At 52.2% G+C, this 71,421-nt stretch overlaps 1 protein-coding gene across 1 annotated transcript; it reads right to left on the bottom strand.

Annotated features, from left to right (window-relative positions):
• Positions 1 to 14,794: 14,794 nt before the first annotated feature.
• On the bottom strand, positions 14,795 to 52,361 carry B4GALT5 (beta-1,4-galactosyltransferase 5; the record flags this gene model as incomplete). Its single annotated transcript, XM_082007438.1, has 9 exons — positions 14,795 to 14,942; positions 17,416 to 17,517; positions 18,010 to 18,132; positions 18,362 to 18,549; positions 19,398 to 19,514; positions 20,214 to 20,338; positions 21,184 to 21,297; positions 25,633 to 25,767; positions 52,235 to 52,361. The coding sequence occupies 9 exons, from the start codon at positions 52,359 to 52,361 to the stop codon at positions 14,795 to 14,797; spliced, it is 1,179 nt and encodes a 392-aa protein (XP_081863564.1).
• Positions 52,362 to 71,421: the final 19,060 nt, after the last annotated feature.

The raw sequence follows: 71,421 nt of genomic DNA, 5'->3' as shown, positions 1-71,421 counted from the left end.
TAAACACCCGAGAGGAGACAGTTATTAAACCAGCGAGCAGATGAACTGGAACCAGCCGAACCCCCATAAAGTGCAAACGGCAAAACACAAATCAGCATCAGCACCATCGCGGTGACAGATGCCACTGTGGTGACAAACGCCACCGTCCCGGTCCACGCCCGGCACCCAGTGCTACAGCGGGCTGTGAAACAGCCTCTTTACAGCAAAAACACGATTATCGCGACATAAGACCGGGAGGAAACGCAGCCCGTCAGCAGCGCAGGGAAGTATCATATCAGCCAGTGTCGGGTATTTTTGTTCTTTGTTAATAAATAAATAAAATTGTGATGATTAAGTGGAAGCAAAGTAGCATTGTTATCAATACAGAGTGCCTGCGCAGTACATTAAACCCAGTAATTTAAAGAGCATATCAAATAAATAATTCATTCTCTTTTGGTAAGCACAATGCCACTTCAGCTGCCTACATTTTCAAGGAGGGGGTTGCTTTTTAATTAAAATGTAGGCATTTACAAATGCACGTGGGCCTTTAATCATTCATGTTTGAAGCAAGCTGACCCGGTCATGCATTGGAGAGAATAAAGCAGCTTTCATCTTTCCGTAGGTTACACCCAGCAAACTGCCGGGGCTGTGAACGAGCCGAGCAAGCCCGCCTCGTGATGAGCGCGCGTTTCGGTCCCCGTGCAGCACGGAGTCATCTGGGAAGATGCGTTTGCTGAGGTCAAACCGAAAAAAGAGCAAAGTGCTGGCGAGCCAACGCAACGCAGAATCAATCTGCCCCAGTGCCCGTCTTAAAGCAGGTTCTCCCCAGCAACTGGGGATATTATGAAGGCGGATAACCAGAGCGCAGATGATTTCAAAGGGTTTAATTGCTTTCTTCCGAATGACACTGCAGGCAGCTGCCCTCTCCCTCCTTCCCGGGATCTCTGGCTCGATGGGAGCTTCTCAGCTGGTTTGTGGGGTCCAGATCCGGCCCGGGCGAGGGCAGCGCGGTGGGAATCTCAGCGCTGGTGCGAGCAGTAACCTCCACAAAAGAGATTCCAGCCCAGAATAAAGCTCTACCGCTTGCCACGCCAAGAAGTAAACCAAAAGCACCCAACGCTCATTATCTTGAGATCCCTAGATTTTTACCTCGAGCTGCTGGGTCTCAAGAGCCCGACCGAACATCGCGAAACCAGCATTTCCCCGCGCCGTCGGGGCACAGGTCTGCGCAGGGACGTCGGGCTGCTCTGCCCCAACCTGCTTCAACAGCTGGCAGCAGCCGAGGATCTCTTCCGTGGGCTCTCTGTGCCTCCAAGCACATAAATTACAGTATCTCAATGAAAATCAGAGGAATGTTTGGGTTAAAACAGCCTGGAGACCATAACCCAGTGAGGTGAAAGCAAAGGAGGGGTTTGCAGCCAAGATGCTGCGCGGACCACCAGCGGCGGCTCGCGGAGAGAGCGCGGCTGAACCTGGTGGCACCGAGCATCAAGAGAGGACTCATGTTGACCTCTAGCTGGCCGAGGAGATCTACCTGCATGGACCAGAGTTGTGGCATCACCGCTCTGCCCCACAGCTCCCCTCCTGCTCCCAGCTCCTCCAGGCAGCTCCCAGCTGCTTTGCTGCTCTGGCTTTTCACAGACAGAAGTTTCCAGAGATGCTGTTTCATGCTGGCAGCCTCCTTCTCCACCGCATGGAAACAGAAGCAGAAATTTAGGTGCTGACGTAAAGCCTTGCTGCAGCAGAAATTCAGCTAGGAATGCAGTCTTGCTGCAGCCACTTTGCACCAGGTTTGCCCAATTTATGTATATGCGGCTCGGACACCAAACCTGCAGTGATGTGGCCATGCACGCCAGCCCCGGCCCTGCTCAGCCCCCGACAGAGCGGTGGGTGCCCTTCGGGCCACGGCGCGGAGGACAGAGCCCAGCCCACCCCAGCAGTGCCACACTTGGCTCCTTCGCAGAGAGCCAGCTCCGGGCAGGGAGGGAGAAGCGAGAAAAGGCAAATTCCCAGCAGCTGGAATAAGAGAGCCTTCCCGGTTCACGGCACGCTGCTCTGCCTTAGAAAAGCTGCTAACATTTAAAATGTCTGCATGTGTTAGCCACACTAATCCCAGAGACAGACATATCTGAGATCCACGTTCCCCATCAGAGCCGGGGGGCAGAGGTTTCCTCATCCTCCCTGGGCCACAGCTCCGCTCTGACCTCCCTGGTGCTCGTCTCCCATCTGGGAAGGGGCAAAGCCGTTTGGGGGTTGTGACCTCCAGCATCCCGCTGGACCACCAGCCTGCAGCCCCAGCCCAAGGGGGAGAGCAGCCGCACAGTCCCCCCGGCCCGGCACTGACCCGTGGTCAGCAGGGACTGGGCTGGCATCAAACCCGCTCCGCTTTCCTGACCTCCTCGTAGGTGTGTCTGGTCTTCAGCTGGAGAAGGTGGACCACTGCAGTTTTCTCCATCATTGCCAGGCAGCGTCAGCTACCCAGCTCTACTGGAGCTGAGGAGCGACAACATATCGATGCTCGTCTTGTTTTAAATGCAGGGTGTGAAGAAGCCTTGGCTCTATGGACATCCTCATCTGATACGCCAGCGTGTATCCGATACGTGCTCTGTGCCCGCGCCCCGCAGCGTTCTGTGGCGAAGGGACCTGGCTCCGTGCCCCATGCAAAGCCACCACCCTGTGACGGCTCAGCCCCCGGTAAGACACCTCCATGACTGAGGAGGATGGGGAAAAAAAATTACAAGAAAATCAAGGCTCTAACTCGGGCCTTTCAGGTTTGTAACTCGCTTTTAGCGGGGTTATGCCTGTTACAGCCTTGAGGACAATCTCTCCCTGTCAGAGATGGTCCTGCCAGCTCCATACCAGCTTTCTCCCCTTCTCCAGCATCCTGCAGTTTAACTGCACGGCTGAGACAGCGACGCGCCCAGATCTACACAGCAACTACCGCTTCAGTGCTTTGGCAGCTCAGCCCCAGCCTTTGCTCCAGACCTCCCTCCCTCCTCGGGATGGTCCAAGGGTATCGCAGCGCATCACACCAGCCTCGGGGAGAGCTGGCTCAGGACCTCGCGCGGAGGCTTGGACGGAAACCGGGGTCACGGTGCCAGAGACAGCGCCCGACTCACCCCACCGCCTCCCTGCCTCACCCGATTCGGTTTTGCTCTGGTACAGAGATTCAGCACGCAAATACCCAAACTGTAACAGAAGCAATTCGATCCCAGTCATCTTCCAATACACGGCAGAAACCCCTCAAAAGTGGCAGAGGCAGCAAGGATGAACAGGGACATGCACAGAGGCTGGACCTCAGCCTAAAGTTACTGCCCCGAATAAGGGTCTGAGGGCGAGCACACCTTCCCCTTATGAAAATAAAATAATAGAAAAGTCCAGCATCACCATCACTCTCCTGGATACGTGTCTGGTTATGAAACAGGTCAGATTATTCCAAGTGGAAAACCTGACATTGGAAACTCTGAGCTGCTGCTTGGAGCGTGTACAGCCTCCTGCAAACACTCACGGGCATTTCTGAGGAGCTCTGCTCTGTGCCCACAGCAGTGCCGTTGCAAAGAAGGGAAAGTTACTGCCTCCGTTACTTATTAATGTCTTTATTTTATAAGTGCATGCCATACAGACAATAATCACAAGATTTGATAGCTGGCAAGCAAGGAAGAAAACTTGCACTGGAGGGAAAGGGATTTAACTGTTTAAATTCAAGCCACTGGAAATATGAATCTGCTCTTGAGCATTATTGATTCTCTCAGAGCAGCACTTACTTAGATTGTGAACTCTCATTTGGCTCTGATGTGCAACCATAGTGCAAGCATTGAGCATTTTGAAAAAGCATTCTGATGCACTTCTATAACTTTTATCCCAAGAAAAACATGGCTTTGCACATTTTGCACTCAAGATATCTTAAAGAAAAAAAACCCAACCGAGCAAACAAAAAGCCACCATCAAAGCAGACCAGCTGAGTTTCAGAAGGGCCCTACCTACCACTCATTGCCAAAGGGTCTTTGAAAACATCAGTCTCTATCCTCCCTCTGAAATACAACCAGGAGCTGGCAAAGGTGGCTGGAGCCGGGCTTTGGGAATCCACCAAACAAAGAACAACATTCCAGTTTTTAACTTGACTTCAGTCAAGCATTTCAGCAGATGGTCTTTTCCCTGACACATCCAGCAATATTTTGTCATCATAAATTGACTCTGGTTTATAGTAACGAAAACCCTCTCTCATTCAATATCTAGTTTGAAAAATGTTGGCAATGAGCATCAATTCAAAGTAGATTTATACCCAAAGACCGTGCTAGAGCACCGGGGTGAGTTTCCCAAAACATGAACCTAAGTCTACCAAATAAGAACATGAAAAACCCAAAGAACTGATTCCCATCATCTAACTTACACAAGATAGCGACTTGAAGGCAGCGGGAATCCGCCAACATAAACCGCTGTCAGACTTTGTGATATTCATGTACACTTAAGAAAAACATGAACTGCAGCGTCTCAAGAGGAGACAGCACTTGAAAGGAATCCAGCATCAAGTTTAAATATTCACCATGTCCTAAACTGCACCTGGTGGGACCCAGTGCTCCTGAACCTGAGGCAGGAGACGCTTCCAGCGGAGCGGCCGCTGCCAGCAGCTTGCACAGGGCTTGGGAGCAGGGATGCACGAGTTAAGCCTTCAAGACACCTTGGATTTCCAAGAGACACTTTAGTCCCTGCGAACTTCCCACAGAAGAAAAAAACCTCTCAAGACAGACTCACGGGATGTGCAGAAGCACCTGCCTCCTTTTCCAAATGCCTTCCTAAATGGCCCCAGCTTACATCCCAACCTCCTCCTGTGCAGGCAGCCGGACCGTTTTGAACACGGCTCACACCCTCTGCAGAGCCCCTGCGGCCGTGGAGGACCCAGCTCCACACTCTCCCTCCAAGAGCCAAATGGTTTATCCAAACAAAACGTCAGAGCACGGAGAACTTTGGCTCCTCTCTAGGCTCGGCCAGATCACCGCTGGGGGCCGAGGGCCCCGAGTGCCACTGCGATTCCCGGGGGCACCCAGGAGGATGCCGCTCTCCCGCAAAAGTCCGGGGCAGGATCAGGCCCGTGCCAGCGGCAGAGGAAGGGGCACAAAGGCAGGCAGCTGCCTGGTGCGATGAGCAGGGCAGGGGATCCAGTCCCACTGAGCCCCAGCGGAGAGCAGGGATGCTGGGAGAGGTGCAAAAGCCCCGCAACAGCACTTGGGTTTCTAAGCCCATCCCTGTGAAGGGGAAGCAGCTTCACCTCCCTGTGTCCATCTCCTGGCTTGACAAAGACCTTGCAGCTCTCCATTTCAGGAGGCTGACAGCGTTAGAGCTAGGCACGTTTGTCTGACGTTTCTATAGAATTAAGTATTTTGTTAAAATCAGACTGCAGTTTGGGACAAAACAGGCAGGGAAGGAGGAAGGGGGGGAGCTTTAAAAGTCCAAGCTTTAAAAAAATGTTATTCTACTTTTTTTTTTTTCTTTAAAGCAAAGCTTTGACATTGTTTAAAAGAAGAAAAACGCTATGTGGATGAATATTAATAAAGAAAAGGGTTAAACAGAAGGGTAAAATAGCATGAACATGAAACATCATATCTGAGTTTGAGGACAAATGTTTCTCCTCAGCTCAGAACTTTCCCTGGTTTTGGTTATAGGACAAGAAAATCCACAGCAGGCCCAGTTCTGCTCAGTGGAGGGGCAATGGGAAAGGAGATTCTTACTGGACATTCCCATGGATAGGCACTGTGCATAAGCAAGCAATTAAGCAGCTGAAAACCAGTTACAATGATTTGTTCTTGGTAGTAAATGACAGCTTCAAGAGCAGGAATAGCTCACCCAGAGAAATCAGGAAAGTATCACAAGGATGTCCAGGAGCATCTTCAAGGCCAGACTTTATCTCACACCAAGGAAGCAAAAGCCAACAGCTGCTTACCCACCAGCAGCTCACCTTCCTCGGGCACTTTGAGACTTGCACTTGGCTTTCACACTGCATTTTTAAATATCCCTGAAAACCTGGGACTTCTTCCCTTCCTGCAGGAACCGGACCCAGCTTTTCCTCAAGCTATTTTGTATTTCATGCACCTCACATCATCACCCCGATCAGCAAATGTCAGAGATGCCGGGCTGAAAACTTTTGCTCCTGGGAGTGGAAAAACACCCCACGGCACCTTCCTTTCCCTTCATTTCCTCATCCCCAGGCTGCCCCCAGCCCCTCGCAGCCCCTGAAGGCCTTTCTCCACGGGCCCTCCCTGCTTTCCTCCTTTCCAGCTCGCTCTTTCCCACCACGCAGCTCCAGCCTGGTGCCACCGGGACTGGCAAAACCTCGCTGCGAGCCCGCCGTGGCACCCAGCCCCACGGGGACACACGGGACACGGCGTGGCACAGCTGCTGTGGAAAAAACAGGGTGGAAGCTGGAGTCAGCCTTGCTTCTGCGGTTTCAAGGAAAATGGACCTTGCGAGGACAGGCACAGGCTGTGCTGCCGGGCGGCTTTTCTCCCGTGTGTCGGTGGGGAAACACGCGTGGCTGTCCCCCGCAGCAGCCGCGCCTAAGGAGGAGAAGGGCGGACGCCGGTTGCGGGGGTCCCCAGCCGCGGGGCCGCCGCCGGCCGCCAGGTGGGGCTTTAGGACCGCGCAGACGCCGCGGGCACCGCCCCGCAGGAGCGCCCCGGTCCCCGGTCCGGCCCCCCCGGGCGCTCCCCCAGCCCCCCCGAGCTCTCCCCAGGCCCCCCGGGCGCTCCTCCAGCCCCCGATCCCCTCCCCGGCCCCCCCGAGCTCTCCCCAGGCGCCCCCGGGCGCTCCCCCAGCCCCCGATCCCCTCCCCGGCCCCCCCGAGCTCTCCCCAGGCCCCCCGGGCGCTCCTCCAGCCCCCGATCCCCTCCCCGGCCCCCCCGAGCTCTCCCCCAGCCCCCGATCCCCTCCCCGGCCCCCCCGAGCTCTCCCCAGGCCCCCCGGGCGCTCCTCCAGCCCCCGATCCCCTCCCCGGCCCCCCCGAGCTCTCCCCCAGCCCCCGATCCCCTCCCCGGCCCCGCCGAGCTCTCCCCAGGCCCCCCCGGGCGCTCCCCCGGCCCCCGCGTGCTCGCCGCCCTCCGGGCAGGTCCGCTGGGGGCTCCCGGCACCCCCGGGGCGGGCCGGGGGGCTCAGCCGTTCGCAGACCACCGCCGGCGCCCCGCTCTGAGCCTCCCTGGGGGCCCGCCCCGACGCCTTCAGCCCTTCAGCACCCTGCCCCAGAGCAGCCGGCCCGCGGCGAGGGGACAAGGTCGGGCTCCTGTGGGACTCCGCCCCATCGCCCATCTCCCCCCGGGCAGGATGGGACCTGTGGGGCACAGCTCTTCATCAAGGTGGAAGCGCTAATTGCTCTCCCCAGCTCCGCGGCTCAGCGCCTACTTTGTGTTGCACTGAAGCACCTGCCTTATTCGCAGCCTGTTGAAATCAGGGCTGCAGCTGGGCGAAGGGGCTTGGGGGCGGCTCTCCTCCTCCATCATCTCCTCCATCACCTCCCCCGCAGGCTGGTTTGGGGCTGAGCTGTGTCCCTGCAGCTTTTCCTTCCTACCTCCCGCCAGGGTTGGACGAACAGGGGCTTGGCCCGGAGATGGAGGACCCAGACACCCCGTGCCTGCTCCCTACCTGGGGGTGCAGCCCCTTCTGCACTGCCTGTGTTGGCTTTCGCTGGGATTAAATGCCTCTGGCAGTGAAGCAGAGAGCAGTTTGGCCAGGACTCAGGCGAAAAACCAACCTGTGTTCAAGTAACTCCCTCGCTCCCCCAAGGCAAAGAGCTCCGAGCTCCACCCGTTCCTACCGCCGGAGAGAATTGCTGGCCATCAAGCTGCTGTAAATGCCAGCCCTGGCTCATTTGACCCCCCTCTACATAGGCTCTACACCCCAACAGAAATAAGCTCTGTTAAAGACAGTGTATTCCGTCCCCCCTCTGCCCTGGGGCTGGCTGCCAGGGGCTGTGGCATCTCCAGGCGGTTCAGTCGCCTACAAAAAGTTTCCAGCTAGAGAAGCAGCTCTGAATTATGAATGAATTTGCTTTGTCAAATGAAGGTCTTGGCTCAGGCTCAGGGATTAGGTCTCAGCCATGAGCTGGAGACACTGTTATTGATAACAAAGCCCCCGGCACACACATACCCTGTGATGTATCCCAGGCCAATGCCCCAGGAACGCAATTAGCTGCTTTAATGCAATCGGGGGCGAGCAGTGCCGGAATGAGAGCGGGGAGGCAGGAGTGCCTGGGAGTGATTCCTGGGCAGCACAAGGATGGCAGCATCACTCCCCATCCCAGGTCCCCAGCCTGTCTTGTGGGAGAATGCAAACTGCAGCGGGGCCGAGATGTGGCCGCAGGGGCTGTGCTGAGGCCGTTCGTTTCACTCTGATGCTCCCGGGGAGGCACGGCCCTTTGCCAGCACCTCCCGGGGCAGAGCAGGGGAGGGAGGATCTGCCTGCTCCCGGCAGGTCGTGGGGCATCGCACTTGTTGCAAGATGACTCGCAGTTTCACGGCCGAGGAAGCATTCCTGTTTGCTGGGAACGCGCCACGCGGCTGAGCAGGCAGTCCCAGTGATGCGGGCGGGTTGTGCAAGAGAGTCCCGAACATGCCACCGCATTCATGGCCTTTGGAAACTGCCCTGATGCCTGCTGTCCCTGCGGCTCGAGACGGCGCTTAAGGAGCTGATTTCTCAACTGGATGTCCAGGCATCCCGTAGTTCTACCCAGCCGACCAGCTCTGCCTGTTTGGCCCAGCCACCACAGCCCAACCACCCACCCACTCGTCCTGCATCCCTGCCAGAGCCGGAGGGGGTGGCATCCACCATGTCAGTGGGGATAAAGGACCAGCCCATGTCCCTACTGCTCACAGTGGAGTGTTTGCTCTTCCTTCACCCAGGTGATACCAGCTGAGTTTTTCCCTTTTTTGCTGTTTTCTTATCCAAAAGCAATTTGGCAGGCATGCAGTGCCATCAGCGATGCTGGAGAGCCACGATGTGGACTGGTGCCCGTGACTGCTCATCCCTCCCCAGCGAGCGCAGCCTGCAAGCCCGGATGAATGTCGCGGAGCCCTGGCCTGACTCTCGCCGGCCACCAAGCTGCCGCGCACGAGGGCAGTGCCGGGGGGTCTCCTCTCTCCTGGGGGAGCTCAGGAGGGTGCTGGCACAGCCCAGGGGGTGCCCAAAATTCCTGGAGGGATGTCACTGAGGCTCCTTGCTCCGGCGGGCGCTGCTGGGGGCATGGCAGGGGTCTGGGTGGGCACAGGCAGGGTGGGGAAGGGGGCACGCAGGGGCGTGGGAGACGAGATGCTAAGGGCAGGCAGCAGCGCAGCAGACATGGCTGTGGGGCTGAGCTATAGGTACTGATCATGGGAGAGGAGTGGGGCTGCAGCAGCCCTTGGCGGCGTACCTGGGAGAGTCTTTCAGAGGAAAGGGTTTTTTTGGGAAGTCCCCCCAGCAGGATTTACTAAGGGCAGCTGCTTGAGAGCCGCAGTTAATCCTCCATGACCCCGCTGCTCCTGCTTGCTTCTCCCCTCGCCTCTTGATTACCAAAAGCCCTTCTTAAATAACAGTCAATATTGTCACACTGCTCGCCCAAGGGAAGAATAAATATCTGGGGACACCTTGCCCTTCCCATGGGGACCGTGCCTGGAGCAGCAAACCTGCGGGCTCGGGGGGCCAGCGGGACCCCTTGGCTGTGCCTGGCAGGGGGGCAGCACCTTTCCCTCTGTGGGGGGAGAGAGACCAACCCAAGAGCCGTGGCACATTGGCACGAAGCTCCGGCATGGCTGGTGACTCACGGCACTGTCTCCCAACCCACCTGCTCCCGGGAGGAAATTAGTAACCCTAAAGGGGAAGAAAAGTTATGCAACTAGAAATTTTTAACCTAAAACAGGCTACCTCATGCTGGAGGAGTCTCTGAAGCTGCACTGAGGTTTCACCAGGGGCATCACCTCATGCAGCAGCCCGGCTAACACCGGGTGACACGCTGATGCCACATGCCTGCAGCGGGGCTGTGCCACCGGCCGCTGGGCAGACAGCCCGGCCCTGTCCTGCCGGGGCGGACGCTGTCGGCACTCAGCAGCTCCGCTCACGTACAGCTGAAGTAACTCACCCCCATCTGCCTGACAGGGGGGGCCACATCGTTTTCATAGCTCTGTCTGTAGGTCCATGGGCGCAGCCACCCCTGGTCTGGTGCCTGTAAGAGCCATCACCAGGAAAAGGCTATGCTGCACGAATCCTTGGAGGAAAAAAGTCATTATGGTTTTTGTGGTATTTATCAGATGTTCAGAAAAAGCCTGATTTCTAGAGCAGGTGCTCCGGCGGGGAAAGAGTAGGTACAAAGCATCATCAACCTCACACTTCCACCTCGTGGTCATTGCAGCGCAGGGACCAGCACCCCTGCCTCTCCCCAGCCCATGTCGGTGCCCACGCTCACGCCTCCCACCCTGCTGGGGCTGAGGAGTGCTATAAAAATACACGTGAACAGGACAGCAACCCCTTCCTGCCAGCTCCCCAGGGGACGTCCCCCCGGGGCTGCTCTGGGTGGGCTGGGGTGCCCCGCAGCCGCAGGTGCCCGGGATGCGTGTGGCTCTCTCTGCAAGCCCAGGCCATGTCGGGCAGGTTTATTGTGCCACACGGAGCTGGCGGGGGGAGAAGTGGGAGAAAAAACCCTGCTTGGGTGGCTGGGTTTTTTAATACGCTGCAGCAAAGCGCGAGGATTTTGCAGCGCAGAGGGCTGGGCGGTTTAGCTGTTCCCCAGCCTGAGCAGGGAGCGCTCCCCCCCGCAGGCGTGGGCTGCTCTGGAGGAAAGCCTGGGCTCTGCGGCGGCTGGCTTGCAGCAGCGGCCGCGCTGGCGCTCACTGCCACGCCGGTCCCTCGCAGGGCTCCTCTCCTTGGCAGCTTCCTGGCACAGCCCACGCAAAAGGGGGCTTGCTCCCACCTCTTTTTTTTTTTTTTTGCAGCTGGCCCCAGTGAGAGGGTCCCACGCATACACCCGGGACGTGGGCCGGAGGCTTCCCTACTCTTCTCGTTTTTCCTGTACAGGGGCGACCCCAAATTTCTACACGTGCATCCATCTCCTCCAGCCCCTGCCCAGCCCCGCCGCTGCAGGGGCGATGCAGGCAACAGGACCCCCACAGCCAGGGTACCCGTGGAGGAACACAGCCAGCGGGATCCCCCCAGACTGAGGCCAGGGACTCCCGCCCCAGCGCGGAGCGCGACGGGCTCCCACCCTCGCTCTGCAGGCGCAGGGGCTGGCGAGGCTCCCGTCCCGGGGGGGTGGCAGCGGCTGGAAGGAGCCTGCCACCCCGCAGGCTCCAGCCAAGCGCCGTGGGTGGGAGGAAGCTTCCCAGAAGACAGAGAGCTAAATAAAGGCAAGGCCTGGAACAACCCGGGGCTGCCAGCTATTTATTCTAGCATGCCTGTACGCTGCAGAGCAGGAGAAAGATATTTTCAAGCTGCTGCAAGGAAGCTCGTCTGTCTGCCTGGGTTTGTTGATCAAAAAAATCTAATTACCAACCCTCCCCACTGACACCTCCGAGCTCTGCACCAGCTTCAGCCAAGCATCTTCCTAAATGCACCTCTCCCAAAGCAGCCAGCCCCTCCACCAGTCCGACACTGAAGCAGACGCTTGGAAAAATGACTTTAGCTTACACCAAGCACTAAGTGCTTGGGGAGCATCCCCATCCTGCTCGCAGTCTACTTCTTCCTAACCAGCTTTTAGCATCCAGGGCTCACCCTTCTCCACTCAAACTCTTGTAAGCACTTACCCCTCGGGGCTTACAGATCTCACCTCCTACAAAAAAAGCACAACACCCTGACCTCCTGTAAAAAAAAGCAACCACTACAATCTTTGTTCTTGAGTATGTATTTTTTACTGAAAAAATCATTCATAAATTAACAAATACAAAAATGTACAAACACATGGGTAAATAAATGTAATGACACAAAGGATTGCTTTGCTGAGAAGTGTGTGTGTGTTTTAAAACACTAATCTTCAGTGCAAAAATGTCCCCCTGGCACCTCTTAAAAACATAACAGTAAGCTCAAAAGCCATGATGATGGAAAGCTACTTTAAAGTTTAAAGCCACTTCTGATGGTGAGCGACCCGAAGTGCGTGGCTGTTGCTCAGACAGTACCTCCCTTAGAGGAGCAGAGCTTTACGGATAATTAACTGTCAATAAATAGTTTTGCAAATAAAACCCACATGGCTCATTTAAAAAAAAAAAAAATCAGCATCGAACAGGACCTGCCCTCCACTGGGGCTGACCGATGGTGTTGACATGGAAGGGGCGAACGAGTGGCCTTGTTGAATTTCAGCTGCCAGAATATGTACAAGTGCTCCTTAATACCAGAATTTTTACACCATAACAGCACATGCGCTTGACAGTATGTTTTTAACAGTTACATTTACTATACAGTATTTGACATAGCTGATAAGATTAACAGTGCACATTTTCAGATATTCCACATTTTAAAAAGGGAAAAAAAATTTCAACGTGATTAGAAGAAAGTAACTATGAAGAAGGATGCTGCTGGGGAGCGGGATGGACCCTTTTGTGCCAACCGCAGAGTGCATTTCAGCAGAGGTAACGGCTTTTTGTTCAACACAAGGTGCGATGGGTGTCAGGTACACATCGAAGGCTGAGGTTCCTGACTAAGGTAGTTTAACACCTACTCACACACACATGCATGATTCCTGGGGTAGTGAACTTGACTAGTTGAAATACATTCCTTGTTTGAAGCACCATTTAACAAAGACAGATTTCTAGCAAGGTCTCCAGATGAAAGAAAAAGAGGGGCAGGGCAACATGGGTTCAGCATCTGAAAAGGGTCCACGTGAATTAGAGATCAAGATTCAAAAGCGAAAGTCTTTATTGCTATATGTGCCATAAAAAGCAAATCTTCACCTCTGCCTATAAATAACCAGGTTGAATCCCCTCAGGAAGCAAGTTTAAAGCACATGTAAGTTCAAAGACTTTAAACCTAAGTTACAAACTTATCAGCGCTTTTCAAGGGCAGGCTCGCTGTCCTCTCATACCAGCCGATTAAGATCTACATAAGAACTCTTGTTTTCTAAACTAACGTTTTCTGGATACAGGTTAGGAATGCCCTGGGCAGTCACACCCACAACAGATGCGTATGGGGATCATACGTCCACAGAACCAAGAAAACAATGTAAACCATGAGAAGTTAAGGAAACCGAAGGCAAACAACGCAGTAAAAAGAAAGTTAAAGTACTTCAGAGGTTAAGTACCCACCGTTGTTATGTATAAATACAAATTAAAAAGCAACCCCCAGCATATTTACTTTTAAGTCAGAGAGGTCCGGTAAAAGTGACTGTGTAGGTGCTGTGTAAGGACTGGACTGAGTGTCCGTGGGGAGGCGAGCCCAGAGCCCAGCCTGCCCACAGCGGCTGTGGGGAAGGAGGGGATGGCAGATGGGAGAAGGGGAGGAACACTCCCGTTTGGATGGGTGGATGGGGTGTCAGACCAAGCTCACTGGTTCCCGGTCCTCATGTTTTCATGAGCTTGATTCATGCGTCCTTCATTTCTCTCACTCTCACTGACCTGCGGCAGCCTGCCCCACCAGCTGCGCCTCTGCGAGCGCTGCCAGGTGCCAACGGCGAAAGCCAAGTGCGCTACCTGGCTCCGACAGCGCTTCAGCGTGCGGCGAGATTTACACCATAAATACAAACTAAAACCACCTCTCAAACCGTACCGTCATGTTACAGGAGTGACAGCAGGGCGCTGCTGGTCCGGGGCGGGCTCGGCGCGGTGCGGCCAGCTGCCCCATCCCGAGGGTGGCACATGGGCAGGAGCGGCCAGTCCAGGGGCTGCACGTCCCGCAGCTGCGCGGATGTGAGCTCCTGAGCAATCTGCCAAGCTCACGCTTGCCGTCAGTGGGATAGAGCGCAACAGGCAAGGGATTCTACTCCAAATGGCTTTTGGATTCATTTGCACATCATGTTGCAAAAGTGAGAGAAAGGGGAGTTTTTTCATAAATATTCCCGTTTCCTCACTCTCCCTGGAAAAAGCCATCCTTGTGGTTTCTGCAATGAGTGATGACACAGCTGTATTTCTCATCCACTATACTGGAAAGTTTAGGGCCCTGTCCCACAAACATTTCTGCATATGCACAGCTTAAATCATGCAAGCAGTCTCACTGGCTTAAAAGGGAACACCTTGCACAAGTACAGTGATGCACACACAAGTGTTTACAGAATTCAGGACTAAAATGAGTGACCATATGTAAACCTCTAGCTTGGATTTGAGCCACAGGAGAAAAATAAAAAGGGGCAATTTACACAGCATATTTACACTTACACTTCTTTAAGAAGCGATTCTGTTGTATATACTTCAAGGAGGTCATTTAAAAAAAACCACACAGACGTAGAAGAACGGTATCAGAAGTCGTTTGATCTCCCACCAGGGCAGTTGCCAACTGAATCGCTCCCGACCTTCGCTGTCAAGAAGCCAGAGTCCCTCAGCTGAGCCACTTCCCGGAGGAGAAAGCGCGTCCAAGGCGAGTCCCAGTGCCGGAGATTGCTGGAGAAGGAATGTGGAGACGAGAGCAGCAGGTCGAACCGTTGTCCTGAAACCCAGAAAGCAAGTGGCGGGAAAAAGAAAGAGACTGCTGAGCTCGCTGCACAAGTATCGGGCTGGATTGGTACAGCTAGGGCAATTTGTGCGTGCACTTTCAGCCTTATTCTCCAAAATACTGTGATCCTTCATTAGACAAAGTGTTGCTTGTCCTCGATAACCCTTGGAAAAGAAAGTCTAGTGTGGTGCTTTCTTGGTGAAGGGCAGACCAAAGTTATTTTCTCCTCTTAATATTCGGTCACCAGAGCCAGCTCCGGTGTCAGGTTAACAGTGATGTTCTTATACAAAGCGTCATATGTGACGTTTGGAAAGTAGTTCAAGTTATTGAGGCCGTCCAGGGCTTGCCTTTCTTTCGACTTCCTCAGCAAGGCATACCTGTGCAACAAGAACCAGAGGCCAGAGTCACTTCCACATATCCCATAGAGCCCTGCAAAGTCCTCCCAATGCCACTAAAACACCCTTAAAACAGCCAGTCCCTGCAGCAACTATAAAACAATGAATTCCTGAGCCCTTAATAAAGATAACAGTCACATTTTCTATATTCTGTATTGTTAAACATCCCAAACTTTAGAAAATTATAGTCCATCAGTTGACGAAGAGCAGAATGCTCTCTGTGCCACCAGCAAGCACTCAGCTGTCAAAATAACCTGTAACTCTTGCCCGAAGCCTGCGGGTCCCATTCCCAGGACGCAGCTGAGCTTGTGGGGTCCTGCCAAGCCCTCACCAGCTAAAACATCCTGGAGAAAAGCAGCCGATGGGTGATGTGGTCCCTTCCACTTTTAAGAAACTGGACCACAAACAAGAGCAGAACTAAATTGTTTTTGCCCAAGGGATGGGCATGAGGAAGTAAAACTAGAAGAATGACGGTTTGGGGAAGGAAACTGCAGCTGGTGCACAAAAACAGCCTCAGCCAAATTTAGGGGCAGCATGATGAGATACAAGGGCTAAGGGTGGGAGCAGAAAAATAAAATAAGAAGAAACATCTTAGCAGGACAGGACACTGACTTTCTGCACCGCAGTGCTGGGGCCCTGTCAGCACCAGGGCGAGTGGGAGCTGGGGCTGAGACCTGGGGACAGAAAAAGCACCAGGGAATGGATGTGCTGGGAGGAAGAGGAAGATGCTGGGCAAAAGCAAAGAAGGAAGTGCCAAAGTCAGTTTCAAAAAGGTCACAGCATCAGCACAGGGGCAGGACACTTAATATCTTGACGGACACTTTTCTTCTCCATGGTGAGAAGTGTTGGGTCGCCCTGCTCCCTGCTTGGGTGGGAGAAGCAGCAGAGCTTTCAGATGGCAGCAGTTAGTAGTTGCCAGTGGGTAAGTGCAAAGCAGAGGGAAGCAGAGATTTCACAGGCGGGACACTGAGGGTATCTATTGCTAAGCCTCGCCTAGGCTGGGTGTCGGGCTGCAGACGCAGCAGCGGAGGCAGGAGCGCTCAGCAGCATGAGTATCGGCCTCACCAGGGCAAACCGCTGCCTTGCCCATCTTCACCACAGATCCCCCTTCCCACAGCACTGACCCACAGCTCCTGCTGACACTGAACTAGGGCTCCTGGCTAGGGCCAGGAGGAGATCAGGTAAGCATTAGGAACAAGAGCTCAATCCCACTGCACTCCCACCTTTCCACACTTCAAGAGTTTGACTAAATATGGCTTTTGAAGCCAAAACAGACTTCTCTTTCTCAGGACTGAAACAAGACAAGCGTCTCTTACTGACTGCATTCTGTCTGACAGAAATGAAAACTAGGTCTAAAGATGACATAACGTCAAATGGAAACTCCCCCAAAAATGAGTGGTCTGTAAAAAGAGACCAACAGATAGCTCAAATGGTGTCTGCAACATAAACCCTCCTTGCTGCCCCTCCTGCCAGCAGCAGTTAGGAGCCCCTCTGCAGAGCAGAGCTTGCACTGTCCAGCAGCTCACCACCTACAAGTGTTAATTCCTGCAGCTGTTTGTAAAAAAGGTATTTCTCTAGTTTTCTGTTGCACAGTTTTCAGAAGACTCAAATTCCATCAAGGTCCCCTGGCAAAAGCAGCCATTTGACCAACCCTCGTACTCCCAGAAACGACCCTGGCTCCTGGACAAAGGGGTCAGAGTCCTCCTGGAAAACTCCAGGGAGAATTTAGGTCTTTGTGAAAAAGGACAAAGACTTCATGCAGTACTTGTGCTCCTTAGGTACAGGGGGCAGCTACTGCTCCTGATGCATGTCCAATCTCACAAGAGAGTAACCCCTGAATTCACAGGCTCTGTACACCCAGCCTGGTCTGGGGCCAGGAGGCAGCAACAGAAGAGTGGAGAGCGATGAGTTGCTCCATCTCAGTACTGTGGTGGAAGCGTGCCACAGCTGCTGCCATCTCCCCAGTTGCACACACCATCATGGGATGAAACCAGTGCGACTCCCACCCTCCGACTCAAAACCCTGAACACAGCCCCCTGCTCTCTGCCTTCTGCAGGCTGAGCAATGCCTCCTTCAACGCTCCAACACTTCAATCAGGCTATTCTAGAAACAGAAGCTTCTCTGATGTTTGGCATTAGAGACTCCTTTAGGAACATCCCCCTCAAGATACAGGGCACATCTTCAGCCTGCTGTGCTGACAACCCCTCTTTTGGATGGCATCCAAGCAGCTACAGCCAAAGCCAGGACCCCTTATCATAGGGATGTGGGGTATAAAACCTGCTGGAGGAATCCCAGCAGTGCTCTGCCTCCTTCATCTCCCACAGTTAGTTTCCTCCATGAGTTAAGGCTGTTACTGCCCTCAAACAGCTTCAGGGAGCCTTCCACACAGTACAGACACTTTGTGAAGGTCTTTGGGATCCTTAAAAAAAAAAGTTTTTGTTTTAAATTCACTTGCCTTCCTAGGAACTGCACTTCTCCCCGATGATGGTGGGGAATTGATTTGTATTTCCCTGTGTCTCCTTCTGGTCGAGTCACCGAGTAGCCTGCATACTGTACTCTGCATTAGAAAGGGAATAAAATACATTTAAAAAAATAAAAAACAACTGTTGCATTTGCTGTGCTGTCAGCACTTGCCAAGGCTGCACAGTTAGTGCGCTCAGGGCTCTTACAGCAGCTTTGCCGTTCCACCCAGCAGATAAGCTATGCAAACCTCCCCACTCCAGCCTGGGCTCTGGGTAAGTCACACGGCGCTCAGCACCTCAAGGCTTCAGCTCAGCCAAGATCAGTTTGACCTCAGAAGCGTGGGATATTGCACATAGAGCCAGTAATTTCCCAACCAGCACTTCTGTGTTTGCTTCCAATCTACTGCCTGCGCAGGCTGAAGTGGCCCCCATTCCCACCGAGCCACCGCAGAGGTGAAGCAGGAGCAGCGAGCCCAGCACCGGCCGCAGAGGTGACCATGCTTCCCCCCGCAGCACATGCAAAGCTCAGCTCGCAGAACCACCATCAGAAGCGGAGTTCAGGGACGCCAGCCGAGCCGAGCCCATACCTGTTCCAGAGGTCGTCGTCTTCGCCACCCCAGCCCCAGAAGGCGTTGGGGAAACCGTTGATCTTCTGAAACTGCTCGACAGTCAGGCCACTCACCCCACCAAAGAACTCATTGTAAGGGAGCCTAAGCAGGAGAGAAGGGGTTAGGGCAGAGCCTGCCAGTGCTGCAGCTCTCCCGCCTGCAATGGGGAAAGCCGGAGCCGTGCAGATGCTTTCTGCTATTCCCCTCTCATGTCCACTTTGCACAAAGCCTGAGAAGCAAACTGAGATTCATCTTCTGCCTTTTAAAAAAAATAAAATATAACACTGGCTCCTCAGCTATTATGGTAGTGGGGAGGAAGAATGGTGCTTACAGATACATGTACTTATCCAGCTTGGCTGCAAAGTGCCTCGGCATCTGTCCACACCCGTAATAGTTACGGTCATTTTCCGGTATGTGGTCCACATCATGAAAGATGAGACAGTCCCAGTCCAAGTCCTTCATTGCTTCCCGAAAGCCAACATTGAAGAGCATGGCACGGTTAAAGGGTTGGTTTCCAGCCTAGGAGAGAGAAAGTTCCCATGCAGTTTGTGCTCCACATGTGCATTCTCAGTCTTGTCTAGAAAACTGCAGAGGGCAACCAGCTCCCACATCGGTGCCGCATAAGGAAATGATGTATCAGAACAGACAGACTAGTGAGACCAACCAAGCCTTAAATATTTAATCTACTGTGCAGGAGCAAAAATAAAGATGATAAAGTCTTATTACTCAGACACTTGGAAAAAAACCAACAATTTTGATCAACCTTTTTAACATAGAGCTAAACATGGAGGTACATTTACTGGGTGGATGAAGCCAGATAGGTTAAGTCACAGGTTCACGTACACATCAAATGACCGTCTTATGTTTTACATGCATGAAAGCCTTCTAGATACTGCCCCGATAAGAAATGCGTAACTCTGTTCAGGCCATTCCTGTCCCTAGGGGATGCTCCCTGGGAAACTACTACAGAGATATAAAAAAATAACGCAGCATTATTTAAACTGCAAATACATGATTCAAAGTTGTCTTTTTAAAAAATATCTCCTCCAATACAGGATGTAAAAAAAAAAAAATTCAAAAAAACCAAACAAACCACTAAACCCTAACTCTCTACTTCATTTTTTAGATAAAACCAGTCATTTTGGGGCACGTCTCTTAGCTGTGCCACTTTTAGGCCGAGTGGGACAACTTAAACATTACAACATGAACCGGAAACATTTAAATGATGTGATCTGGCAGGTAAATGCCTCTGGACACAGCACAGAGCTACGCTTGCAGCTTTGGCTGAAGCTCCAGCAGACACGTTTCTAGCACAGCACGTCCGTGCCCCAGCGGCTGCCGCCCCAACCACCCCAGGGCTCACTCACTTGTTCCACAACGTAAAAGGCGAACTGTAAACGTTGCCGCTGCAGCATGGGAATAAGGTGTCTGAAGAGGACAGGAAGATGCTCGTATCGATTGCGGAATGGAATCAGGATCGCCACCTGACGGGGAGAGGACACGGCTCTTACTGCACCGCACCCGTGGCTCCTGCTGCAGACCAACCCCCAGGATGGGGAACGGGACTGGCTGGTGCTATAGGAGGGGGAGCAGCACTAAACAAGGTATCTTGGCTCTCCCACGTAGGGCTGAGCAGCCTGAAACCCTCCCAATCCCCACAACATGGATTTCCTACTCACTTTTGGGGGATTGTTACTTTGGGGAAATTCAGTGTAACCTTGAGTGGGAGGGAGACCTGCAGCCCCCCACTTCACTGCCTCCACCCAGCACTGGGGATAGCAGGAGTGGGGCCAGGCAACGGCTACCATGCTGCCCTAAGCTACCTCCCTCTGGGGACGGGAGTCCCCAGCAGTGCCACCTTGCCTCTCCAGGTCACATCCTAGCCCAGACAGGGCGGCAGGGTGAGTGGGAGGCTCAGCAGCTGGGGAGCAGGCAGGCGAGCTCCGTGCCTTAGCGGTCTGGGCAGAAGCTCAGAGCTGACTCATGCATCACGAAAGCAGCCTTTGAGCTCAGCATTTCTCTCCCAGGCACCGCAGCCCCACACTTCAGAAATCCTTATATTCATTACTCTGGAGCTGCAGCACATCAGAGACGTTCCTATTAATGTCTTCCCATCACCCGCCTGGGACCCTCCGTCCCCCCGTGCTCAGCAGGGACACAGCGCTCCCCAGCTCCCCCGTTACCTTCCAGCGAGGCACGCAGTCGCTTGGCTTCCAGTGGCCTCCCAGCTTGATGGAAGGGTCTTTGGAGAAGAACTGGTGGATATCCTCCATGGTGATCTCACTCATATTTACATCGATGGGGCCCTCTGCAGAGACAGTGGGGAGAAGCAAAGTAGGGGGTCAGGAGCTGCTGTGGTCCTGGGGCAGCTCAGTGCCTGCTCGGGGCAGCGCTCTGCTGCATCCCTGCCCTCTATCCCCAGCAGGGAATACAGGCAGCCTCCTCTTTTCCCCAAGCACCAACGATCAGGAAATGCTGCTGGCATGATTTGTAACACCTCCATCTCCTCGGCAGCTAAGCTCTGTTCAGCCTTGTGGCCACTCTCCATCAGAGACCCACACTGGCCAGGGCACCCCTCTACTCCTCCATACAGGCTTCCAGCAGACACAAAACCCCACACCTCAGCAGAGAGTGCTTTCCTCCTTTTAAGAAATACTTACCCCCCAAAGCCCCATTTTCCACTGCAATATCACTTTAGTGGAAGCATTTCTCCCAGCTGCAGCTCCCTTGGCAGGGTCCAGCCTGTCTCCCACACCAGCCCCTGCCCACCTCTACCCAGCATAGCTTGGGGCTGGGACCAGCACCACTGCCGAAGGGCAGGGGAGCCACCCTGCCACCGTTGCCACTGGAAAAGGGCTGGCTAAGCCTTTTCACCAGCTCCCAGCACACAATCCCTCTTTTGTTTGCATTTGCCAAGTGATGGGCTCCTGCTTCGGCAGGGAGACGTGCCTCCGACATAGCAGGGATTAATTTGTGTGAGTGGATAAACAATGATTTCCCAGGAGAGGACTGGACTCCGAACAGCGCTCCCATTCATCCCCAGGTGCCCGCTGGGGAAAGGTGCAATGCCGGTGAGCCAGGCAATGCTATGATGCGCCCTCCAAAGGCATGGGGAGAAGGGGACGAGCACAGGGCCGTCAGGATGCTACTCACTCATAGAAGGGAGCCTCTCAGGACAGGTGTGGTTGGGGAAGTAGGTGAAGTCTTCAGGAAGAAACGTTGTGGCTTGCAGAAAGGTGTCATTGTGGTTCAGATCAAGAGAATAATCTAGGGGGTGGAGGGGAAAAAAAAAAAAAATTAAAGTTTACACTTGAGCTGCAGGTCTTTGTTATTTCCAGACACCTCCCCATGCCACTGTGAGCAGACTCCAAAGCCACCCATGGCTGAGGATGTCCCCAACAGCATAAGCTCTAGACTTCCAATGCAGCTGGGTGCTCATCCCCACCCTGGGGCAGGTGGCTGCAGAAGCCCCAGCTGCCTTAGACAAGGCCACACCAAAGAAACCTTCATGTTCTCTGTCCAAGGGAAGAATTTTGTGATACCTAAAGGCGACACTCAAACAGCTCAAAGCGAGAGAGCACATGGCCCTTGGAAGGAAAAGCTACTTAGCACCTTTGTCCCTGAATGACCACGACACAGTGAGAGGGGACATGCTCCTCCAGCGGGTCCTTTCCTAACGGGCTCAGGGAGGGAAGTCCCCAGGCACGTCCCAATGCCAGCAAGGACTGTCAGTGCAGCAGCCTGCGCAGGGAAATCCTGCCTCGCGTCCTCCTCAAAGGATCAATGAAAACTATCACATTACACGCAGCCTTTCCTCCGGTTTGCATCGTGCAAGAGCAGAGGAGGCCCCGTGCCCCAGCAGTCATAGCAGTGCCTAGCACGGAGCACTTCTCCAGCCCCCCTGCTCCCCTGCATCCTTTTACCTCCTGGGCAAAACCCCTCCAGCCTGTTAGACCTGTAGGTGATTTAAGGAGGTTTTTACATAACCATAAACTTCTGCTTTCTACAGTAAAGTCACCAGCTTTGCATAAGGCATCTTTAGCCAAGCATAACCTTTGTTTTAAGCACTAGAAAAAGTTCCCTGCCTGAGTAAGGCATCAGCTGCTACAGAAGGATGCTGCCTCTCCATTTTCTCCAAGGATCAGATGCTTAGCAGAGGGTTGGCCTTTTGGTCCCACAGCACCCAGGGCACCAGCACCAACCTTACACCCCACAGAGGTCCTAGAAAGTGGCCATTTAGGGCTAAGCCACCCAGTCCCATCACAGGCAGCCCCCGGACCTACCAGGATGAGAAGGTCTCATCATTTCCAATGACCCTACCATGCACACGCACTCCTGCAGCAGCACGCCACGGGGCTGACACCGTGCTCATTCAAAGCAAGAGCAGCCTTGGTTTCTCACGAGCACAGTACAAACCGGCTGGTGTTCAGGCACCCAGAGACAAAAGAAGGTCTAGTGTCCCACCCGCCACCCCTCAACAGCTGCCCAAGCAGCTCTGCAAAGTCTTGTACACAAGGGTTGCAAGTGATCCATCAGCAAACAGTCAATTTACAGTAGGCAGCCAGATTTTTACGTTATTTCACTGAAAACAGTGTGAAAAGCGTGGGTTTTTTAAACCAGCAGATATGACCTTTCAAATTAAGCATACATTTAGTTTCAAGAATGTATTGATAGCAAAAAGTTTTCACACATTTTACCCTGAGAGCAATTTAATAAACCCAGAATTAAGAATCTAAGCCATATTTAAGGACAAGGGACATTTAAGTAATTGCATAAGCAGAGTATATTCTCCATAGTAGAAAGGCTGCATCTAATAATCACATTAATGATATATCAAGAAAAAAAAATGTAACAATTTAATCTTTTAAAGTAAAGCAGGGAGGGTCACCTTTACCTGCAAGGTCAAAAATCTTTCATTTAAATCAATTGGGACAAGTCATTGCTGACCTGGTATTTCAGCTTGCTTTATGGTGCTAGTACCTACCAACAGATCATTAATACTGTTTGTCTGCTCAAATAAATGGTACCCAAACTATCTCAGATTCAAGAAGGACTTGTAAACAGAACCTAAGGGCTTTTCAAGTATGATAGATATTATTTGGGATGCTTGATACTGCTCTGAATTTTAATATCCAGATTCCCATTAAAGTCCTATCACCAGAGCACGCTCTCAATACTTAGTCCAGCTGACAACACACGGTGAAGCTCAAGTCCCCTTTTCTGCATGAAGGGCTGCTGCCTTTGCTTGCGGAAGCACAGAAGGGACATGTCTCGGCTCACCAAACAGGAAACCTATTATTGCGTCTAGTAGCAAATGCTGAGAAAGTTGTAAATTACTTCCTTATTTTAATACAAGAGGAAAGACGCTAAGGGCAAAGAATAAATGCAGACGGATGGGGACAAGTACGCTGTGCTTGCAGCAGACCACCCTGTGCTTGGTCACTTTGCCATTCAGGGTGGGATATCGCATTTTTAAGGAATCTGCCCAGAAATTAAAGCCCCAGGTCCTGGGAGGGGACACACCCAAGGCAGCACCGCACAAAGAACTGCTCCCTACCCAGCCCCTTGCTGGGGCACGCGTGATGTGCAGGAGAGGGTGCAGCTCAGAAAGCATCGGCAGCCTCCTACTTCCCAGTGCTCTCATGCAGCTGGAGCAGGGACAATCAGAGGGGCCACAGGGTCCTCTCCTGCCCACACTGGTTTGCGACCTGTGCCAGCCCACCCCAGCAGCATCCCTGCCCCTGCTCCACACGCCTCTCCTGGGAAGAGACGCAGGGCTGTGACAGCCACTGCTGCCTGCGGGGTCGGACGGGGGCAGGAGAGCCCAGGAGCGGCTCCCAGCAGCTCCGAGCCATGACGGGGACTGTCGAGGCCTTTGCTGCGTCTCTCCCTGCAGCCGTAGCAGGCGGGTTTGCCCTCCCGGCTGTCACGCTGCCGCAATGCTGGCAGCGGCGAGGGGAGGATGCACTAACCAGGCAGTGCCGCCCACCCAGCTCCCACCGAGGTGCCCGAAAACAGTTGGGGAGGGAAGATACTGATCCCAGTGTTAATATAATCCTTGTGGCCACAGTGCCACGTGCCTTCCAGACGTCACCACCATCCGTCATGCGTCTGCTTTGACCTGCCTGCCAGGGAAGGTTGCCCAAGGACGGCACATAGCGCTTGTACATGTTTAAACTGTCCTTGAGGCTGGAGCTCTCAGGGCAGGAGGGGTATCAGCTCATGCCTGTGGGCCTGGGATGGACACGAGGCCCAAGCAAAGCCAGTTATTTCAGCAGCAGAAGTACCGGTATCGCTGACACTAACGTGGTAACCATTTCCCTGTCTGTTGCAGGCAGCAGGAGCACACAGCAGAGTTTTGGAGGGCTTGGATCCACGTGGGCCAGAACCACAGCGGGACAGAGGCTCTCATCACCACAAGCGGCAGCGGTGGAATGTCTAACCCTCCTCCCCTCAGGGGATCAGCTACTTCCTCATCCCGTGTCTGCTTTACTTGATGTTTCCAGCCTTAAAAATAGCCTGGGCTGGCAGCCCCAGCCAGCTTTGGCAGGGAGAGGAGGTGACCCGGGGTGTCAATCTCTTGCACAAGTTGGTAATTCCCCTCCTGCGCCCATCCCCAGGCAGAGTACAGCCAAACCGGCAGCCACACCACCTGCTCCTCGGCAGGCTGGGCAGCAAGGACATAGCTTGTATTTTTTATTAATAAGGAAATAATCTTGCCTTGTAAAACTCTACTAGTCCCTACTGATGAACCCTCGCAGCAGAGGAGCTGAGCCGAGCTCCCCGACACCGCCGCCGTCTGATGCCAACCACACCAGCATGAGGCACGGGTGACATGTCAGCAGGGAAGGTACACGCTCGGTGTACCACACCAGCCCGAGGGCAACGCCTCACCCTGACTTACACACAGCCATGTGCATTTATGCTTCGCTCTACCATATTTACACCAAAACTTGTAACCCTGTTATCAGCTTTATATACGGCTGATGAACAGCCTGGGAGTGGGAGCCTGCGACTCCGCTCCCTGCATTCTGCCCAAAGTTCAATATATTATTTGTGGCAGATCTCCAGCCAAGTCATCTCAGTTCATCCTTGCATGGGAAGAGAGCTCATGAGCACAGGCTCCTCCATGCGCATGGAGCCAGGGCTCTGTGCGCATGCGTGCGCCTGGGTAGTTATTTTTTAAATATGAAATCTGATCCTTGCACTGAATTTAATAGTGTTTACCCTCAGCCTGGATGAAGCTAAAAAGTTGAATTCCTGGAAAGCAAAGAGGTTTTCGGTTCAACATCCCATCATGTCAGGCCTTTTAAGATTTTCATTTCTTATACAAGTTAGGTATAAAAAAAATCAAATGCTTCTATGTAAAGAAATTAATATAATTTTACATATATATAATATATACAGTAATTCTATATATAACATGTTTTTATGTTATATATTACATATTTATATATCAAAAATAAAAGAAGCCAATTAATCAAAATTCCCACCCTGCATTTACCAGCATAAATTAATTCCTTCAAGTGAGAGTGGTTCAAGTCAATTCATATACAATACAGATGGAACCTTTGATCAAAATGACAGTTATTCAAGAAATACCTGAGTCATTCACGCTGCTGTTCCTCTTGGCATAGGCACTGCGGACCACCTGCTCATACACCTGAGCTCCTATTGTTCGCATGTTTTCACGAATCATGATGCCTTGGGCTTGCATCATGAAGAGGTAGGTGTTCACTGCAAGGGAGAAAAGAAAGGAACATGTCCATGAGCATCAGCTTTTGTAGGAAAGAGAAATACGAGTCTTTGGGAACCATTCCCAGCCCTCTGCTTGGTTTCAGCTCCCTCCTGCCAGGAGAAGCCCTGGGTCGCATGTGCCTCGGTTGCCCGACAGGAGCTGGGAAGGGCACAGAGTCGGGAGGTGGAGGCATAAGGCACGTCTGGAAACCCGGCTGGTTAATATGGGGAACGTACCCAGCTGGACCTGACAATGCTGACTGTAATGCAGCATTGCAGCTTAAACAGCAGCACCTTTTGCTGCCTAAGTAGGGAGGTTTAATTAGGAAATATTTTAACAGGAAACTAACCTGCATGTCTGGAGAAGGGCATTCATTCCTAGACTGCAGCAGCAAGGGTTGACACTTGCTTGGCAGAGGTACCCCAATGGGGACCACAAAAAAACACCCCACTGCCAGTCTTCAAGCCCACCAGCAATCCATACGTGCCAGAGCAGGCAGCATTTTGCAGCATCAGCCCTCTGGGTCCCCAGAGCCAGCCCCCCAGCCAGGTTGCACCCCCCCCAGCTTTCCCGCTGACCCCGTGCCCTGGCACCGCTCAGGCAGAGCCTGCTTAGGTTTCAGTTTAAGCTGATACCCAGCGCTGGCAGGGACAGGAACAGCAGCAAGCACAGCCCTGCATCACCAGCAGCACCCGCGGGGACGGCAGGATGGCCACCCACAGGGACAGCAGGACAGCCACTGTGCACGCCACAGCACCCTTCACCAGCATTGCAGTGCCAGCCACAGCCTGCCTGCAGTGAAGTTTTAGGCTTAAGAATGATGCGGAAAAAAAAAACCTTGATTTGAAAGCAGGGAAGAGGGGAGATCTAGAAGGCCAGTTCTGCACTAGCAATTAAAAAAACAGGTCAAAAGACACTCCAGGAGGGATGAAAAGGGCACCAGGCCAAGGACACAACAGAGACCCTCCGCAGAGGAGGGCAGCAACTGATGAAACGTTGTCAGGAAACATTCAGTAACAGACAGGTTGTTTCTACAGCAGGCATATTGCAAGCTGTAATAGCCTGGAACCAGTGGCTGCCAGGGCCAGGAAGGTACAGTCACTGCTGGAGTCACCGGGAGCACAGATTAGATAGGGCACACCGGAGGTGGCACGGCTACCAGAGAGCAAGGGTCCCCCCAAACACTGCCCACGGGTACACACGCTGACGCACTGCCCCTGGTCTCCCTGCCCTGCTTTCCCCTTTTACACCCACAGATCGAGTCAGCCTCCAGAAAGACTGCCCAGATGCGTTTCCCAATCCCAACCATATTTTGTTTCCACACAGCTAAGCAAATACTTGAAAGGGTGTCAGAGCCCGACGCCATGCCCAAAGCCCCCACGCCATGCCCACACACTGCCCGTGCCAAGCCTGTCTCCAAGCCATGGGGAATCACCAGATTTTCAGCAAGAAGGGGGCCGGCTGCATTAAGAGCTCGGCAATTAAATGTCTTGAAATGCAATTTTAAATGCCTGTTTCCAGCCTCTCCCTTCCCATACATGTACCCTTCGTGGTAGAGCCAGTGATGGCATCTTAAGCCAGCGGTTATGCCAGCAACAAGCAGGAGCTGCCTCAGCCAAAGCTGCACCCAAACCCTCCTGGCTCACCCACCTCTCCAGGGGCCAGCTCTGCAACCCAGAGTAACCGCTGGGTCGGTTAGTGACAGCTACAAAATAAACGTGTGCTCTGGTGCAGGTTCTTGGCAAAATACTTCTGTTGCACTGACAGTGAGAGGCAGCGAGGGCTGCTCTCTTCTCAAAAAGATGGGGAATTCCCTCTAGCAGATCCCCAGGGGGTAAGGCTCAACGAAAAGCTAGTGTTTTGATGTGGCACCACAGGCCAGAAACAAATCCAGCTGAAATTCCCCATGCAAAGCCATACACCCAGCCCTAAAACCTCCATATGCTCGCACTCAGACTCAGCTCCTGCTCGGAGCTCAGCATGAAAACGCATCGCCTCCCAGCACCAGCGGCCTGGCCCCAGCATCCTTCCCCCTCACAGCCCCAGCTTCGCCAGGCAGCTGCCAACCAGGACTTAGGGAAATGGGAGTTCCTGGGGGGAAGCTTGTGGAAATGGGCTATTTAGGGGTTAGTGGTGAATAAGTGAGCAATGCAATCAGGTTGGCACGGCCTTGGGGTCTAGGGCAGGATGCACAGGGCAGCTCCCACCCCCCTGTCTGAGGGCAGGTCTTGCAGATGACCATGACAATGTGGAAGCTGGGCAGCTTTTCCTTCAGCTCATCAGCCCACGTCAGCTCTGCCTTGGTTGCAAAGGTGACATGTTAAGGGTTGATGATTGGGGTGTACGGCTCCTAAGGACACATTTATAACATCTTGCCCCAACGACAGCATCCACCCCAAGCTGCAGCCAGAAGCACTGCGAAGCTCCACCAGGACAAACCAACACACCCTCCAACGGGAGCAGCATCCTCCAACGCCAAGCAAGCACAACAGAGCGCGGACTCGTAACGGACAGCGGCTCCGCACAGCCTCGCCTCGGCCATCAGCAAAGAGCGAGGGTTAGAGACTGCCCGCTCCCTTTCCAAAAACCCAACAGGCTAATCAAGGGCACAGCTTCCCTCCTCTTTGCACAGGCAGCTGAAACCACTCGGGTCGGGATGTTTATCAGGAGCAGGCTGGTGATGGGGGGGCAGGAAGCTTGCACCTTCCAGCTCGCATGGAGCTTGGGTCGGCGGCAAGGCGTAACTCGCTGATGCTGAACAAGTAATTTAGCTCTCTGCTTCATTATGCCTTCTACTCACTGCATAAAGCGGAACCAGGTTTGGTGAAGCATGAAAGAACAGGAGACACAAATCAGCATCCAATCCCTGCTTAATTTAAGGAAGAGGGAGGTCTGTCGGGCGCAGTGAAAGCGCCGTTTGTTCCCCGCTCCCTCAGCAGGCGGACGGAGCAGGGCCTCGCCACAGCCACATGACACGGCTTGCTGCGTCGGACCCGCACGGAGCGGCAGTGGGAATCCTGAACAGACTGTCACAGCAGCCACCATCCCAGGGGAGCGCGAGCACAAACAACACCAGCTTTGTTTAAGGCAGCAGTTGCCTTTTCACATATTAACCCCTTCACTCAGTTGATTAAGGAGATACCTGGCCGCAGACGAGCCGTGCAATCAACACACCCCACACTCAACACCAGGACCCCCCCCCCCCCATACTGACCCCAGCCCAGGGACGAGAGCCCCTTCTCCTGCCCCCCAAATGACCAACCACCATGAGATAAGCTTCACAAACCCCACACTTATCCAGAACATGCAGTTCATTCACATCAGAAAATCAGATTTAAAACACATTATTGAAAACATTTCACTCCCAATACCCACATGGTGCTTAAACTTGCTCCACAGGGTGGGTCACCATGGCCAGGGCTGGGTCTGGACCAACATTTGGGAATTGCTGTACCAAACTCAAACCTCACTCTTTGGTTTACTTTGCTTTTGATGATCGAATTGGCCATGTTTTAAGTTTATTAAGCCTGACCTGTCTGACTGTGGAGAGCCCAGGGTCCCTGTACCAAGAGGCAGCGTTTCCCAGAGCCATAGTGCCAAAGTCACCACCAGCGGAGGAAGAAGATGCCGAGCATCCCTGCCTCTGCCTGGAGAGGAATGCGCACACACGCATGCTTGCAGCATGCTCAGCCTGAACCGGGGTTCAGCCAGAAAGCAATTCTCCGTGTTGTGTGATATTGCTAATCTAATCACATAGGATGATCTAGAAAATTACATTGGCCTTCTGCCTTTATTCCATTTGAGCACACAGCACTTCAGACCACATACACGGAGCGATAACAGCCCGGATACAGCCACTGAGCAGCGGGACAAGGACAGGGGAGCGATTTTAGCTGCTCTCAGCAGGAGGGGAGATGCCTCTTTTCTTACAAATTTCCAGAAGACCCTCACTACCCACACAGAAAACAAGCAAAATTTAAGAATCTGTTTGCTCAAATGACTGCCTTGAGATTATTCTCATTAGTTCATTACAGGACAAGTCAACCCCATAACAGATTTAAATACATGGAAATCACAGCATCAGACCTACAGCTTGCCAGCAGCTGGAGCATAGGCACACAGGTGCACCCCTCGGGATGCTGCACCCCAGCCTCCTGGCTCACGAGCAACAGGGAGGGCAAGTGCTCCTCCAAGCCAGGGGTGGATGCAACAACTCCAGCTGGGGAGGTAAAGTCCAATTATATAAATGAGCACTGAAGGCTTCCTGTAATCATTTCTCTGTTGGTATTTTCGGAGCACTTCTAATCAAGAAACGGCTGACTCTCTCATGGAAAATTAATTTCACCATGATGATACGTACTAGAAGAGGCAGCAGGGTAATCTGCAGCTCAGGAGTTGATTTGGAAGAGATCTGAGCATGACCCACGACAGCTACCGACACAGGAAAGGGACAGACCTGACACATCTTGCTCCTGACCCCAACACGCTTCCGCCACCTGTGGGAAGGGCCTTCCTCCAGCATCCCCCCCAGACAGGGGATGGCATGGCACCCCCAGCCCCATGCTGGGAGAGACAGCCACCGGGACTGGGGTCAGGAAGAGGGGCCAGGCGGTTCACGGCAGCCCTGCACGCCTGCAGCAGTATCAGCACCCAGCACGGCAGCCAAGCTTTCCTGAGGAAGGAGCGGGTCTTCCTCTGCATTGAGATTTAGGGCTTTCTGTCACGTTCAGCATTCTTCCCAGTTCAGCACTCTTCCCGGTTCATTAGTCCACTGGCGCTGGAGGAACACAGAGGGGCTGTTGGTGAGTTTATCAGGGTCTCACTGCAATGTGTTGCCTTCTCCTGCCGGCACCCGGGGCTCGGGAGCAGCTGGACCCCATCCCGGCAAGGGCAGCCACGCGAGCCCCTGCCCCAGGAGCATACATCTCAACCAGTCATAAATCAATGTACAACCAGGGAAACTGCTGCTGAACAAACCGCTTTGCCAGATGTTTGGAGCAGGTATGAAGCGCCCAGCAGAGCTTGCAAGGACGCCTGTGTGTGGGAGATGCAACCGAGACTCTGGAAGGTGTGAAGGTCCTGCAGGCAGCAGGGATGGGTGCTCAGGTCACCCCCAGCACCCTCCCTGGGCTGGGAGGTCCTGCCTGCTGCAAACGCCTCCTGCGGGGTCCAGAGACAGCAAAATCAGCAAAGTCATGTCTACGCTAAGCCTTTTGTTTAGCTCTCCCAGCAGATCCGCAGCATCAGTTCAGCTCCATTAGCGTTAGCAATCCAAAGGGGTTTAATCAAACTAAGCCTCCAAGGAACAGATAGACAGTCATGATAGTCTTAACTAGTAAACAAGCTAACTAGAAAATTCAGCAGCATCCCACAGCTAATACACCATGAGACCTCTGTCTCTTCCTTCCTGTCTCTGCCTTCCAGTGGCACCATATTCCCCAGACAGAGAGAGTGCCAGAACAATTAAATAAAAGTTCCTATCAGTTTTAGAGAATTTAATATTAATGCCATCACTGTTACTTAGCCCTTCACCTATAAATAGCACAGAAAGGAATACTTTGATACATTAAGTGGTCTAAGAATTAACAGTGCAGCAGCAGCACTGAGCTGGTAATTACAAACCACCAGTCCCCAAAATTGGCAAGTTCACAGCCTACAAGTGCACGAAGAAAGCGGGGAAGATGGGAGACTGCAGTGACGCTTGACCAGAACCTGACTATCGGGAATCTGCATCTGTTCTGTCTTGGAAAAAAATGATCCTAGGCAGGTGTCAGCAAGGGGGAAGAAAATTCAGATTATTCTAAAGATCCCTAAATTCTTAATCAACACATTAAGAGGACAACTTTCAGTTGCAATCCCACAGCTGGCTAAGGTGTTTGTACAACTCGCTTTGAGGAATGCCACACTGATTTTAGGATACCCAACAAAAGGAGCACGACATGCTCTGCGTGCATGGAAAAACTTGGAAGGCCAAGGGAACTCACGGAGCGTTTGAAATGCTAAAGCACCCATGGAAGGAGCCCTGCACCGCAGCAGCGGCCAGGGCTGACGGTGGGATTGGGGCCCAGGTGAGCAGCCCAGCACCGGCGATACCCGGCTCCACACAGGCGATGCTGTGGGTGGCAAAACCAGGTGGACACAGTTTACCCGTGCACCAGGGCAGCAACGCCAAGGACGGCTGTAAGATCACACAGGGCTCTGCAGATCCCAAGAGCAGCTCAACTCCTGGGCTCTGCTGCAATTCCTCTTGGGGAGAAAGGGCGTAGTGACATGTGCAGGCCGGATCATAGAGCATAACAAGCATTTGCCCAAGTTAAATATTACCCTTCCTAGCGAGATTTAGACTCTCCTACTTTAATTGCAGTTCAGGAGATGCAATTGCACATGACTGCATCTCCTGTTTATCTTCCACCCCTCCCTCTTTGCAGCGATCGGCAGCTCTCCCCATCTACAGCCAGACTGCCCTCCCCAACTCACCTCCCTTTGCCAGGGTCAGCGCAGCTGCTTCCAAAGAGAAAAAGAACATCAGCTGCCAGCAGATTTCTCCACACGCAGAGCATAAAAGCACAGCACTCGCTGGGCACTTGTGGGCACCGCACAGTTAAACGTGCAATAAAAGGCTCTTCAGCAGGCAGAGTGAAATGGTTGCTAACCTCAATGGCTGGCAGCACTCGCAGGCTGCTGCTGGCTACCGACAGCAAACATTTACAGTTCAGCGTTTGTTCCTTAGGTTCATTAGGAGACAATGTGGTGGAAATTCCTGCGTCCCAGACACCATCTCGAAGCGGCAGGAAACCCAACGCCTGAGCACGATGATCATGTAGGATCAGGATGAGGAAACAGAGGGAGAGCTTCAGTTAAAAGAAGTAATAAGTAAGAAATAAGTGAATGCTTGGGCAGGCAAGGGAGGGGAAGAGCAGGCAGATACTCCCCAGCGCTGCCCCTGAAGCAGGAGGGCAGGGAAGGACATGGGGTGCTCGGGACAACTCCTTGTCTCCCAGGTCATGGGAATCGGCACAGCTCTAGGAGAGAAAGGAAATCCTCTACTGCAGGCAACCCCCACCACCAAGCTGGGCATCCTACTCATCAAACAAGCAGCCTTAGGACGTGCAGGAAAAAGGAGATGTGTGGGGTGGTACTGCCCAGGAAATGCATTCAACAGGGAGTTTTCATCAGGGCTGTCCTTCACCAGTTGAAGCAATCCAGAATACAGCCAGACCACAGCAGAGACTAGAAGACAGGTTGGATTTGGATTTAAAATTTCTATATGCATCACACACCATTTAAATAGATTTTGAAATCACTGATTTGTTAGTCTTCCAAATTAGGAGATTAACCATACCCATTGGAGAGTACAAAATTGTCAAGATACAAACAACAGAGTCATGGATTTACTGACTCTGTTCCCACGGTACAAGCTGCATTGTCTGAAGCTTTAACACCTTGAGTTTGATGCAGGAAAAGAGAATGGGACCGCTGTTTAGGATATTCCCCAGAAAACAGACAAAGACCTGATTTTTCAAGCATGTTTTACAAGTTCAGCATGGCTGAACAAAAAGGGTTATCACATGTACAGCCTCATGTTTGCTGCAACTGAGCTGTTCCAAACGGGGCTCCGAGACGTTGTTTCTGGTCAGTGGCTTGCCTCTTACACCAGGCTGGACCATCTCAGTTAACACGCGTGAAACAATACGCCCTGCCAGTTGTCATGCTTAAATGCAGGCGCAGAATTTGTGGTTACAGCATCCAGGAGAGCATGCGTTCTTCACTCAATTCAGCAAGACCCGCAGCACATCTTCCACTGCCATTTATGGCTAAAGCATCATCCAGCTCTTATTTACATCTTCTTTGTCTCTGAAAAAAATTAGCAAGGGGAAAGTCCTGCTCCCTGCCTAGTTTGCCCATGATGCACACACCCCAGGGGACCTGCTTCTTGCCATCGGAATGGCAAAACCCAAGGCAGAGATTTTCACCCCACGGTGGGCCTGCCTATGCCAAGCCGCTGGCTGCTTCGCACTTCCGACCGCGGCAGGGGAGGGCGCGCCAGCGGGGGCACTCGCCACGAACCACCCCCCGGGAGACGCAAAGCAGGTTGCGGAGTGCAACCCTCTGCCCGTACGAAGGCGTTTACCTTGGCAGTACCCAAGCACCATGCCACAGGATACTCCTATCAGCAGGGCAACGTCCACCAGCAAAAGCCGCAGGCTCTCGTCTAACGTTGTGTTTCGGCTCCTCACTGGGGCTGAAGAGCCCAGACTCAGCAGAAGCACACACTGCAATGGTGCAGTCAGTACCTCCTAGTGAAAATAAAAGTATCCCTCTGCAGCAACACTCCAAGACTGTCCCTGTTGCGATTGCTTTCTTACCTGTTGCCAGGTACTGGGAAACTGGCTGTTTCAGCAGCCAGGTATCCTGGTTTTGGCTGGGATAGAGTTAATTTTCTTCATAGTGGGCATTATGGGGCTGTGTTTTGGATTTGTGCTGGAAACAGTGTTGACAGTCCAGGGATGTTTTCGTTATTGCTGAGCAATGCTTACACACAGTCAAGGCCTTTTCTGCTTCTCACCCCACCCCACCAGCGAGGAGGCTGGGAATGCACAAGGAGCTGGGAGGGGACAAAGCCAGGACAGCTGACCCCAACTGCCCAAAGGGACATTCCATACCCTGTGACATCATGCTCAGCATATAAAGCTGGGGGAAGAAGGAGGAAGGGGGAACGTTTGGAGTGATGGTGTTTGTCTTCCCAAGTAACTGTTAGGCGTGATGGAGCCCTGCTCTCCTGGAGATGGCTGAACCCCTGCCTGCCGATGGGCAGTGGTGAACGAGTTCCTTGGTTTGCTTTGTTTGTGTGCATGGCTCTTCCTTTACCTATTAAACTGGCTTTATCTCAACCCACGAGTTTCCTCACTTTTACTCTTCTTATTCTCTCCCCCATCCCACTGAGGGGGAGTGAGCGAGCGGCTGCCTGGGGCTTAGTTACGGGCTGGGGTTAAATCAAGACACCAGGGAAGGAGCACTGCCACAGCCTGGCTGGCCTGCTAGAGAGCCCATCAGCCCTTTCAACACCTAAAAAATTCTCCAAGCTGAAATTCTTCAATCACACAGAATTATTGTTGTCCCAGATTTTAAAAGGCAGCAGCCTGGAGCTCCCTGCCAAGGGTACTTTCACCCTACAGTGCCATTAAGACCCACAGCAGCTTGGCCTTCACAGTACGATTACAGAGTTGTTCTTGTCTGCAGTAATTAAAGACTGTGCTGCAAACAGCCAGTACAGCTGCTGTGTTTTTACAGGACGAAAAAAGCTATCAGAAGGAGGATACAACTTTGAAGTTCCAGCATACAGACCATTACCTAGGAGATTTTGTAACAACTCTGACATCCTAAGACATTTATTAGCTTTGTTGTGAGCTATGTAGCCTTGGAATACCCAACATTTTTTATATGGTTTTCTTCTGCCTGAGAAGCAAACTGGTAATACAGCTGCTGTAAATAAGTTAACCAATTCATTATCAGAGTAGGGAATGACTTCACTGGAAATAATTCATCCCTCTATCTGTGAACTTATTTAGCACTTAACTAAGAGATTACACATCACAGCCTGCCTTCCTGGGTGTCAGCAGAAAAGCAATGGCATGAGAGTCTGTTTGGGATGCCTCGAATAGGGGGAAAATGGAAAAACCCTTCTCCCCATGGCCCCGTGCCACAGACCCCTGCCGTGCCCTTGGGGACCAGACCGCGGCACACACCAGACACCTCTCCGGGCACAGCTGTGCAGGGAAGCGTGTGCCTGTGCCTTCCCCCCAGGATCACCCTCCTCTCCCTCCCTCTGCTGACTCGTCCCTCCTGCCCAGCCATGGCAAACATTTACTAACAGCGCTGCCGCCCCGGCGCCAGTCATAAGAAAACCCTAAACCTTATCACGGGAAGTGGAGGAATAAAGTGCCCTGGCATCAGAAAGCAGATTTGCACTGCTCTTTACCACAAGCACCACGCTCACAGAATTGTGCCTAACGCGCTACCATTAAGTTACATATTAATCCTAGATAAGCAGAAACAAGGCTATGAAGGGAATGAGCTCAGCAAGCGATAAGAGTGTCTGCAGCCCCACACTGTAACCAGGGTTCAGGATCCACCACGAGGCAATGGGGATATTGCCGACCGCAAGGGACAGGAAGCTTGCGGCCCCCAGACTCCCACCCCACCAGGTTTTGTTGGGTTTATACAAACCGGGGAAAAACCCAGTGCAAGTTCAGCAATACAGGTTGCCCATGAGCAGGCTGTGGGGACGGGGCGCCGGGCACCGAGCCTGGCTGCCCACAGCCTCCCAGCAGCACGGGGCACGTGGTGCCCTGCCTGTCCCACCGCGGGCAGGAGGCACCGGCCCTCATCTGCGTGGTGGCTCTGCAATTGCTTGGCGACTTCCAAGCCAAAGTTCTTCCACATCACCCCCTCTAACAGCACTGGAGAGGGACAAGCACACATGGGGGCACATCAGGGAACAGCAAACACCCCTTCCCTCCATGCCACTCCCCCACAGAAACAGCTTTAAGCTCCTCACACACAGCAGCAATTGAAATCTTAAAGAGAGTTTGTGTTTACCAAGGGATCTAACCGCTTGCTCATTGATATGAGAAACAGGGCAGGGAAAAAAAAATAAACTAATCCATTCCAGCCTGCCTGCACCCAGAAGTCAAGCTCTGCAAACAAGAGTCAGACATCCAGCTACCTTGGAAAAGATAAACACGCTGGGAACAGGAGGCCAGTGCTCCCCGGGTCAAGCAGCTCTCCCCAGCCCTGCGTGGGACGCGTCCCGTCCCACCCGCCCCGTGCCCAGCTGGGCTGCCCCAGCCTGCCTACTGCACAAACCCCTTGGGATAAGGGGTGGCACTTGGCAAACAAGGAGGGGAATTAATTTCTAGCAGATAGGCACATACCTCAGTTGGGGTTCGGGAGCAGGGTTTAGACACGGCTGTTCTGGGAGCCCATCCATGGGGGGCCAGAAAGGGCACACAGCACCCAGAGGCTGCTCCAGCCCCTGCCACAGCCTGCAAACAGGACCCGCGTGGGCATGAGCAAGGCAGAGCGAGAGCTGGGGAGCAGCTCAGTGCTTTGCCACCACAGCACAAGGGTGGGCTCTGGGAAAGCCGGGAGCGCACTGGCACCCTCCTGCATGACCAGATCCCTGAGCAGAGGCAGGGCAAGATGCCGCAGTCCAGGGGGATGCTCAGCATGCCAACAGGGAGGGTAGGGTGGCTCAGAAATATGACCTGTAAAAGCAAAGACTGGCTGCCTCCTGGACCGAGGCATTGCCAGTCCCTGTGGCATCTCCCTGCCCTGGGCTTTCAGCCTCAGACGCTGAGAGGAAAGGCCCTGTGCTCACCTCTGGTGATCACAGCATGGGCTTCCCTGCCCTACCCAAGCAACTCCCCATGACCGTACACAGACCCCAGACGTGCCAGCCTCCGATTTCTGTCCCCTCTCGCATCCAGCTCCCGTTCAAGAGTCTCCTTGGAGGCCAGGATGCCTGGAAGCAAAGGCAGCTTCATCAGGGGCCTAACAACCTCCTCTTCTCCCTCTGCAAACATCCCCCTCACTTCAAACGGGCAGGGTTGGCTATTGCAGGCCCCCGGGTTTGGGAGGGCTGCAGGGAAGGACTCCTCCAGGCCGGGGCAGCCCCGAGGGGCCAAGGGAAAGGAGCTGATCGGGGCTGGTGTCCCACAGACCCTGCCCACACCAGCCCCTCAAACTCACCAAGCAGGGCACCATGCGGCAGCCCATCCTCCTCCTCCCGGCCAAGGCACCAGCCCCTCCCCTCTATGCTGGATAACAAGATTTTGGATTACAGCAATTTATCCACTCAAGTTACCCGATTACCAGGTCATGTTTGCTTCTCCAAGGTATTACAGCTAAACACAATCCTCCTCCTCCGCTGCCCTGTCCTCCATGCAGCCAAGCCTCTGGCAGCGCTTTGCAGACGCAGCCCTACAAACGCCACGACTCTCTGCAGCAGCAGCATCCTGCAGTTTGGGGGGCTTTTGACCCACTCCCGAGCCAGATGCAGTGCACCACAAGCAAAAGTGGGGAACAGCAGAGAAATTTAATACAGGTTCATACAGGTTGCTCTTCCGCAAGTACCGCCCTTCCCTGCTTGGAGCAGTTACTGTGCTGCAGGGAACTGTAGCAGAGTCCTCTTCCCTCAGTGCTGGTTTTTAGCCCTTTCGTAGGCTCAGGTGCAGAGCTGGCAGGGGAGCCCCCCCAGCCCTGACCCCAGGAGCCCGCTGCCATGCTGGCGGGGAAGGACACAAGCCTCGTGTGGCAACTTCCACCCACTGGGTTTTGGTACCCATTGAACACAAGTGGCTGCAGCCCGAGGCAGGGCAGGGGACAGCGGCTGGGGGAGGGCAGCATGGGGGAAAAGGGTTGGTGTCAGCATCCGCCATGAGCCCTGCTTTGCCATCAGCTTTCTGCAGCGCAGCAGCAAATGAGACAATTACTGTGTTGACTGGCATTTTTTCTTTAATTAGGTGAAAGCAGGGTTAACCTCGAGCACCCTGAAGCTGGGCAGCCCCCCCCCCGCACAGCTCCTTCCATCAACTCTTGCCCTACAGCCCTTCCCAACCTGATGCACAGAACAAGCAACCCTGCAGCTGCCTAACAGGGCCAGGTACCAGCAGATACCCCACTGCAGCAGCCTAGAAACTGTAAGATCATTTGATACAACCCAAGACACCAGAAAGCCGGCGCTGACGGGACGATTGCAAGCTAGCAAGCCTGCCGAGGCCTCTGAAACACGAAAGGATGCTTGACCAATCCTTGCCTGTAATTACAAATGCAGGTTAGGGCAGGAGGATGCACAATGGGCTTGGGCTGGAGGAGAGGAGGCTGAGAGGAGACCTTATCGCTCTCTACAACCACCTGAAAGGGGGTTGTGGCGACGAGGGTGTTGGTCTCTTCTCCCAAGTAACTAGTGATAGGACAAGAGGAAATGGCCTCAAGTTGCGCCAGGGGAGGTTTAGATTGGATATTAGGAAAAATTTCTTCACTGAGAGAGTGGTCAGGCATTGGAACAGGCTGCCCAGGGAGGTGGTGGAGTCACCATCTCTGGAAGTGTTCAAAAAACATGTGGATGTGGCGCTTCAGGACATGGTTTAGGGGACATGGTGGCGCTGGATTAATGGTTGGACTTGATGATCTTGAAGGTCCTTTCCAACCTAGTGATTCTGTGATTCTGTGAACTGAGGCAAAGCCTCATTTGCAGGTTTGATTAGCGAGAAATTAAACAAGGGAACACTTTGCATCCGGCTGCCACATAAGAAGCTCGTCCAGCCCCACACAACGGCTCAGGCCACATCCAGAAGAGACAGGGCAGCCAGGGCGAGGGACCCCCACATCTGCAGCACAGGGACAACGTGGCTGAATTGCTCTGGGGTTTACCCCAGGGTTATTTTCACTGCGGCACACAGTGAGGAAAAAACACAAAGAGGTCTGCAAACCGGAGGGGAGAGAAGTTTGCAAAGCCCCAGCACTGCTCTAAGCAAAGGGGAAGGAGCAGCGACGCTGCAGGGAGCACCGGCACCTGCTGCTGCATGAGAACTGCACAGGTTGGTTCACCTCAAAGCAAGAGTCACCAGTATCTGTCTCTAGCACAGACTCCTCCACACAAACCATTTGGTTGGAGTATTTTCTGTTCTGCAGGCAGTGCCAAGAGTCACACTTACAGAGCGAGAGAGACACGAGCTGTGGCTGCCCTCCTTGTGTTGAACGGTAGCAAGATGGAAGGTGGTTACTGGAATAAACTTCTCTTTTAAAGAAAGAGGAAAGGCAATTTGAATAGCCGGCGTATTTTCAACAGCTTCCACAGAGAGGTTGGAACAGCTCACCACATGCAGGTGAAGTGGCGCAGGGCGTGCTCGCAGCATGCTGACCACAGGGACAGGGCACCTGCGAGCACCAACACACCTCTCACAGCAAAAAACCCCTAACTTGCCAAGAAAGAGATAGCCGTGCACCCTGGACACCCTTGCCCTACCGCTCCAGGCAGAACCCAGCAAGCACTACAGCTCTTAACTGGAAAGTCATTTTAAACTTGCCTCAATATCTGCTTATAGCATACAGTTCCTTCTGCCCACCTCAGCATGCATGCAGAAACAAACCCTGCCCCACGCACCGCTCATGCTGCCGAGGTGCAGGCAGGGGCCAGGCACCTCCTCACCCTGCATGGGGACAAGTTGCAGGCAGGGCAGCACCGGCCAGAGCCAAGCAGGAGCCCCACGGCCGGCAACCCGCTACCCCGGGAAATGGGGAGAGCTGCTCTTGCCGCTCTCCCAGCGCACAGCATGCCTCCAGCACAGCGAAGGCCAGAGCAAGGAGCGAGTGCCTCTAGGCTAACAGAGCAGCAAGGAGCATCTCCTGCTTTATTCCTACACAACCAGCACGAGCTCCTCCGCGGCCACAGCCAGAGTCCCACAGGGTCCCAGGGAACACGGAGACGAGACCCCTGCGAGCTCCAATGCTGCTGATGGCGACTGCAGGGCGTTGTGGGGCTCCCTGTGAAAGCACTGGAGTATCTGGTGCCTACTGCAGAGCCACATAAGCGCAAACAAAAGTCAAACCTGCTTTTGTAGAAGGTGAAAGCTTGACTGCCAAAAGCCAGAGTATCTTGCTTACCTGCCACCATGGAGCTTTATAGATCTGGAAACACAGCTGTAAACTGAAAACTAGAAAAGGAAGCCTTTTCCCCCAAATCCTCTGGGATGCTGAATGACTAACAACATTTGCAGGCTCCTACCTCCCCATCACTTCAAACTTTTCCCCTCTGGTTTTGCATTTGGTCAACACTGTGGTCTGAAACCTGCCTGCTGAACTACCCAGCTTCTTCAAAATGCAAGCCTCGCTGCACAGAAATGCAGCTGAATAATATTTTCGCTCAATAGCTGGTCTCCAGGCTGGCATTTTCAAGGGCTTTGATCCATTTCAAATAAGGCAATAAGCTTAGCCCTTGATTAAATACATAGCATAATCCACCTAAATCTTGTTAGCCGAGAAGCAAGTCGCTCGTCTCACTAGTTGTGGGTGGCATTGCGTTTCGCTGCCAGGCCAGCGGGGCTGCCTGCAGGTTGAGGGTGCCCCTCGGGGGCACAGCCCGGGCAGGCAGAAGCCCAGGGGCAGCTGGCGACTGCAGCAAGAAGGCACGCTGCTTGCCACCGCCGCTCCAGCGAGCCCAGATGGATTCACGGCGCAGAAGTTCATGGAATCCTTCTGCAAAGCTTCCCCCCATAACGGACAAAAGCCAGCCATGGAAAGAGCTTGCCCCCTCCCCGCTGGAGGGCACAGGTAGTGTGCCTCTGGGCTCGCCCTGCGGCTAGGGCAGTAGGCACCCAACAGCCAGCAAAGACCTAAAAAATACCCACAGCAAGAGAAATCACTGACCTGAGCAAGGGAGCCAGGCTGCAGCATGGAAGGAAGATGCGCTGCAGCTTTGCGGGAATTTTACACTGTATCGGTTGTGTTTCCCCCTCCTCAGGAAGGATGAATGAGGAGCACAGCATTTGTAGAACCTTAGCAGAAAGGCCTGGGTGCCAAGTGGAAAGCACACCATGACAAGGGCAACTATCTACTGCGCTCTGAGGAGACCCCCCCTGCAATGCTGCATCCAGTTCTGGAGCCCTCAGCACAGGAAAGTCATGGACCTGCTGGAGCGGGTCCAGAGGAGGCCACCAAGATGTTCAGAGGGCTGGAACAGCTCTGCTGTGAGGACAGGCTGAGAGAGTTGGGGTTGTTCAGCCTGGAGAAGAGAAGGCTCCAGGGAGACCTTATCACAGCCTGCCAGGACTTCAAGAGGGACTACAGGAAAGACGGGGACAGACCTTTTAGCAGGGCCTGTTGCGATAGGACAAAGGGTAGTGGTTTATAAACTAAAAGAGGGTGGATTTTGACTAGATACAAGGAAGAAATTTTTCACAATGAGGGTGGTGAAACACCAGCACAAGTTGCCCACAGAGGTGGTAGATGCTCCATCCCTGGAAACATCCCAGGCCAGGTTGGACAGGGCTCTGAGCAACCTGATCTAGTTGGGGATGTCCCTGCTCGCGGCAGGAGGGGTGGGCTAGACAGCCTGTAAAGGTCCCTTCCAACCCAAAGATTCTATGATCCCCACAGCCTCACACACATCCCACTCCCAAGGGCAGCATTGCTGTCTGGCTGCTCCGGGCAGCTCTCACCAGTTGCGACAAGGAGAAGCCACACCAGTGCCTGCCCGGGTCCCAGGCTGCCGCTCTGCACTCCCCAGCGCAGACGCCAGCACGGGTGCACACCCCCAATAGCGGGACACAGGGGAACGAGGCAAAAGTCCGGCAAAAAGAAACCCTCTTTCCCCAGAAGAGCCCCACTCCCCTCCCCCTTGGCTCTGGGATAACTGTATAAATTTACAGGTGAATCTTTCAAAGTGCACAGAGGCAGAACAGAGCAGGGGAAGACTACGAGGACGCTGTTTCGCAGCCTGAGGCTGCGTGTCCCCCCTCCCCACCAGCGATTCCCCCTGCAGCCACTCCCACAGAAACAGAAAATCATCCTAGGATGTGGGACAGGAGAGATCTGCTCCCAAGATTACAGCATATTTATTATTTGATTAATTAGAAGACAAATGGCCTGAAAAGCACTCTTGCTCTCTATTTCTCTCCAGGTTTTGGACCCAGCAGGTGGAGACCAGCTCCGTGGGGAGGTGACCCCCCCCCCAGGGGCTGATCCCAACCCAGAGGCAGGAGACCTGCAAATCCCTGCTCCATGCTTGCAATTAGGAGCTCTGAGGCTTCCCACAGCAGCCAGGCACGTTCCAACAGCCACTGGAATGATTTTGAGTTAATTTAACCATGTTAACATGTTACGTGGCTTCTGTCATTTCAATTACCTTAAAAAACCCAGGCACAGATCTCGAGGCAGGGGCAGGGGGGTAGTGCAGGGAAAAGGAAAAAAAAAAATTGATTTAAGAATTAGTAAGGAAGGGGGGTAAGTCGGGCACAAACACAAAACAGTGTCTCAGGCAGATCAGGAAAAACCTTCACAGGTTTTCAACTCTGCCCCCCCCCCCCCCCAAAAAAAAGCAGCCAACAGAGGCAATATCTGCTTTTATCAAATCCTAGCCAGGAAGGCTCAGCAGAACAGATCTCGCCAGTCACCAGCTGTCGTAGCAGGAATCAGCCTTTTGGCATTGGAATCTTCACCCAGAGCCGGGCAAGGGAAAGGGCTGCCCGCAGACGAGCCGGGATGATAAACGACAGCAGTTGAGCATTGCAGGGGCATTTCACTGCTTCAGAGGTTGCTGCTCTAACAATCTTCTCTGACTCAGCAGCTGAAAGGGATGCCGGGAAGGAAGCACCATAAAAAAAAAAAAGTCATGCATTATTAATATGGACTCTGGCAGCAAGACATGAGTTGGAAAAACACTGGGGGGGGGGGGGGGGGGGAATGACTGCAGAACAAGAGCAAGCTGCATGTGTAGAAGCATTTCACACTCCTGCAGGAGCTGCTGCGCTCGCAGGGCTGCTGCGGCCAGGGGCCACCCTGCACCCCTCTGTGGGGACCCCGGCTCTGCGGGAACCCTGCGTTTGCCGACAGGCACTTAATATCCACCATTTTCTCCCTTGAAGCAGGTTGCTGCAGCCCTAGTGCAGAAAACACATGCCTTGGGCATGGCCCACACTAGTTTCAAGCTACGACAGCTCTGGGCTTTCCTGCTGTGGAATACAGCCATTTTAGCCAGTTTATTTACCTGTGGTCTGAGCATCACTTGCTGACTCCCAGCAGCTTCCCTGCTTTGCTTCCCACCCCACGCAGCCCCCCAGCCCTGCCCCAGCCATGCCGCTGCCACGCTCCTGGGTGTTTTAGCAAGAGCAGCCGTTGCACAACGCGCCCAAGGCTCCGCGCCACAGCCCGCAGCCTCCTGCCAGCGCGCCCACTGACGCAGACGGCACAAAAGGCAGGAACAGAACCGAAATGCTTTCCTTTTCCTGCCAGGTAAGTCAGGGTGGGGAAAAAAAAAAAAAAAAAAATCAGTTACCACTTGACTACTTGGTGCACTGCAGTGTTTGCTTTCCTCTTATTCTGTATGTTTTGTACATTTTTTTAGAGGCACTGTAAAAACATTAGCATTCACGTAGCCATCTTCACCACTTTCCATCCAAAATCCTTGCTCAAGACACAGCCTCTCCCAACCTGCTGCTGAGGGAAGACACCATAAATTAAGAGTACGCGCTCCCCTATCACAGCCATCGCGCAGACCTCCACCAGCTCGTCCTCCCCCTTGCAGGGTAACCCTCTGATCCCTGCGCAGGAGCCTTTTGGCAGCGTATCAGCATATTTAAAGTTTCAACGCAGCTTGGTCCCCAGCCTCTTCAAAGCAAAGGAGGTGGCTAACACACTGCCAGGATTCAAGAGGTTCCCTTGATCATTTGTATGGCAATAGCATTCAAGTAAAACCGATCAATTATTTTGCCATAAAATTCCCTAGATATTCAAACAAACACTGGCTGAACACTGCTTATACCATAGTCCAACCCACAACTGTGGAACAGCGTTTTTTTTTGGCCTGTATTTGCTTTCTTCCATTACATCTGCAGTGGCACCTGCCATACAGAAGTATTTCCCAGCCCTTACCTTTCAGATTAGAAAGGCACAGGGAGGGAACAGCCTTGCAGGCTGGGAGCGGGCAGCCCACGCGAGCATCACGCAGACGTGCGCCCGCTCATTGGGGTGGCAAAATAGTGGTTTTCTAACACAGCAAGCTCCCACCAAGCAGGGCAACTGAGGCACAACCTGGAGACAACACACCCATGGTGCTATTTGAACTGACATCCCCTGGAAGCAGCCTCTCCCCTGCAGCGAGAGCCGGGGGGACAGGAATGGGCACCCCAGCTGGGGTCCCCTCTGCTGCAAGGGGGGCTGGCCAGCACCCCGAAAGCATCTTCAGAGGGGCCCTGGGATGAGGCCTGTGCACAGGGCCAGGGCTCTGGTGGGGTTCGGGCCAGTCCGGGGCCACCACACACAACTGCAGGTTGCAAAGGGAAAACCTGATTGGTTTTGCACCTCAAATGCAAAAACCTAGAAAAACGAACTTTAGGAAGTCACACACAACATGGCCACAAGCTTTCAGCCAAAGTCCAGCTCGAGTAAGTGCTAACCCCCCTCCACTCCTGGCTCACTGGGGAGGCAAGCAGGAGCTCAAACCCAGCTTCCTGTACCCCTGAAGTAATATTCACATGCCTCGGAAAAACAAACTATCAAATAAGGCGCACTAAAGCTCCTGGCTTTATACAAATACCTGCAGTCACTACAATACAGAGCACGAGGGATCCCCCAAACCTGCCTGCCCCCCAGGCACACCAGCCTGTTCCTTCACTTTAGGTTTGAGCAAGACCAGCAAGCCCCAGAAAATCCCTTTTGTAATGGAAAAAGGGCACCACGCGCTGCCTGTCACACTCCACACCACAGCTGCACCCACCGGGACGAGGGTTACACGTGCTGTCCCTCTGTCACCCCTGGGACCCTTCCAAGTAGCAGATGAGGATGGCCAAGAGCGGTTTTCCTGCAGGGCACTGACATCACCCCTCAGCTTTTCGGTCCACCTTTCCTTTCAAAATAATAGCAGCTCCAGAGTAATGCTAAAAGCCCTGGCGTTTTTCATGTCCTCAATTTCATATTCTCCAAAAAAACACAGCCACAAACATCTCTCAAATTTCTGATTTAGGTTTTGTTTTTTGGGGGCTTTTTCTTTGTTTGGGGGTTTTTTTTGCATTTCAACAGCTGAGTCCACTATTCATTGTCTGCTCCATCTCTCAAAACAGGACTAATACCCACAGTATTTAGAGCAGGTGCTAGAAAACCTTCACACACACATTAACCATCCCAACGCACCAATGTTCAAAATGCTCTCACACAAAACCACGGTCAGAACAAGAGTCCAAATGCAAAGGAGAAGGAAAAGCCAGTATGAAAATTAATTTACTAAGACAACCCAGCAAAGGTTTTGTCAAAGTAAACACACATTTTATTGCAACTAGGATGCTTTAAAAATAAAGTTGTTCAGAGAAAGATTTTCTCGCTCCGTATAGCTGCGTATCAGTTTCTCTTCCAGACTATTCATCCCGTGGTGCTGCCGCAGGGAGAGCGGAGGGCTCTGCAGGGCCTTACCCAGCCCACAGCACATCGGCCTCAGCCAGCGCCACTGGCCGAGGGTCACCACTGCCACCCTTGTGAGGTTCCCCAGAAGTTTCAATAAAACTAAGCATTTAAAGACTCCATGCGCTGCTTGAATATTAAAATCCACCAAGAGTAATAGCTTTCAAATAGGAACAAGTGCAAACATACAGCTCCCCACATTGCTTGTCTCCATTCCGTGCAGCGGTCCCCAAGGGTGTTCATCGTACCCTGCAGAGCAGATGCTGCCTGCGTTAATGCAATTAATGAGTCCACCTGGAAGAGAGGCAGACAATCAGCTCGGGAAACAAAGCAGCAGTGTCAGAACCCTTATCTCCACCAGAGCCAGCAGCCACCTGAAGTGACCGAGCGCCTGCTGAAGCCCTGTCCTTCCATGGCTTCCCAATCCCATGAGATCAGGTCTCCTGGAAGTCTGGGCTGACAGCACTAATGGTTTTGCTTTAAGGTTTGGTCCCTTGCAGATCATTGAAGTTTTGAAGCATTTAATTTGCAGGAATGAACAGGTACATGGAAGCTTCTGTGACTGATGATGAGCCTCCACAAGCCAGGCCTTTCAGAGGTAGACAGATGAAACATGAACTCGTCACATACTGTCTGCAGTTGCAACACCCGGCGAGCCACCAGCAAAATAACCCAAACCAGACATGCCTGACAGACGACACGGATGCTTACAGGCAAAGAAAACCTAGTAATTCACCTGCCCTCAAGGAAACCTTGTAATTTGTTAACCTTGACTAAAAGGTGGTCTGAAACCAATGCTCTGCACCACCAGCACCTTGGATGCACTGGCACAGGAGCAGCTCTGTGCAAGCAGGGCTGCAGCTGCTCTCCTCCTGCACGTGCCTTTTAGGAGACTCAGTGCTGGAAGAAAGCGGTGCTACCAACGGAGCTATTTCCCACAGCTGCCACCAGTCTCCTTCCACACATAGCACAGGAGATCCTGAGCTCAAGTTCTTGTATCAAGGAGCACTCGAGGACTACTTACTAGGCCCAGCCTCTGCCAGATCATCAACTGCAAAAACCTAGTGGGATATGCTGAGGAACTGGGCTGTTCCTTCCTTAGGTTGTGGAATGCTGCTTGGCAGATCTTTTGGGGAGAGGAGGGTGAAGGAGGGCATGCTGCTGGCATATTTCATAGTAAGATACCACACTTCCTCACACTGCAGAGGGAAGACGTAGAAGATGAAAGCCGGGGCTACAACAGCATAAACCTTGTTTCGCTATTCTGAGCTGCGCCTTCACCTTCTGTCCCTGCTCAGGCAGTGCCCAGCCAGCTGCTGGCAGACCCAAAACAGCACCTGCACCCAGGCTCTGCCCGTCCCAGCCAAGGCCACCGCGGCCCACCAGTGTGCTGCTTGGATGAGCTGGGCACCAGCACCCTGCCACATCCAGCATCCCTTGCCCCCTCGCTTGGGACTCCGCACTGCCGTTCCCCTTCTGCCCTTCTCTCCACCCGCCGCCGAGCCTAACCAGGCTCCTCCTGCCGACATCCCCACGAGAAGCGCATAGAAGGCAAAAGCAGCAGCTACCCACTCCCCCACATGACCTCCCTACTCCCCTCACCCAGACTCACCAGCCCCGGCTCTGTGTCGCCTTCACGACACTGCTTTTTCCTCACCACCAAGGGCAACGCAATCACTTCCCACCGTACCATGCTCCCTGCAATGTGGGGCAAGCCGGCAGTAGCAAAATCCTTTGCCATTTTCACTCCGGAACTCCTCTGTGCTAAGATTTGCCAGGCTGATGCATTAAATAACTGAACTGGATTGGCCACATTCAGCCATATAATATTGTTGCGAGGGACCAAAGCAGCAAGCGAGCTGTACAGACGAAGCTGTTGGTCTCCACAGCACTGCTCTGCTGTCCACCAAAACACAGTGTTAAGGAGTAGCATTTCAAAGCACTCCTGCCCCTCAAAATCAAGTTCTTGCGCCATAAATGTAATTCAGGGCTAAAACTGCTACTCTGTGCCCTGTACGACTGGTAGGGAGCAATTCCTGATAAGTTTTGAGGAAGTAAAGCCAGAGTGAATTACAGCTCTAGGTAACAATCTTTCACCCAATAATTTAAATTCTCTGCATTATTTTCCTACATCAGATCCAACCAAGTAAGATTCCTCTGCAAATCTAAGTTAAAAAAAAATAAAATAAAAAGGCTCCAACATCTGGAGAGACAACAAGGGAAAAGCCAAAAGCAGCTGCCCGAGCACCAGGGAAGGCCCCTGATCTCCCTCCTCCCAGCCACGCAGCATCCACCCTCTTCACGAGGACCAAGTCCAAGGTCTGAGAAGTTCCTATTGTTGCAGCGAGAGTTATCAAGATGAAACAGCAACTTGTAGTGCTAGCAGCTTGTAAAGCATTACTGTTTTCAGCTGCAGGAAGGAATTCCCTTGATCTCCCCGGTGCTGTTAAAAGAGCACAAAACCAGCAAGACAAGACTTTTTCAGGGACTGTAGCTTAGCTCCTTGGAGGACCCTTGCTCCAACAACACCAGGGTCTGGGCACACGCTGAATAACTCTGGCAAGCCCCTTTCTGCACATCCCTTCTGGAGAAGCGAGAGGCACGCAGGGCAGTCATCCCAGGAGGGAGAGAGCCTCAGTGCTGTGAACGAGCCTTGCAAGAAAAACCTGCCGAGGTGCACGCTGAATTCCAGAGCAGGACAAAACGGTTCACCCCATGCCAAGCTCTGCTTATTCCAAACACAAGGCCAGTGCGATTGCACATAATTAAAGCACAGTCTGCCTCACAGCCCTTCACCCTGCTGCTGCTCACAAGATCTCCGAGCAAGGCAGTGAGCAAAAGCGACCTCCCCACCCGTACAAGCATTGCCTCGTACCTGCTGCCTCGCAGAGCTTCCCTGGCAGGCAGCAGGGACCCACACAGATACGAGAGCATCTCCACCAGCCCCGCCATGCCTCGGCCCCAGCTCACCGCAGAGCGGAACAATCGGCCGCCTCATCCAGCACACAATGGCCATGATGAGACAGACCCACATAATCACCCCAGCCACGCAGGGACAAAAGCGAGCGGGAGCCAGGGAACAGTGTTGAATAAAAGGGAAGCCTGCTGTATCTGTGCCATCAGCTGGGTCCCTGGCTATTTACCTTCCAAGGTGGCTCTGGGAGCCCAGGGATGTAAATTGTTAGGGTGGTGTGTGAGGAGCACACAAGGTATTGGATGTAAGCACTGGGAAGAAGGCGGCGCTGACTGTTTACATTGGATCACTCTGCACAAACTTGAGGCCACAAGAAAATTTCAGTTCTGTAGCAGGAAACCTTGGTGAAGGACAGAAGTGAGGAGCTACCCCAGGCATCACATAAACCAGGGCACAACGCAAACATAAGCCCCAAAAGCTCTGGGCTCCCTGTGGGTACCAAGTGTGGCAATTTGCTGACAGTAAACATGAATTTTCTCCTGCATTTCCGTCTTGAGCACACCGAGGGCACACTGGCGTTACCTGGTTTGCAAGGAGCCAAACACAACAGCCAGCTGGGCAACAGGCCAACGCTGGGGTAGGCAACCCAGAGCCCAAGCTGGACTCCCCTTCCCCATCCCCAAAGGGCATCAGGAGCAGTTTTCCAGCTTTTCCAGCCAGCAAAGGAGCCGGCAAGCCTGCCAGCTCCGCCAATGCGCTGAGACAGCACCCAGAAGTGCAACTGTCCCAGTTTCCTCCTGGCACTGGCGCACAACTGCTCGAACACAACAAGCCTCACCAACGCCAATTAAATTCCACGCCCCCCCCCCCCAAACCAGGGGCTCCAGGACAGGCTCAGCCCAGCTCTGCCCTCTGCCACCGTGACAGCACACCCTGCCCAGGTCCTCGCTGCCATCCCACCGCGGCTGTTCCCAGCCCAGAGGGGCTGACGCTGCCCAGGGAGGCAGGCTGGCTCCAGCTGACCAGGGCCACTGACCCCCATGAGCAGAGGTTTGCTGTAGGAGCACCTTCCCAGCACCCTGCAGCACCGAGCAGATGAAAGCCCTTCCAGGCCCAGTCTCCAGCTGTTTCAAGGTCACCTGCAGCTTCAGGTCCTGTTTATTTGGATTTTTTTAATTTAGGTGTAATCAAGGAACAGATTAATCACTCCTCTGCCCATGGTTTAGCCAACAAGCTGCAAGTCCTTCTTCAGCTGCTTCCCCAACACATCCTGCAAGGGACAGTTTTAGGGCAGAGGCTTCTTCAGGCCCTTCAGCAGCTGGAGAAAACCAGCCCAGCCCTACCCCACCGCACAAGGCAGCGGCAGGCAGGCCAAAGGCCCCCAGAACACCCCGCTGACACCATCTTTCCATCACATGCCACGTGGTTGATTTATTAAAATCCCCAGCTCTGCTCATGTCCTGTCTCACTCACTTGTCTTCCAAGCATCTCCTTACCATGCTGGCCTGAAAACAAGCTCCCTCCAAGCGCTGGGAGGACAAGCCCAGCCACCCTGGGAATACTGGGTTGGGTTTTCATGATGGAACATTTTTGGCTGAAAGAGGGAGGGAAGGGGAAAAAAAAAAAAAAAAAGAAAAAGGAAGCAGATCCTCTGTCACCTGACGGGGAGATGACTCAGAACATCACTGACATCCACAGGCGGGTGGGGACAGGGACCACCTTCGCCTGTCTGCCTTCCCTTCTGGCATCGCAGATAGTGAGAGCATGGGGCGGGATGCAACCATGTTATCCAAGGTCCACATCAGGAAAGGCCCCTGGGCACAGAGCTGGTTTTAAACACCAGTTTATACCCTACAGCATCTCTAGCACCTCTAGGACTGGTGACCACACAGAAGCAGCACAAAATGAATTAGACAACTCTAAACAAGAAACAAAGCTACCCTTATAAGAGAAGTTTCGTTCTGAAACTGTACAGCTATTCCCTCTGGGCCCAGGGAAGCCCATCCACAGCCATGCTACAGCTCTTGATGAGGAAGTGCCCTGCACCTGCCCTGCAAGGGCTGCAGGGTGCATCTGATAAAACAACTGCCAGCCCCATGGCAGCACGTGAACGAGACGAGTCAGGCTGTCTTTAGAGAGGGAGCAGGCAGCGGCTGCGCCACCCGTTAGCACAGGTCTGAAACCGTCCTCCAATGGATGCAAGAGAGTGGCTTGGCAGCTCTGAGGCCAGCCTGCAGGACACCCGACGGCCTGTCGGGACAGCAAAGCCCTGGGCTACCAAGCCAGGGAGGAGCACAGTGGGGAGGCCCAGGATGCAGGTCCTCACTCAGGCTGTGCTTCACAAGCAGCGCTTCACACGCCAGCCAGCCCGCCCCTACTTAGCTCCGCGAAGGGCTCCCAAAGCCCAGTGGCAGCCCTGGGACACCATTCGTAAATAAAAGTCACCTTGAAAAGCACACACAGGTCTCCCTGGGATGTCCAAGGCAGGGATGGCATGAGCAATACCAATGATATTTCAAGGAGAAATTCTGATTCACAGTATTTTTTTGAAAGGGTTGTTTTTAAAAAAAAATTAATTGTTGTCAAAGTTCAATTGAAGGCCAAACTGTGAGCCTTGGCTCCTCGTAGAAGTGACATACACTGTACGAAGACAACAGCTGCCTTCCGAGGCAGAAGCTTTCCCATATCTCACGGGTGGTGGGCGCACAGCCCCATGGGCCCCGGCACTAGGTGCTAGCCATTTTGGTACATGGCTACTCCAGCCCCCCGTGAAGCACACTATGAGAAAGAAGATAGGAACGAGTACACTCTCCTTCCAAAATACACACTTCTCATCTTCCCTCTTGACAAAAAGAGTAGGATTTCCGCCAACGAGTGAGTTTAGACCACAAACACTTGGACAACACTCCACTTCTTCAAAACAAACTCTCCAGCAGGCAGCAAGCAGGCAGCAGGCAGGCAGCAGGCTCACCGCCCCCCTGCTCGGCTCTGGCAGCAGCACCGCTCGGGCCCCGCCAGCCCGAGGAAGCCCCGCGGGGAGCGCGGCCGGCACCTCCCGCGGCCGCTCCACGCAGCGGGCACGGACACCCGCGCGCGTGTCCGCCCCGAGGGGCACGAGCGGGCACCGGGCACCCCCCGGGGAAGCCCCCCGCCCCGGCTGCGGGCTCTCCCCAGCGGGAGGCGGGACGCGCTGCCCAGCGCCCAGCCCCGGAGAGCCGCGGAGCCACAGCCGGTGGCGCCGGGCCCGAGCCGCCCCTCTCCCGGCAGCGGCCGCCGGGGATGCCGCGGCCCCCGGGCCGACTGGGCGGGGATTACTCAGCGTTTCCAGCGGGAGACGGCGTGCCCCCGCCCCGCACCCCGGGCCTCGGCCCGCCGCTTACCGATGCCCGGCGCCACATAGACGAAATAGAGGAAGGAGGAGGAGAGCGAGAAGAGGAAGAGCGCGGCCAGCAGCGAGCGTCGGGGCAGCAGCCGCCAGGCGCCGCGGGGGCCCCGGGGCCACCGCATGGCCGATGCGCCGCCGCCGCCGCCGCCGCCCTGCTGCCGCCGCCGCTCACATGCGCCGAGGCCCGGCGGGAGGCGCCGCGCCGGGGCCGCTCCGAGCCGACGCCCGCGCCCAGCGCCGCCGCATGAATGAGCGGCGGCGGGGCGGGGCGGGAGGCACGGAGCGGGAGGGGCGGGGCGCCGCGGGGACCGGCTGCAAACTCCCGCCGCCGCCGCTGCACTCAGGGGTCCTCGACAGGGACCGCCCCGCCCCCGGGGCCGCCGGGGCGGGCGGCTGCGGCCCTGCGGCACTGCTGACGGTCCTGGGGCACTCGGCCACGGCCTGGGACATGACTGATGGGCCTGGGACAGCGGGCCATGAGCCTGGGACAGCCGCTGACGGGCCTGGGACACCCAGCACTGACATCAGGACACCCGGCCGCAGTCCTGGGGTACCGCTGATGGTCCTGGGAATATTGTCCAGCAATAGCCCCAGGACACTCAGCAATGGCTCAGGGCACCCGGCAATGGCCCTAGCACACCCTGCAGTGGCTCTGAGACGTCCTGCAATGGCCCCGAGACACTCAGCAATGGCCCAGGGCACCCAGCAATGGTCCAGGGACATGCAAGGGTCCAGGGACACTCAGCTAATGTTACTGGAACACGCAGCAATGGTCCCAAGACACCCAGCAATGGCTCAGGGACATGCAAGGGTCCAGGGACACTCAGCTAATGTTACTGGAACACGCAGCAATGGTCCCAAGACACCCAGCAATGGCTCAGGGCACCTGGCCAATGTCCTGGGACACCCGGTAATGAACCTGGGACACCCAGCACCAGGAGAGCAAGGGCTGACCCTGCCCAGCCCACCAGGCAGCAGGGGTCTGTTTGGATGAGTGCTGGGTACCCCCAGACATTGTGTGGGACGAGGCACAGCCTGGCAGGAGGTGGTGGGCACAGAGGGGTGGAAATAAAGAGCGGGCGAAGTCATCACGGTCAATGCAATAATCAGCACTAGCAGCAATCAGCAGCCCAGTCGGTTAAAGAGTAATTAAGTAGTTCTGCATATGTTTGTGGGCAGTTCTTCCATTGTGTGTAGGAGGAGTTGGAAGGAGATACGGAGATGCCTGAAAATGAAAAAATGAGAGAGAAGAAATGCCATCCCCATCACAGCAGCCAGGAGAAGTAGCTGCAGAGCAGATGGGGCCCAGTCCAGCCCATAGAGCTGTGTTTTTTGCCTCATTTATGATTGCAGGATGTGTACAACTCAGACTTTGTTTGGGGGAGGCTGGAGGGAGAGGTAATTCCTTATTTCACCACAGATAAAGCTGAGAAGACCAAGCCTGGGCTCCAGGCCCAGGGAGGGAAGCGAGGCTGTGGACCAGGCGCACAGGCAGGGGCTGGCTGCTTCCGCCCAGGGTGGGCGGCGAAGGCAGCGGCACCTCCAGCAACAGTGGGAGATGGGGACAGACCATCTGCCAGGACATGCCCAGTGTGCCCTGACTGCACCCCGGAGGAGAGCCTCTCCCAGGCAGGGAACGAGGCATTGCTCAATCCAACCTTTCGACTGCCCAGCCAAGTGGTGACTGGGGGGTGCCCAGCGCTGGCCCCATGTTGGCCTGGAGCCAGACAGTGAGATAAAGGGTTCTCCAGGTACAGCTGTGTATCACAGTAATCTCGTCAAGGATTAGCCCCCCTTCCAGCCTGAATGCAGTAAGGGTGTCCTGGTTTCAGCTGGGATAGAATTAATTTTGTCCACAACAAAGGGCAAATAAAGAAAACAGTTCCCACATTGGACAAATGGGTGAGAAATACACTCCTGTTAGACACATATTCCCAGAGAAGGGAGGAGATAAAAGTGAAGATAAAGCAAAAAAGAGCAGGGATTAGCAGAAAAGTGGAAATCTCTCTTTAAAAGGTAAGGTATCAATTTTCTTAATGCACCAAGGCACAGAAGGATCTCGAGGACAGGGGATCCTCAAGAGCCAGGAGGCCAAGGAGGAAATCAGGGATTTCCCTGGAGAGGCTGCATGAGCTGCATTAACTCAAGCAACAAAGAAATTCATACTCATTCCTGTCTTCCAGGATTGCCACTCCACCACCACCTTCAATGAAATAAATTAAATCCTGAGTCCTATTAATTTCTGGGAGCCCACAATACTCCAGCAGAACTGCATGGCCAAGTGGTGGAGAGATTTGCTGTTTGCAAAATAGTTTTTATCCAACTCCTAAAAGAATGCCTTGGGCAAGGAAACCCAAGCAGATTTCTTGGTTGGTTTATGATTTGTTTGATGCAGACATGGTCAAAGGTGAGACATCGTCATAACCAATAATCTAACCTTTTGAACATATTTAATTAGCAATTACATTGCTGGAGGAGCCACCCAGAAACTCGCTCCCAGGCCCAGGCTGCCACAATGGGGACTGTCACAGAGGAGTGAAGTCAGGGAAGCCCTGGAGCCACGCCGGAGCATGCCTGCCCCGCTGCCCCGGCTCTGACTCACCTCCCCTCTCCCTCTCTCCCAGGGCTCAGCTCAGCCCCAGTCAACCCACTTCACTTTCCCCCTTTTTTTTTTGCTCACTCTCTCTCCCCCTCTTCTGCCCGCCCTGCCTCTCCCTGGCATCCCAGCTAAGGGATTAGAAACACCAGCCAAAGCCATTCTCCCCTCCCTTCACCCTCTTCCAATAAAATAATATTAAATGAAATGGGAAGAGAGGTTTAAAAGTCTTGGATCATTCCATAGGGCCAGGTTAGGACTTCGGGATGGGAGCACTTCCAAGCAGGGCTGTTGCAGGGAGCATGTGGGTGGCTCATGCCTGGGGAGTCCTGGCTCTGCCTCACCACCTTCCTCCGCCTGCCGTGCTCCAGCCTACACCAGCTACTCCAGCCCTCCCAGCCTGCGGTGGATAAGCAAAGCCCCACTTCCTGCAGAATTTAACATATGGATGGTGCCTGAGACACTTTAAGGAGGGCTTGTGTGAGCAGCTTCGCCAGCAGCCTGAAGGGGAAGGTAAGGTCTGTTGGTGCGTAGCCATGAGCAGGAATGGAGGGACAGGTCCTGCCAGTGCACCTACACTCACCAAGAAGATGTAGCTGCACCCTTAGAGCATGTCTCCACATAAAAGGCATTCTGCATCACTGGAGGGAGAGCTCTGTTTTGATGGCTCGGGGGTGCCCGGCGTGAGTGCGGTCCTCAGAGGGAGGGTACGGACACTATTGCACCACACGCAGTCTGGAGAGGTTGGAGCCGCATATTCACAGTGGCACCAATACAGCTGCTCAAGCGCTGTGTGTGGGAGACCAACCTGGCAGCTATCATTGCTCACTCCTGATGAACGCTGGGCAGACACCTGGCTGGCCAGATCCTGCAGCCAGCCGAGAGCGTGCCGGAGCTGCCGCGGGAGAGGGCAGCCAGGGGCTGCCTCGCACCCTGCAAGGAGCAAACCCACCTCCCCAGGAAATGCCCCGAGGTCCCAGACCTCGGATGGGCAGTGCCACGTGCTCCCGAGGGCCAGCGGGAAGCCGGCTACGCTGGGGAGTGCTGCCCGGCAGCGTTAGCAGCAGAGTCTTACGCAGGAACTGACTCCAGAGCAGGCAGCCAGGTAAAAGGGCTGCTGTGGGGAACATAGTCCTCAGTTCTGGGGTTTGAAACGGTCATTAAAGGGCTGCTCCACTCTGCACAACTCTTATTGTCACTTTACGCAGAGGCTCAACACGGACTATCTAATCTGGGAGGATAATCTTTGTTCTGCCACTTCAGCGAAGGACAGTCTGTAGCAAGGATGTCACAGCCCTCGCTAGTGTTTTGCAGTCTCTGTCACAGTCTCTGGAGTTTCTGGCACCTTCAGCCCCAATGGTAGAAATCATCCAGAAAAGACTCCATCCTGTGATTAGGAAAATGCCTCCATTTATAAAGGTGAGGACAGTCGGCATTGCACCGTGTCAGCCCTCCAGCTGCTCAGCAATGCTGTTTACTTTGGATCTTCCCCGGAGTTTCTGCTAACAGATGGTTTGTGAGCAAAGTGGGAATCTGAGCTGTGTCGCTCAGAGAGAGATGGGGACTTGGGGTAGACTGGATGCTGACCAGCTCTCAGCTTTGCAAAAGCAATGTGCTCCCTCTATTTTTTACTAAAAGTCTCTTTGCAACATGAGGCTTGCTCCAGCTCCATTTAAAACCATCACATTGTCATCACTGGCTTTGAGCAGGAGCAGGACACAGAGGATGCATGCATAGTAGGAATGTAAATATTTTCTACATGTACACCCACCATATGCAATAAATATTCACTCAGCATATCATTCACTGTATGCCAGATCATAGATGTAATTATTGATGCAGCAGGTTTTCAGAAAGACACAACAGGGTGTGTACTTAATTTGGCAATAAGAGCACACCTAAGTGGCGTGGCTCTGGCATTTTTGGCTGGGTATTAGACCACTGCCACCCACGGGCACTGCTGTTTTATCTCACATCAATGTGTCGGCAGTAACAGAAAGGAAACCAAAGGCAGATATTTGTTTATTAAGATGGAAAAACACCGAATGCTGCAAGGTGCTCCATGCAAGCAGGAATGTTGTAGACCAGTTCTCAGATTGTGCCACCCACTACACTTTCTAACAAGGCTATTAGGGCTCTGATCTTAATAGCATCCATACACGTGCCTAGCCATAGGGATGGCTCATTCTACCACAGTCAATGGATGTGTCATAGCTCCCAAAAGGAGGCAATATCAACAGAAATGATTTTGCAGAGCCCCATGTTCGCTTGGAAGGTGGCTGTCATCAGAAAAATAGGCTAAAATATTAAGCTTGTCACGGCACTTTGCAGAGATTCAATTGATTTGCGTCAGCCCACCTCTGAAGACTGATGATCTATCCCAAAGTGGACTTGCGCAAAGACTCATAAAAAGCTTTTGAGATCTAAATATTTTGTTGAGGGAATACATCAGGCTGTGCTTTCTGAAATTTCCCAAGGAAGGAAACTTCAGCAGACAAGAAATAAAATTACTGTGTAATTCAGTGTAAGTAATTTATCCAGATTTTAAAATATCACTTAACGAAGTCCCTCTCAAAAAGCTATGATGATGTCTGAGCTAAAAAACTGCCAAACAGCCCAAACTGTCTGAGAGTCAGAAAATAAACAGGCCATTTTCAGCACACCAGGAGATCAAGACTGGGACGCCAGGAGATTCTCCATTGGGGCCAACCTTGCTTGTGGATGGTCTGGAAGTGTGCTGCTCTCCCCTGGTCTGTGAGGGACTGCAAGGCCATCGGGCAAAACCAGATGAAAGGGCAGTGCAGGCAGAGATGAAACCCTGCCTAACTCCTGCCAGGTGACAGGGATGGAAAATAAACGTCTGGACTATTCAAACACACAACTGGATTTCAAAACCAATAGCAGAGGCAAGAAAGTGGGATGAAATTCTGTCTCTATTGAAGCCACCTGTAAAAAAGACCTCAGGACTTCACACAATGTAGAAATGGGACTGCCTTCCAGAAATCTGGGGACGAGGACAACCAGGAACAAAAGAACATTTCAGAGGAAATTGCTTTCTATTAACTCATCATTACATAATGCAAAATTACCTTGCAAAGGCCAACAGCTTAATTGGATTCCCAAGTGGGGAAGACAGTTGCATGGTGAGTAAGAACCTTCCACAGCTACATTAAATATGGTGTTTCAAATACAGAATGTAAATTCTGCTGTGCAGCAAAAAATGCCCATTACCTTCAATAGCTACAACCGAGGGGATTTTAACCATTTCCACGCAATCGCTGACCAGTGCCAAACTACCCAGGTGACCCTACAAAACAGTTCCTTCTCAGTGCCTCATTGCACTTCCAGCCACAGCCATAATTCTGTGAATACATTTGGATATTTTGCCGGAGTAAAGTATAAAGACTTCCAGCCATCTTAACCTTCTTCCCAGCTTGGATTTTGATTAACTGGAATAAATATTTAATTAGAAAGGCAAAGAGCTGAACCTCTTGACCACCCAGGCGTTGCCTCTGTAGTCATTGACCTTTGATGGAGAAGGAAAGGGCCTGTAGGACTTTCCTGAAACATTTGCAGCCTTTCATTTCTCTTAAAATTGTAGCAAGGTCAGGCTGTTTTCGGGTTTGTCGCTCAGAAGCAGCGTGGTGAACATTGCACAAAGTGATTCCTGCTCATCTTAGTCTGATGAGGGGAGGGAAGCCTTGCTTTGCCTTCCACAGCCAACAGGAGCTTGGGCATTTGTTTTCCAGGTCCCCATGTCACTCGTCCCCATAAAAACTATAGGACTGGAAAGCTGTCCCTGCTGTCCCATGCTTGCCTGCATGCTGCTGGCTCCCACCGCAACCGCCAAGCAGCAACTGCCTGGCTAAACAATTGCTGTGATGAGCTGTAACGTAGCTGTGGGAAGAGCTCCTGGTCACGGCCACTGCACAGCTCTACGGGTGCTGCCAGCAGCGGCGTTGTGGGTACCAGGCAGGACCATACTCTGGATGTTTTCCCCCCATGCAGAGCACTGATGTGGTGCTGGCACGAGCCAGGTATCACTGACACACTGCATGTCAGACAGCACATCGGTGACGGCGCCGGGTGAGCGAGGCGCCCGTTTCAGCCATGCTCCCTTTCCCCTTCTCGTAACCTGCAATTCAACTGAGCACTCAAATACCTGCTTAAAAGTCACCGACTTCAGCAGGGCTTAGGCATGTGCTGAATCAAGGCTTAGGAAGCGATTCAGCCTGTGAGAGTGATCTGCTAGAACCATCAACACCGCCCTTTCGGGTTCCCTCTCCTCTAGGCTTAATTACCGCCTGCTTTTGGCACTGGCGCCACTTGTGCCGTATGCTTTTATTTTTCCCTGAAGGAGCATTTGCACCTTTACTATATTTATTTTATTCTGAGGAAATCCTAACTATTTCCTTTCATGCTTGATTTTGTTCCTCTTTGCAGTGGGACTCCTGCTGTCGCTCTATAAATATCTGACTCTGAAGTCTTTGCAGGAGCGAGCGCGACTGAGAGCAGAAAAGGTGAAGTCAAGCTAAAGAGACCTTTACCAGCTCTAAAAACAGCTGCTGCTCTTGCTGCTGTAACTGATTTATACCTCATCTGGAGAACAACAGTTCAGACCTCAGAATCATTGCCTCCAATGATTTATTTGGCTGTGCTGGAGTTTGGCGGCGTGCTGTATAATGTTTTTTTCATGGAAGTGTCACTCTGAGGGAGGTTTAATTGCTTTCAACGTGGATAGTGATGAGAATGCCTTGGAAAAGCTATTTGCATACATTTTCTGGAACACCAAATGTGTAACTTCCTCCATGCTCAGGCAGTCTGAGACTGCTTCCCTGCATTTCTCAGCTTCACAAGAACCAACCTTCCAAGAATGCCTTGGAAAAGCTATTTGCATACATTTTCTGGAACACCAAATGTGTAACTTCCTCCATGCTCAGGCAGTCTGAGACTGCTTCCCTGCATTTCTCAGCTTCACTGGGTGCCTGTGAAAAATTAACAACTAGAAATACCCCAGCATGGGGCAGAAAGTGAAACTCTGTGCCGGTTGTTTTTAATGTAGGGTTATTTGTAACAGATAAAACAGCCAGACTCTGAATATGGGGTTGCAAACTATAAACACAGACCAGCCCAGGCCCCCAGCACTCATGGCTCTACGGCCAACACTGCTGCAGAAGTCCAGGGCAACGGCAAGGGCAAGGGCAAGGGCTCAGCACTGCCTGTTCCCAGGGTATTGGCTTGGCTTGCTGAGCAGAAGAAAGTAAATGAGTGATTTCAACAGGACGGGCTGGTGTCAAAGAGCTGAGCTGCCACCAAGGGCAGGGCACACACATGCTTGTCACAGCACCCACACTACCACTCACATACTGCCTTCTCAGATTCTGGAAAACGCTCACCAGAGTCATCCCTCCGACGACCTTCGCACAAAGCCAGGAGGTGCCACACACAAATACTTTGTCCTTTCTTCACAGACTTCAAGGCCAAAGTATTTCTCAAGTGGCCCTGGAGGTTTGCATAGCATCAGTCACGACAATTCAGTCTAAACAGATCTTTACTCCACTGCATATCTCACTCTACAGGGCAGTTCATTTTTGTACTTACTTAATGCTTTGAAGCATCAGCTGTTGACATAAGCAGGACCCTGCCTATAGGAGTGAAATAGGTATTGATTTAATGTCCTTAGTGCAAGGGATCCTAAGGCACCCAGAAACGACTTACTTTCAAACTCCAGCCATCCCCCTAGGTGAGCTTGCTGCCTGTCTGCCTTTCCCCAGATACATGCTCTTTCTCAGCCTAGATGTTTTACCTGGGGAGAAGAGAAGAGTTATTTACAGCAGTCTGGGGTTTGCAGTACGGCTGGCAGTGCTGCACGGCAGCCCCAGCTGTGCTGCCACACACAGCAAAAATCAGGAAGAAAAAATACAGTGTTTTTCAGTCCGTCACACAGTGAATGTGCTGCAAGACCAACACCTTCTGGAAGCTGCAGATTTGTTGTGGAGGTGCTGGGCAGCTGCGTACGTGTGTGTGATAGATCAGCACCTTTCAAACGCGATGGATTTGCTGAGTGTGTACAAACCATCTGCCCAGGAAAGCTGCAAAGAAAGGCCCCAGCCCTGGTCCCCCACACAGGACAGCAGCGGTCCTGTTCGCCCACGGGGAAAGATGGCAGTCGTGTCAGGGCAGACCTTGAAAGAGGCAGAGCATTTCTTGATGAACACCACGTTTCTGGTGTAATGAGGTTTTTTGTGCCAACTGGGATACTGCGACACAGCACCATTTGTGCTGCCAGCCAAATTTAGGTTTGGTTTGGTTTTGCACATGCGGCTCTGTGTGTGCTGTGTATCCATCTGAACGGGAGCAAGGGCTGCGATCCACCATCAGGCTGAGCCTGCGCTGGTATTTCCTCTGGGGAGCTCAAGATCTCAGCCCAAGCCCATGTCAGGGTCTGCCGCTGACAGTGCAGAATGACGCCGGAACACAGGGCTGGATAGGAAAGGCAGCATCACCAGCTAGTACAGAAATGGTAGAAACTCTAGTAAAGCAGAATACAATAATCTAAACTGGAATTTAATCAAGTCACCATGGCTTATATTTCCTTGTTATGAACAACCTGAGTGACTACATGACATAACTGCAGCCAGAAATATTCCAATTAAAATTCAGGCTGAATATTGAAAGAGCAAAAGTGGAAGTGATAGTGTCTTTATTTCTCGCTGTCACACAGTTAAAGCAGTGTACTGTGGAATTTATGTGTCAGCCACACATCCTACCTTCCTGAAACACAAGCTACGGGGTTCATTACAGGGTTTTACAGGTGATACTACATGGCCTGTGATACAGAGGTGGCCAGCCATGATGATCTAATGAGTCTGCTGGCCCTAACTGCTCTGCGTCCCCAAACAATCACCACCTCATGATTCACAGGGGAGAGAGGTACTCCCCGCATTACCAGCATGACAGCTGGTTTCAGCCAGGTTCGCAGGGTTTCTCATCTTAGGCAACCTCCATTAGCTATTCACATCTGACTGCGGCTAGCAGGCGAGTTTGCTAAAACCAGTGCCTAGTTACAACAACAAACCAGGCTTGGCTTTGCCATGGGCATATTTTTCCCATATAAACCAAAAGAAAAAATTTTACAGCCTGCAGTTCATTGTACACAACCTGGATTTAAGCTGTTTAGTTTGTAAAGGTATTTTAAACTAAACAAACAGCTTTTTGTTAACATTTTCACTAACATTGCAGATTTCTAGGTTTAGAATAGCACTGATCACTTTGAGCCAGTACTGCTTCGCTGGGACAGAGGAATGAGATGTTATACATCCCAGTTGAAACTCTGAGACCATGCAACCATTTTTCTGTCAGTGTCCCTGAAATTAATTGGAGTAAGTATCAGCCAAAGGCCTGACCCTCGGGCTTTCCCTTGGCTTTCAGAGCAGGGGGAGCTGCTGGGTTACAGCTTCCTCTTGCCCCACAGCCAGGGAGAGACATGGGCAGCAGCACTATGGCAGTGGGCAAGGCACCCACTTCAATCCATGTGCAACGGCTGGGTGGGTGTGGCAGAGAGAAGTGGCTGGATCTATCAGAAGAGTCATTGCAGGGGTGAAAGGAGGCTGCCAGAGCTGATCTCTTCTTGGAAAGAGAGGAGGATCCAAGGAGAATGGCCATGCCAAGGAAAGAAATAATCCCTTGCCCCCGGCTCTTGCTTTTTTTTCACCAGGCTCTCCTCCAGTGCCACTGGACTGGGTCTGGCTGGGGCGGAGTGGAGTTTCTTCAGAGGCACTGGTCAGGTGCTGTCTTTTGAATTTGTGACTAAACCAGTGTTGATAACACACCAATGTTTTACCTACTGCTGAGCAGGGCTGGCACAGCGTCACTTTTTCCCACTCTGCCCCTGCAGCAAGGAGGCTGGGGGAGTCAGAAGCTGGGGGGGGGACACACAGCCGGGACAGCTGACCCCCAGTGACCAAAGGGATATTCCATGCTCAGCAATAAAAGCTCAAGGACAGGAGGAGGAAGGGGGGATGTTCAAGGTTATAGAGTTTGTCTTCCCAAGTAACCCCTATGGGCTTCCCTAGGAATGGCAAAACAGCTGCCTGCTGATGGGAAGCGGTGAATGAATTCCTTATTTTGCTTTGCTTGCTTGTGCAGCTTTGCTTCACTTATTAAACTGCCTTTATCTCAACTCACTTGTTTTTTCTCACTTTTGCCTTTCCTGTTCTCTCCCCCATCCCACTGCAGGTGAGCGAGCAACTGGTTGAGTGCTTACCAGCCCACCACAGCTAGATAGGTTTCCTTCCATTCATCCTTTCTGTTTCTTTTCTTATATATCCCCTCTTTCCCATGACATAGTTACCACTCTTGCCAGCATTAAATCTTTGTTATTGTTGCTTTTTCACTTTACCTTTCTTAAATCTGTACTTCTCCCCTTATCTCTGCTCCAGGCTGCAGAAGCAATGTTGCTCTATCCATGGCAAGACTGGCCATACAGCCACGGGAAGAGATGCCCCTCTCTATGATATGGGGCCAGCATGTTGTATGTCAAAAGTGATTTGTGGAGTAGGTGTGAACAGGAGCTGTGTTTTATCAACAAAGCAATTGCTGTCCTGATGAGGGATTACAGAGATAACAGAAGCAGCAGAACATTCTTCTAGGGAGACACTTCAGAGGAATGCCTATAAAAACCACCACCAGCTGCCTCTGATGGAAAGGAGACATGAGAGAAAAGCGTGGCCTACTCATCAGAGCAGGAGTCAGCACATGCAACTTATTTTTCTCTCTGCTATCACTTTGCTGGATACTGAGCTGGATACCTGCATCATTTGAGCTGTGAAACACCCCTCTCCCAGCAGAGGCACCATGGGCAGGGTAATGGAGCCTACCAAAGAATCTACCACTTGGATTCCCAATGATCTGCTAAACAGCACTGGGTGTGTGTTCTACACACATTTTCTGAGTGTGCAGGAGCATTCAGAGGCCACTGCTGGAAAGAAGATCCAGGGCTTTCAGGACGTGCTGGCCTGACGCAGTCCAGCTGCATCCCTAGGCCTGCCAGAAGACATGACCGTGGAGCTGCATCATGCTGGGCTCCAGCACTGGGCAGAGATCTCCATCTTTCTGGCTGCATCAGGGCTACTGAGCACAAGCAGGCTGGAGACTGGGAAGACCCAGCTGGTGAGAAATCTCTATGCACACTGTCATTAAATCAGACTTTGGAGTGCCCACCCCAGGTTCTCCCCATGTCCCAGATGCCTTTGCCATTCCATCCCATTACTGGCAAAGGGCAGAGAAGACTGGCGTCCTTCTTGGAAGGGCCCTGCATTGTCTCCTGCGAGGGCTGGCAGGTTTCAGAGGCTGCTCATGTGAGCATGAGGTGACAAGTCCTGGGAGTGCCCGGCAGCTCCAGGCTACTGCCGTGAGCGAGAAATGCAGTTGTTTGTACAGTTGTTCTCTTTTCCCATTGCCATTTGTTTGTAGACATGTCACAGCAGATGCTTCTCACCAGTACAACGGATACTTGGACTCATTTGGGGCTGGTAGCAGTAACTGTAATCCAGCTAATAAAACACCCTGTTTATCAGAGTTGTCACTTAACACAATTTGTTAATTCCCACTGACAGAAGGGCTTTCAGGATAGTCTATAATAAGGAAGGAGGAAGAACTTTTAACTTATATGCCAGCAAGAATGTAATCCAGAGAATACCTAAACACTGTTCTCAACAAAAAGGTATTCAGCATTAAAAACAACCCCTGGTGGAGGGGCAGGCAGTGAAGGACTGCTGTGGGAGGAAGGAAAGCAGGGGACAGGCAAGGCCAAGCTTCCTGCAGCTGGTATTTGGGTTTCACCTCTTGGGTGATGAATGGCTTCTGTCCGGGAAGCAGCTGCCGCCTGGCTGCCGAGGGCGAAGGCGGGCACAACACTCATGGTCCCCAGTGCACGGACCTGCATCCAAGGAAGCTGGTGGCAGCCAGGTCCAGAACAGAAAAGGAGGTGGCTCTGCTCACAGCCCGATGCAAATAGGGGACTGGCTGCCAGAGGAAGCTGCAGATACTGTAAGTTTCCACTATTTCAACATACTGAGGAGTAGCTGGAGAGGCTGTCGGGAGCCGGACTGCATCTGCTTGCTCTTTGTCTCTCCAGATGTCTGCTTACGGCCTCTGCTGGCTTTTTTTAGGGGAAGGGGGGTGTTGTTTTTTTAAATTCTAATTCTAGCCTGACCATAATCGATTTTTCCATTCTTGGTTATTTTTTTGTTTTTCTTAATGTACAAATGATGGTTTCTACTGCTGGTATCTCTTTCCCTGTCATTCCCTCTACACACACACACACACATAAAGTGCCATCAAATTCTAGGATGGATACACATGCACCAAATATATAGATACACTCCAGAAATCACACCTGTGGCAGGGTGCAGGACACTTGAACTTGCAATGCTTATTTGAAATTAAGCATTGAACAGCCCTATAAAGAAGAAACTAGATTGAAATTTGAGTAAAACATTCAGGAAGAAATGGGAAAGGGTAGTACTTTGTCATCACTGCCTTCTCTCACCTCATTTTCTGAGTGTGCAGGAGCATTTGCAGGCCACTGCTGGAAAGAAGATCCAGGGCCTTCAGGACATGCTGGCCTGATGCAGTCCAGCTGCACCCCTGGGCCTGCCAGAAGACATGACCGTGGAGCTGCATCATGCTGGGCTCCAGCTTGTTGCAGTCAGCCCACTGTGGCTGGTTGCCCACAGTGGCCAGAAAGGTCAGATAAGTCAGTGGTGTTAGTGAGAGCCGTCTGTGCCAGTAAACAAACAGAAACCTGTTTTACTGGGAGATTAGGGTGAAAAAGTCGGAGCAGATGTCCCCAGTCTTTGTGGGACTCAAGTGCTGCTCAGAGGGCAGGGCACCCTGCGAGACAGGCTTCCCAGCTCACCCGTGCACTTGCTCTCTGTTTCGGGGCCGCTTCTCCAGCTTCTCTGTGCCTCAGTTTAGGCATTTGTAAAACAGCAACTGCCTCCTGCCAAAGCCCATCACTAAGCATAACCCATGCACACTGGGAGAGTCACATCTTGAGACAGAAGGCCCATCACACACTGCTGCAAGAGCGGACTCGGATGAGTCACGGCACACAAGCGCAGCACCAGCTCTGAAACACATGAAATGCCCGAGATTGCAGAGAAAAAAAATTCACTGTTTAAAAGCAAAACAGAGGGAGGACAATTCCTCTATGTCCTGTCTCTAGGGCAGCACCTCCTGTCCCCACTTGTTTGAGCCATTCACCCAGGAGAGTCTGTCTGTTGGGAAGCTGGTGAGCTCCATGGATGGGGACTGTCCTCTGTGTCCGCCTACCCATCAGAGAGGTTGCTGGTGCGTGGCAGGGCACAACCCAGCATGAACAAACATCCAGTGCCAAAAATGAGGAAATGAGGTTGGGGTCAGGAGGATTGCGTTTCCCTGAAGGGCAAACAGGGCTCGAGAAGTCAGCTGTCACTTCTCGACAAGGTGTTCCTCACACCATCCCATGTCCAAGGCAAGGGAGGAGTTCAGTCTCCTCGGCCCGTGTATTCAGCCAACTTGACTAGCAGTGCCAGCAGGTGACATGACAGTGTCCTTGGGAATATTCCCTCCTGCTGCCCTTTGGGTCATTTGTTTGCTTTCAGGCAGATCACAACCTCTGGCAACTGGCTATAGCAGCACATCTTGCTGGGCACTGACTAGAGCCATGCGATGTGCTTCCCTCTGTCACTGCTTCCTCCTGGATAAACTCCAGATTTAGCACGTCAAAAACAGACAAAAGACGAAACGAAAGCCAAACAAACCAAGCATCCTATAGTTTCAAACAACAAATACCAAAGCAACAGGAGAAACATTATCTGCCGAGAACTCATGCCTGGAATTTGCCTCTCTGTATAATTTGTTTATATTTATGCATATAAGTGTGTGCATATGTATGTACACAGGCATATGCCTACTGCATATATCTAGAAAGCAAGAGAATAAGATGCTATATATACTAAGACACATTAAGAAGACATAAAAACAATTCTATATAGTAAAGGGTTTAAAACAACTTCCAGCATTTCATCAGTCAGCCTAAGAGAATCCTTCCCATCTGCCCAAAAGCAATAAAGCAAGCAAATTAAACAACTGACTGTTTCCCTACCTTCTTAGCGGCATGCTTAACCTTCACCTGTATAATAAATAATGTTCTGAGTTTGATAACAAAGATCATTCATCCTTCCTTTTAAAGTACAATCAGTTCTCTCTCTCAGTCTCACACTGGAGTGCAGGAAAATCAAGAGAAGGGAGTAGGAGGAGATGATCTTTTTGCACAGAGGTTGTTTTCAGGCCAATGCAGCTCCCCGGCATTGGGGGAATTTTCAGGCCAATGCAGCTCTCCCAGCCTGCCAACATCTTCAGGAGCTATGATGGAGCTGATCCTGGGGGATGATGAAACCCCCAAAAGGCAGGTAACTGCCCTGCTGTCACGGGTGCTGTAGCCATAGGCATTTCTTCACACACAGCCTACAGACACTGACATTTTAAGGCCACCGCTGATTTTGATATTGTTGATATTGCTGATTTTGTCAGATGTCTTTGAAACCCCAGGCTCATCTTCTTGTTTGGCCCATACCATATTCCATGCCAGAATCAGAATCTGGCTTCAGGTGAGCTTAGAACCCCCTCTCCACATCCTGGTGAATATTTCATTTTTACTACAAAGCCAAGCTATGAAGTTGACTGGAATATTTAAATACTTGTAAAATAGTTCTACAGTAAATCTAGGCGAAGTACTTCCACCTTCTCTACAACAACTGGCAGCCTCCTCCCGCTGTCTAACTACCCAAATGCTGCAGGAGGAAGTTCAGTGCTCTCTATTTCAGAAGGACTTGAATCAAGGGTGACTGTTCAACCTGCCCAAGATCACAATGTTTATAGATAATCTCAAAAGCTAACCCAGATGTCTCCAAGGCCAAAGACTGCCATAATTGCTAAACCCACTCCCTAGAGTACATCTGGCATGCCCTTGCTCTTTAGAGCCCACAGCCTCTACTTGTAAGAGAGAACAAAGTCCTGTGCCTGTAAATTAGCGCTTTCCCCTATGTTTCCGGCACAAGGTTACAGCTGGTCACTTACTCATCTGTGCCTGCCCTCAGTGTTCCACATAGCTATCTATTTAGGCTGCTCTGTATAATTTAAGAATTAAGACTAAACACTATGTTACCTACAGCCACATCATCTCAGATGAGCTTAAACAACTGTGAAATTCCTGGGATCTATTAAAAGCAACATTCAGCACACGCATTAATCAACAGATGCTCAGTAGCTGTGCATCAGAAAACCACAAGTGAGAAGCAGGCTGAAAGGCCTCCTGCCAAAATGATTACTTTCTGCTGCAACCAAGTCGTTGAAAAACCATCTGTACAGCGATGCTAGACCGGTGTTTGGTTCAGTAGTTATCTCAGTGGTAGTAAGTCTGACTTACCCCTTCTCAGTGGCAACAACAGGTCAAGCAAGCAGTGGTATTTCCTGCTGATGAGTCAGAGATGAGACATGGAAATTACCATTTCTTCATACAGAACATTTTAGACGTTATAATTTGATATCACCTGTGGTTACTTCACCCACAGTGCACTGCTGTGAGGGATGACACTGTGACAATTCACAGTAGCTGACCAACTGCACCTCCTGGTACCTGGGGCGTCCTGTTCTCACACAGTTGCTTGACCCAGCAGCCCTTGATCCCTCCAGCTGCTCTGATGCTCTCCTCTCCTACAAGGGTCCTTGGGATCCTTGTCCTCCTTCTATTTTTTTCCCCTCTTCAGATCCTGGCTTTTGGGAGGTTCAGTCCTGGGTTTGTGTTTCTCTAGGTTCCCAGGCCTCTACTTTCCTGTCTCAATCCTCCTTCCTTCCATGTCCCTTCCTGAACCCTTCCCATGGCCCCCAACACCCATCTGTGGTTCCCCTTTGGCCAGGGCCACCAGGCACAGTGAGGAGAAGGTTAGCTCACATCCTGAAGAGTACATCAATCTCTCATGATTAAAAGCACATGACAGCTACAAGGCCAGTAAAACAAAACAAGTGTGGAGTTTCCTGATCATGCCAGTTGAAAGATTTAAGGAACAAAAACAACCAAAAAAATGAGGCCAAGGCCAAAACCAAAAAACCCCAAACCAAAATAAAAGCAAAGAGAAAGCAAACCAACTAAAATTTCTGGCCTTCATTCTTAGGCCAGATGACCTACTCTTCATGCCAAGCAAAACTCGAGTGACTGGGAAAGATAGTTTTAAGATTTTCTTTATTCTGCACCAGCCTGGTACAGAATTGAACATCGCTCTGGTGACAACTGCAAGAGCCCATTGCAACAGGTGAAGATTACACGGGACTAGCCATGCCCTTTCCCCTGACCAACACTGCTGCAATGGCTTTACATCTTCCACCACCTGCTGATTTGCTTTTAAGAAACTTTGCCCTTGCAGATGGATGTAACTACTCCTTTTAAGTCAGAGCAGCATAAGCACAGATATAAGATATAGAGGAAGGGGGTTACAGGGAGGAGGAGCAGACTTTTCAGAGCTGCACAACAAAAGAGGCACCAGCTATGAAGTGCAACATGGGGGCTTCCAGCTGCACAACAGGGAGAAAGTTCTTCACCCTGACTGTGATGCAGCATGGGGACAGGTCTCCCAGAGCAGCTGGGGACTACCTATCCTTAAGAGATTTTAAAAATTTCTCTGGACAAGTCCCTTAGCAACTTCCTCTGACTTTGAAGTTGGCCCTGCTTTGAGCAGGAGGCTGGACTGGAGCTCTCCAGAGGTGCCTTTCAACCATTTTTTCTCTGATTTCTACGTGGACAGGATAAGGACCGGGCAACGACAACTGGGCCGCACAGCTTCTTCCTGTCGTGTGACCCAGAGCATGAGCCGTACTGTGCAGAGAAGAGATGCACATGGCCCCCACTGTCCTCTGCCACATTCCCACCTGTTCTTCCTCAACTCCTTTCAATTTAACTTTTTGTGTTTTCACTGAGATTCTCAGAAAAGCAAAAGAAAAACCCCAAAATTTATGATGAGCTAAAAACGTGCAAATTTGCAGAAGACCAATTTCTTTTTAGGCATGTTCTCAAAGGAAACACTTGACAGTTCACCTTTTAGCAACCACCTACTTCCAGCCATCTAGAGTGACCTGCACCACTCTCGGTTTGTACTGAAGTGACTCTCCATACTCCTCTGGTGCTTTGACACAGCACATTTGGAGCATTTCACAAATACTGAAATTGGCCAAGGCTTGGCACACTTTGAATTTTAATTCTTGCACAAAAAAAGAAGTCAGCATTCACAAGGAAATTTCCTGTGTTTCATCAGCTTAAGTGTAACACATTCTGGATCAAGCTTCATTATTTATGGATGAAGTGTTGTTCATAATCTCCACTCCAGAGCATCGTGAAAACTGAGATCAAAGAGCGCAAGCGCCTGAGCTTTGGATATGCTGAAGGCCCACGGCCCCCCCCTTGATTCCAAATGGAGTAAGATGTGCTCATCACCTCTGGAAATCAGCTTGCACCACCTTGCAAAGTGCCATCCTCATTTTTCACTTGCACCAGTGAGCTTTAAGTGTGCCACATCACATGTGCCTAAGCTGAAGTCATACACTCTAAACTGTCCCAAACAATACTGGGATGGAGAGAATGAGTTAAAGCAGATGGGGATTAGCAAACTGCAGATTGTCGGAAATTAGCCAGAGTGGAAAAAAACCTGCTTAGAACTGTAGTAAGACTATCTAAGTAGGTCACCACAAAACCACATCAGAAGATGAGAGCAAAGAAGGAGATGTGGGTTTAGTCTCACTACAGGAAATCAGACATTCTCCAGCTCTGCTCCGCCTGTGACACAAAGAGAAAAACAGCTGCTGCCCAAATCTCACTGTTTTTTAAAGCTCACACATGTTCATACCTATTTGAACGGCTTTCACTTTCATGTAAACAGTTCACATGCGTGTCAGTGTGTCTGTGCCATGGATCTACAATTTCATTTTGATTAAAGTGCCCAGCTGATATTCTAAAGGGCCTTCAAAATGACCTGAGGTTTACAAACCGATATATCTGTTTGTATAAATCCTTTTTTTTTCCTGAGGAAGTCAAACCAGAAATTAACAGAAATGCATGTGATTCTGTCATATTATTTGTCTCCACAGTGCCCGTCATCTCAGCATCTCAAACTTTCCCAGACTGGATGTATAAATGTCCATGACTATCTTTGTAAGTTGGGAGGTGCTAATTAGGCCCATTTTCCAAGTAAGAACTGATGAGCCAGAAAGCTTAGAGACCCAAGTCACAGCAGTAGCCTGTGCCAGGGGAAGGCATTTGAAACTTACACCAGATAAGGCTGACAACTAGACGATATTTTAATTCAAGAACATTTTGACACTGGTTTTGAGGCAGTGGCCTCAAACTGGGTAAATGCTAATTTGCCGCTTCCTTTTTGCTGTAAGGTTAGGTTCTCAGTCTGTGGTTGAGCAGTGAAAGCCGACCGTGGATCAGCTGTGCACTTACCCAGGTCTGCTCAGCCAGCGGGAAAGGGTTAGAGGAGCTGCAGGTT

The sequence above is a fragment of the Phaethon aethereus genome (genome assembly GCF_964289735.1).
Source record: "Phaethon aethereus genome assembly, chromosome: 16".
NCBI classification, from domain to species: Eukaryota; Metazoa; Chordata; class Aves; order Phaethontiformes; family Phaethontidae; genus Phaethon; species Phaethon aethereus.
The sequence above is the reverse complement of the archived record's forward strand: the minus strand, read 5'-3'. Positions and strand labels throughout refer to the sequence as shown.